Source organism: Triticum urartu, chromosome 1 (assembly GCF_003073215.2).
Source record: "Triticum urartu cultivar G1812 chromosome 1, Tu2.1, whole genome shotgun sequence".
NCBI classification, from domain to species: Eukaryota; Viridiplantae; Streptophyta; class Magnoliopsida; order Poales; family Poaceae; genus Triticum; species Triticum urartu.
In genome coordinates this window covers 349626389-349698477 of record NC_053022.1, presented here as the reverse complement: position 1 = coordinate 349698477, position 72089 = coordinate 349626389, and the positions used below count along the sequence as shown (strand labels likewise).

At 46.2% G+C, this 72089-nt stretch overlaps 2 protein-coding genes across 2 annotated transcripts; one reads left to right on the top strand and one right to left on the bottom strand.

Annotated features, from left to right (window-relative positions):
- The first annotated feature begins 24802 nt into the window (after positions 1-24802).
- LOC125511303 (homeobox-leucine zipper protein ROC3-like) lies at positions 24803-30515 on the top strand. Its single transcript, XM_048676639.1, has 11 exons — positions 24803-24989; positions 25193-25440; positions 25542-25828; positions 25922-26228; positions 26351-26908; positions 27012-27119; positions 27215-27445; positions 27549-27723; positions 28206-28474; positions 28590-28685; positions 29592-30515. Exons 2-11 carry the CDS (start codon positions 25267-25269, stop codon positions 30036-30038), a joined length of 2652 nt encoding a protein of 883 aa, XP_048532596.1. The 5' UTR covers positions 24803-24989; positions 25193-25266; the 3' UTR covers positions 30039-30515.
- Positions 30516-41521: 11006 nt separating this feature from the next.
- Positions 41522-44162, bottom strand: LOC125511296. Its single transcript, XM_048676628.1, has 3 exons — positions 43857-44162; positions 43449-43570; positions 41522-42573 (listed from the first exon to the last, which is right to left on the bottom strand). Exons 1-3 carry the CDS (start codon positions 44018-44020, stop codon positions 41969-41971), a joined length of 891 nt encoding a protein of 296 aa, XP_048532585.1. The 5' UTR covers positions 44021-44162; the 3' UTR covers positions 41522-41968.
- Positions 44163-72089: the final 27927 nt, after the last annotated feature.

Here is a 72089-nt window from a genome sequence, read left to right as displayed (position 1 = left end):
GAAATGTACAGGGGGCGGATGTCCGGGGTGGAGGCCGGATTTCTGGGGCTGTCTGTCCAAAACCGAGCAGCTTTGGCGCTCCAGGAGCCAGATGTCCGGCCGGGGACCCAGATGTCTGGCCCGATGGCCCGGATGTCCGGCCTTTGGCCCGAATGTCCGGCCCGACGATTCCAGATCTCATTTGGGGCGGAAATTTTCGAATTGGGGCTGAAATGGATGATTCCAAAGGCAAAATTGGAGAGATTTTGTGGATGGAAAGAGTGGAAACTTGGGGAGATGCTAGATCCACTCGAAACCAAGCAAATTCATGGATCAAAATCAATAAAACATCATCAAACAAACAAATCACAAAAAAAATGGGGCTATTTTTGGTGGGGATTTTCGAATTAGGAACAAAATCAACAAAATTAGGCTAGAAAACAAAGAGGGGAGGCTCCTAAATCGTGATCAACGTGGCTCATGATACCAAGATGATGTAGGGTGGAACCCTAGATGGCCGATCTTTCAAGAAAGGAGCGGATCCCGCGAAGAACACGAGGGGAAACATGAGGGGAAACACGAGAATCACTCAAACCAACAAGAACGATCACACATGTGCTAGATCCTCGAAACACAAAGAGAGATACATGATCCAAAGTCAAAAAAGGACGATACAAGAGGTAACCAGTTCTTCTCCGTGAGGAGGTCTTGATGGTCTTCTCCGTGAGGAGGTCTTGAATACAACGTGACTCTTCTCCGTAGAGGGGTCGTGGTCTCTCTCGTGGAGTAGATCCGATGTGGATGAGCAAGGCTCTATCTCTAATATGAGCTATCACAATGCTGACCCTAACTAGAAGGAGGTGGGGGAGTATATATAGTCTAAGCCACAAAGGGGTAAGTGGGAAAGAGGGATACATGGGCCCTTGGCCCGTTCACTGTGCGCAGACAGGTGCCGGATGTCCGGGCTGGGGGCCGGATGTCTGGGGCTTCGCGACGGGCCGGATGTCTGGGCTGGAGGAGCCGGATGTCCGGGCAGATAGGGTCGGTTCTAGACGCATTCGGTGATGGAGGGGCCGGATTTCCGGGCTGGAGGGGCCGAATGTCCGGGGCTTCAGCAGGAGCCGAATGTCCGGGGTGATGGCCGGATGTCCGGGCTATGCTGGACCTTTGCGGTGCTCTCTGGATGGCCGATGCCGGATTTCCGGGGGTCGCGCCGGATGTCCGGGCTAGGGCCGGATGTCCGGCCGCTGTAGCAGCTGGCCCTTCTTCATTCTTCTCCCTTCACTTCCGTGCACGCTTGGCCTTGGTCCTTGGGCTCTCTATGGTCTCCTCGGGTGTACCTAAGTACGCACAAGGTCCGTGCTTGAAGTAACATCCATGTCTTACATGCAGAAAGGGAAGATTCATAAAGGAGCGAGTTCACCTTAGGTCCAATGGCGTATGCTCGAGTGTACATGGGGATGATCATAGGATGCTCCGCATCACAAATTCGCCCCCGTTAGCGTCAAGTCTCTCCTACGGCTCCTCCCCCGATGCCGCAAAAGGAAGAAGAATGGGGAGCGGCCGACTACCATGCGTCGTGCCCATCTCGAGCCGTGACATGGTGTTGGTTGCGTCCCCTCCCACTGAAGTCAAGGCCACGGGCAACCCGGTGGCAAGCACGCCGGGGTTGCCACTGCCGGCGTCAACGTCACGCCGCCCAAACCTTCCTCTCAGATCCAGGGCAGATCCCAAGCGGGAGCCCGGGGCTGGCCCCAAGCTCTTCTCTTCAGCATCGCCAGCGGAAGCAGAGAACAAGGGAAGAAGAGGGGGATGCAAAGATGGATGCCTCCCCCCTCCTCTGCCCCTCCCTTTTATAGGCCGGGCGGGAAAGGGCAGCTGCTCCATCAATGGATGACCATCGCCCTCCTCCGCCAATTCAAGGCGGGCGGAGCCTCTCCAAGATGCTCTCCCGCGCCACGCGCCTCCATTACCTACCCCGCACAATGCATGCAGCATACGTGGCCAAGGATAAGGGTGCGTTGTGGGAAGAGTAAATTGGCAGTTTCTACCCCGTGCGTTAAAGTCTTTCACAAGCCATCACTGGAGCGGCCCCACCACTATTGGATTTACACCACGCGCAGGAAACTGGAAACTGGCCCGAAATCAAGGCTAATGAAGCAGCAATGGAAACCTCAAGGGGACAACCCCTTAGGCAACCCTGCTTGTGCACTTATTAGGCCCTACCTCGACGATGCTCAGCAGCGCATTCGGGGCAGGCCCGGGGGTTTCTGTCGGTGCAACAAACCTTGGGTCCATTGCCCAGACTGTGCACGAGCACAAGAACAAGATTGAAGCACCATCTTAAGTCAGAGATTGAGGGACCAAGAGATTTGAAGAACCAACATACAGCTTAGAGGGACCAAGATCAAGCCAGAGGAGCAATATATCGGCAAGAGAAGGGCCTCCCTTGCCAGGCAGGCGAGCCTGGCAAGGGGCGAGGCCACCACCAGAAGCAGGCAACCTAGGCACCCCGGCAAGGTTTGCCGGGGCTCGCTGGGGCAGAACCACCCCACCAACCACTCAAGCACGACCCACGTCGTCAACTAGTGTGGTGTCAAGCCACAGGGTGATTAAATGGCAGTCATTCACCACATGGCAGCCATTTCCTACAGAATAAACCCACAGATGACACTCGTCCTGCGACGTGTCAAGAGAACAGGCGCAGAGCTGGCAAGATAGCCCGGCAAGCCTTGCCAGGCAACCAGTGATGTGACACTAAGCGGTGCATTTGATGCATCCTGTCAGCCCACAGAGTTAGGTATGATAGCACTGTTCGCTATCATATCAGTGGATAATGACTACTTTGCCATTGTGGTGACCCCTTGATCTATAGAAGGAGGCCCATGGCACCCATAGGAGGGGTTGGGAAGTTGACGAACCCACACACCCATATGCGCATAGTCGATGCTGCCCTACGGAAACCCCTGTCGGGCAAGTGTATTGCGCTCCACCATCCCCATTCCATCATCAATCCACTAAAGCAAGAGTAGGGTCTTACGCCTCGCAGCGGCCCGAACCTGGGTAAATTGCTTGTGTGCTCCTTTCCGTGCTGCCGTGCGCTAGTGTGCTCTTTGCGCAACGCGACATCCCCCTGCTGAACCAGCAAGGGGCCTCCTAGTCCCACAGGTGGCCGTGGATATCCCGCGACACAGCTTGTCATGCAACATATCAACTATATCTTCACAAGCTTCTCGGCAAGACGACATACGAGCTTCTCACCGGTAACAAACCCCAAGTTCGATACTTTCGAGTATTTGGCTCAAAGTGCTACATTCTTGGTAAGCATCATTGTTCAAAATTTGCCCCTAAATCTCATGAAGGTTTCCTACTCGGTTATGGCTCAAACTCTCACAGTTACAGTGTTGCAACAATTTCACCCGAAAGGTTGAAGAGACGGTAGATGTGAAGTTTGAAGAATCTAACGGCTCACAAGTAGAGCAATTGCCAATTGATGTAGGAGACAAAGACCCTTTGGAAGCAATTCAAGACTTGTCTATTGGCAAGATTCGTCCAACGGAGGTGAAGGAGAGTACCTCGTCCATTCAAGTGGAAGCCTCAACTTCACGACAAGATGAACCACAAGTTGACTTGGAGGCATCCGCAAGTGGAACACGTCAAGATGAAGGAAACGAGGAAGTACAACAAGATGAACCTCATCGACCTCCTTCTCCACCTCCACAAGAGAACAATAACGTCAATAACAATTAAGAAGGACAAAAATAAGAAGAAGAAGAAGAAGAAGACTATGTTCCACACCCTGACCCAAACAAAAGCTCTCACGAGTTAGAGCGAGAGTCTCAAGAGACCATCCCATCGAACAAATCTTTGATGATATTCAAACCGGGAGAATTACTCGCTCTAAAACTCGTTTGGTTAACTTTTGTGAACATTACTCATTCATTTCTAGTATTGAACCTATGAAGGTTGAAGAAGCTCTTGATGATCCAGATTGGGTGAACGCCATGCATGAAGAGCTACACAATTTCGAGAGGAATCAAGTGTGGACATTGGTAGAAAAGCTGGACGACAACCAAAATGTCATTGGAACCAAGTGGGTGTTTCAGAATAAGCAAGATGAGGATGTACAAGTTGTACGCAGCAAGGCCCGTCTCGTCGCCCAAGGCTACACTCAAGTCGAAGGTATGGACTATGGTGAGACATATGCCCCCGTTGCTAGACTTGAGTCCATACGCATCTTACTTGCTTATGCCAATCACCATGATATCACTTTATACCAAATGGACATTAAAAGTGCTTTTCTAAATGGTGAAATTGAGGAGGAATTCTATGTTAAACAACCTCCCGAATTTGTTAATCCCAATAAACCTGATCATGTTCAGAAAGCTCTTTATGGTCTTACACAAGCTCCTAGAGCATGGTATAAATGCTTGACCAAGTTCCTTATTGAAAAAGACTTTGAAATTGGGAGAATTGATTCTACACTTTTTACTAAAAGAGTTAACTGTGAACTATTTGTGTGCCAAATTTATGTTGATGATATCATATTTGGTTCGACTAACCCTCATTTTAGTGAAAAGTTTGGAAGGCCAATGTCAGAGAAGTTTGAGATGTCTATGATGAGTGAACTCAAATTCTTTCTTGGTTTGCAAATCAAGCAAACTAAGGAAGGTACCTTTGTCTATCAAACAAAGTATACCAAGGACCTTTTCAAGAAGTTCAACATGAAAGAAAGCAAAGGTACGAAAACACCCATGCCTACTAGTGGACATCTTGACTTGACTAAGGATGGCAAACCGGTTGACCAAAATTTTTTACCGCTCTATGATTGGATCATTGCTATATCTATGTGCCTCCCGTCCTGATATTATGCTAGGTGTGTGCATGTGTGCACGATATCAATCGGCCCCTAAAGAATTTCATCTTAAGGCTGTGACAAGGATAGTGAGATACTTAATTCATACACCAAACTTTGGCATTTGGTATCCTAAGAGGTCTTCCTTTGATCTTGTTGGCTACTCTGACTTAGACTATGCCGGTGAAAAGGTTGATAGAAAGTCCACTTCGGGTACTTGTCAATTTCTTGTAGATCTCTTGTATCTTGGTCCTCCAAGAAACAAAACTCGGTATCCTTATCCATCGCCGAAGCAGAATATATTGCCGCCAGATCTGTTGTGCTCAGTTACTTTGGATGACCCAAACTCTTAAGGATTATAGGATATATGTGAAACATGTTCCATTGCTTTGTGATAATGAAAGTGCTATTAAGATTGCTCACAATACCGTGCAACATTCTCGGACTAAGCATATTGAAGTTCGTCATTATTTCATTCGAGATCATGTTGCTAAAGGAGACATCAATCTTAAGCATGTTCGTACCGATAAGCAATTGACGGATATATTCACCAACCCGCTTGATGAGAAAGTATTTTGTTGTTTGAGAGGTGAATTGAACATCATTGATACCTCAAACTTGGAGTAGAAACTCCATTTGGATACATGCAAGGCATGCGCCTTTTTACTAATCCTTGATATCTCTCTTATGATGATGACATACGTCTTGGATCTATACATGTACCCTTGCATGTTATCTAACCCTTGTAGGTACTTGGATGAGCCAAAATCTATGAGATTGCAAGTCACTCACATATTGAGCAATCTCTACATCACCAAGTTTCTACTATATGGAAGTTGAATACAAGGAAGCACGAATCCACTCAACATATCCTTTGACAAATTCTATATAACAAAATTCATGATTGTCATTTTGGATACACAAGTGCTTTTCCTTGCAAGACTAACCCATGTAGTAAGATGAACTCAAACCATAAGTGGTGCTTCCAACTACTACATAAACCTTGAGCATCTAACACAAGTTCGACTACATGATCAAGATCAACACCACCCAAGGTATGTTATTCCATCTTAAAGAAGCTTTAATCCAAGTCATGGGTCAAAGCAACTCGACAAGATGTGAATACATCAAAATGCTTAAACGAAAAAGGGTAACCCCATTTTGAGCTTAAACGATGAGTATAACCTACGATCAAGTGTTATCACTTGACTCCTCGGTCAATATACTCTAACATAGGTGACTTTGTCTCCGACCCCTTCTAGATGAAGTTCTCTAGTGTTTCTTTGCTTTGTGTTTTTCTATGTTTCTTGCTATCTTGTTTCCCCTAATAAAAAAACTTCATCTAGATCTCTTTCCTTATGTATGTTTTTCTTTGTATTTTCTGCATCTAATTCATTACAAATCTTTTAGTTAATTCATTGCAAATCCTTGTGAGATTTCTATTGCCAAGTGAGCCGAGTTGACAAAAAATTCCTCTACCATTGAACTCAAACTCATCGATCCAAGCCTATCGGCTAGACCGAACTACAAGAATACCTTGTAGACAGTTCATCGGTACAACCGACGTGGACTAACCCGGTCTGACCGATATGCATCATCTATGACACTGCCAACTCGGTGTCACTGATGAAAACTGATCGGCATTACCGATTTCACTGCTAAGAAAACTTTTTGCCATTGCATATTTCATTTCTTCTCCAGCTCCACTCAATGATTCTTATCATCTACCCGCATCTTAATTTACATTCTGCTTTGTAGTATGCCTCAAGGACCAAACCTATTTAACTCGTGCTCAAGATGATTCCTTCTTGGAAATTGATGTCAAAATGGGAGAGAGAGAGAGCACATCAAAGCCTATCATATGGAAGAGAGAGCACATCTTGAATCTTCCAGATGCTAGTAAAACAAAGAGGAGAGAAGTCACATGTCTTTAAGAAGGGAAAGACATGTCAATATATGGTTGTTTGCACCTTTTCTTTGCTCAAATTTTTCTTGCTCTAATTTTCGCTTACCCTACCTTCTCCCATTATCCAATATCAGATTCAAGGGGAGAAAGAGTCCATATCTAGGGAAGAAAATCTTTGGAATTCATTGCATATCTTTAATCCTTGGGGACAAGTCTATCCAAATGAAGTACTAAGTACTCACCCATTTCATGTCATCCCAGTCTTAGTACTCTTGTGGTTTCCTGAACTTGCTTTAATTAGAGTGTTCTTGTGTTATCTAACCTTGTTTTCTCAAGTTCACCTCCTGCAAAGCTAGCTCAAGACCACAAGGTAAGTATATGCATCACACTCATGCACATGATGATCTCTTGCCGATGTAGATATTGTTTGCAAGAAGGATTCATGAACATGAAGGTACATTTCCTTTATCTACATCATCTGCTCTGATGCATATAGCCAAGATACATGTAACCCATTGCTTTCTCTGACATGATTATGCATTCACATGTTCTTATATTCTATCTTTACATGATTGCATACATGTAGGGGGAGCCTATGCATGTTACATGTCTTTCCAAAGCTTTACTTGTTACTCTTAAACCTTTTATCTAAAGCTTTGATGTATGTTGTCATCAATTACCAAAAATGGGGAGATTGAAAGCACAAGTGCTCCCTGGGTGATTTTGGTAATTAATGTCAACGTATCTCTTGTTGGGCTAATATTATTATCTAGTATATTTCAGATGAGTTCAACAATGGCGTGGCAAGGACAAGAGGATGTGGAACCCCTTCAAAATGCTAAGGACAAAGATTGGCAAAGGCTCAAGACTCTTCATTTTCATTTTAGTGATCCAAGATCACATTGAGTCCATACGAAAGCCAATACTATTAAAAGGGGATGAGGTGTTGCTTAATGGTCTACTTGCTCAAAGTGCTTAGTGATATTGGTCCAAAACCCTCAGCCACTTTCTCATTTCCACATATGTTCAAAACCTAAAAGTCAAACTCGGCCCCACCGATTTGATCTATCCGGCGCCACCGAGTTCATTTGACCTAGCCACTGCCAGAAACCCTAGACAATTCGGTCTCACCGGTCGGGATCTCGGTCTCACCGAGATGGCCTTTCAAACTCTTTGTTGCCTGTTGTAATTATTTCGATCTCATCGAAATGTGCAATCGGTCCCACCGAGCTTGTTTGACCAACTCTTTGTTTGCTCATTGCTGAAATTGGTCTCACCGAGTTTATGCAATCAGTCCCACCGAGATGAGGTTTTACCCTAACCCTAGCACATTGGTCCCACCGAGTTGATCATGTCGGTCCCATCGAGATTCCTAACGTTCACATTTTAAACTAAATCGGTCTCACCGAGTTCTTCTATTCGGTCTGACTGAGTTGGGCAAATGTGTGTAACGGTTGGATTTTGTGTGGAGGCTATATATACGCCTCCACCCCCTTCTCCATTTGAGAGAGGGCCATCAGAATGTGCCTACACTTACACTACTCATTTTCCTAGAGAGAACCGCCTACTCATGTGTTGATACCAAGACATTCCAATCCAACCACAAGAATCTTGATCTCTAGCCTTCCTCAAGTTGCTTTCCACTCAAATCATCTTTCCACCATAGCCAAATTTGTGAGAGAGAGTTGAGTGTTGGGGAGACTATCATTTGAAGCACAAGAGCAAGGAGTTCATCATCAACACACCATCTATTACCTTTTGGAGAGTGGTGTCTCCTAGATTGGTTAGGTGTCACTTGGGAGCCTTCGGCAAGATTGTGGAGTTGAACCGAGTTTGTAAGGGCAAGGAGATCATCTACTTCATGAAGATCTATCCGAGTGAGGCAAGTCCTTCGTGGGCGATGGCCATGGTGGGATAGATAAGGTTTCTTCTTCGTGGACCCTTCATGGGTGGAGCCCTGATGACCCACAAGTATAGGGGATCTATCGTAGTCCTTTCGATAAGTAAGAGTGTCGAACCCAACGAGGAGCAGAAGTAAATGATAAGCGGATTTCAGCAAAGTATTCTCTGCAAGCACTAAAATTATTGGTAACAGATAGTTTTGTGGTAAGGTAATTGGTAACGAGTAGCAAGTAATAAAAGTAAATGAGGTGCAGGAAGATGGCCCAATCCTTTTTGTAGCAAAGTACAAGCCTGGACAAATTCTTATATAGAGAAAAGCGCTCCCGAGGACACATGAGAATTATCGTCGAGCTAGGTTTCATCATGATCATATGATTCGCGTTCGGTACTTTGATAATTTGGTATGTGGGTGGACCGGTGCTTGGGTACTGTCCTTACTTGGACAAGCATCCCACTTATGATTAACCTCTATTGCAAGCATCCACAACTACAATAAAAGTATTAAGGTAAACCTAACCATAGCATGAAACATATGGATCCAAATCAGCCCCTTACGAAGCAACACATAAACTAGGGTTTAAACTTCTGTCACTCTAGCAACCCATCATCTACTTATTACTTCCCAATGCCTTCCTCTAGGCCCAAATAATGGTGAAGTGTCATGTAGTCGATGTTCACATAACACCACTAGAGGAAAGACAACATACATCTCATCAAAATATCGAACGAATACCAAATTCACATGACTACTAATAGCAACACTTCTCCCATGTCCTCAGGAACAAACGTAACTACTCACAAAGCATATTCATGTTCATAATCAGAGGGGTATTAATATGCATATAGGATCTGAACATATGATCTTCCACTAAATAAACCAACTAGCATCAACTACAAGGAGTAATTAACACTACTAGCAACCCACAGGTACCAATCCCAGACTTAGAGACAAGAATTGGATACAAGAGATGAACTAGGGTTTGAGAGGAGATGGTGCTGGTGAAGATGTTGATGGAGATTGACCCCCCCCCCCCCGGTGAGGGGATCGTTGGTGATGACGATGGCGATGATTTCCCCCTCCCAGGGGGAAGTTTCCCCGGCGGAACAGCTCCGCCGGAGCCCTAGATTGGTTCCGCCAAGGTTCCGCCTCGTGGCGGCGGAGTCTCGTCCCGAAAGCTGGCTTATGATTTTTTTTCCTCATCCAAAGACTCCATATAGCAGAAGATGGGCATAGGAGGGCCACCAGGGGGCCCATGAGGCAGGGGCGCACCCAGGGGGGTAGGGCGCGCCCCCCACCCTCGTGGGCAAGGTGTGGCCCCCCTCCGGAACTTCTTGCGCTCAGTATTTTTTATATATTCTGAAAATGACTTCCGTGAAGTTTCAGGGCTTTTGGAGCTGTGCAGAATAGGTCTCTAATATTTGCTCCTTTTTCAGCCCAGAATCCCAGCTGTCGGCATTCTCCCTCTTGATGTAAACCATGTAAAATAAGAGAGAATAGGCATAAGTATTGTGACATAATGTGTAATAACAGCCCATAATGCAATAAATACCGATATAAAAGCATGATGCCAAATGGACGTATCAAGCCCTTCGTGGACTCACGCAACCGTCACCTTTCGTGGGTTGAAGTCTCCATCAACGTGGATGTACGATAGCACCACCTATCAGAACCACGCCAAAAATATCTGTGTCTTCATTGCGTTTGCACACTCAAATCCCATCCCTTTACTTTCTTGTAATTAGCATGCTTTACTCTTTCCGCTGCTCACACTCTTGCCATGATTGCTTGAAATGTATTATGAATGCTTAAACTTGTGCTAAAACTCCACCTCAACTTAAAGAACCTAAAAACTACTACTTTTGCCTGTTGAGGGTCTAATCAACCCCCCCCCCTCTAGACACCTCTCCTCGATCCTTTCACGTTACTCCGTTCTTATGAACTTAATACTCTACATGCATGCTGGATCACGGTCGATGTGTGGAGTAATAGTAGTAGATGCAGGCAGGAGTCGGTCTACTTGACACGGACGTGATGCCTATATTCATAATCATTGCCTTGGATATCATCATAACTCTGCGCTTTTCTATCAATTGCTTGACGGTAATTTGTTCACCCACCGTATTATTTTCCTTCGAGAGAGAATCCTCTAGTGAAACCTATGGCCCTGGGTCTTTTTTCCATCATATATATTTTCAGATCTATAAACTAAAAACCCAAAAATATATCGCTGCAATTTATTTACTTTTACTTTGTTTTACGTTTTAGTAATATTTTATATCTATCTCTATCAGATCTCACCTTTGCAAGTGATCGTGAAGGGATTGACAACCTCTTTATCACGTTGGGTGCAAGTGTTTGATTGTTTGTGTAGGTGCATAGATTGGAGACTTGCTTGTATCTCCTACTGGATTGATACCTTGGTTCTCAACTGAGGGAAATACTTATCTCTACTTTGCTGCATCGCCCTTTCCTCTTCAAGGGAAAAAACAATGCAAGCTCAAGAAGTAGAAAGGCATACTTTCTTGGGATTCACACAAGGGATGGAACTTGCGGAAGATTCTGCATCTGGGGGACAGACTCTCATCTACTCAGTTGATGAATCCTCAACTGGAGAGACAAAGTAAATTTATCAGCTTCAAGATGGCAGGCTTAGGGGCTTTTTCGATGGCCACAGTAATCCAGACCCCTATGAGCCACCGTGCAGGGCTGCTATCTTCATGGCTGGCATAGGTCCGACTCTCAATTCGTCAACGGCGGTTGCAACAACCTCTGACCTGGCGGCCGCGGGGGCTGGTGGTTCCAATTCGGCTACGACACTCACTCAGGTGCAGCTAGATCTCATGGGCACCTTGACAGCCTTGTTGGCAACAGAGGTCACCACGGCGAATCAGGAAGGGCACAACGCAAAAATTGCAAAGATTCGTGACGAGATAACCAAGGCCCAGGAGGATATTGATACGTCTTCGTCGTATCTATAATTTTTGATTGTTCCATGCCAATATTCTACAACTTTCATATACTTTTGGCAACTTTTTATACTATTTTGGGACTAACATATTGATCCAGTGCCCAGTGCTAGTTCCTGTTTGTTGCATATTTTTTGTTTCGCAGAAAATCCATATCAAACGGAGTCCAAACGGGGTAAAAACTGACAGAGATTTTTTTAGAATATATGGGATTTTTGGGAAGAAGAATCAACGCGAGACGATGCCCGAGGGGGCCACGAGGCAGGGGGCACGCCCCAGGGGGTCAGGCGCGCCCTGGGCCCTCGTGGCCACCCCGTAAGGCGGTTGGTGCCCTTCTTTCGCCGCAAGAAAGCTAATATCCGGATAAAATTCGTGTCCAAAATTCAGCCCAATCGAAGTTACGGATCTCTGGTAATTTAAGAAATGATGAAAGGGCAGAATCTGGAACGCAGAAACAGAGAGAGACAGAGAGACAGATCCAATCTCGGAGGGGCTCTCGCCCCTCCACCGCCATGGAGGCCATGGACCAGAGGGGAAACCCTTCTCCCATCTAGGGAGAAGGTCAAGGAAGAAGAAGAAGAAGGGTGGCTCTCTCCCCCTATCTTCCGGTGGCACCGGAACGTCGCCGGGGCCATCATCATCACCGCAATCTACACCAACAACTTCACCGCGATCATCACCAACTCTTCCCCCCTCCATGCAGTGGTGAAGCCCCTCTTTTACCTGCTGTAATATCTACTTAAACATGGTGCTCAATGCTATATATTATTTCCCAATGATGTATGGCTATCCTATGATGTTTGAGTAGATCCGTTTTGTCCTATGGGTTAATTGATGATCGTGATTGTTTTGAGTTGCATGTTTTATTATTGGTGCTGTCCTATGGTGCTCTCCGTGTCACGCAAGCGTGAGGGATCCTCACTGTAGGGTTTGCAATATGTTCATGATTTGCTTATGGTGGGTGGCGTGAGTGATAGAAACACAGACCCAAGTAAGTAGGTTGTTTGCGTATGTGAATAAAGAGGACTTGATGCCTTATAATGCTATGGTTGGGTTTTACCTTAATGATCTTTAGTAGTTGCGGATGCTTGCTAGAGTTCCAATCATAAGTGCATATGATCCAAGAAGAGAAAGTATGTTAGCTTATGCCTCTCCCTCAAATAAAATTGCAATAATGATTACCGGTCTAGTTAACGATTGCCTAGGGACAAATAACTTTCTCGTGACAACAAGCTCTCTACTAAAACTAACTTAGTTGTATATTTATCTAAACAGCCCCTACTTTTTATTTACCCGCTCTTTATTATCTTGCAAACCTATCCAACAACACCTACAAAGTACTTCTAGTTTCATACTTGTTCTAGGTAAAGCGAACGTTAAGCGTGCGTAGAGTTGTATCGGTGGTCGATAGAACTTGAGGGAATATTTGTTCTACCTTTAGCTTCTCGTTGGGTTCGACACTCTTACTTATCGAAAGAGGCTACAATTGATCCCCTATGACATTTTTTCTGGCGCCGTTGCCGGGGAGTTATAGTGTGGGGTGAATGTTCTCGTGTGTGCTTGTTTGCTTTATCACTAAGTAATTTTTATTTGCTGTTCTAAGTTGTTCTCTATCTTTCGTTATGGATATGGAAGACGAAATACCAAAAAAATTAGGTTTACTTGATATTCATGGAGATGGGGAACCTCCTAAAACCCTCGATGCTCATTATGTGAAAGATATTATGTACTACTTTGATAATCCTAAGAAAACCCCATTCATTTATATAATGGGTGACACCTTGGATCAACGTGAATATTTTAGGGATTATCGCTTGACTCAAAAAGGGAAACTATTATGGGATCAAATTCATATGTTGCATTGGTATGCTCGGCAACTATGCTTGAGATATGGTTATACTTGTTGCTCTAGGATGAAGGCTCCACACCTTCCCTTTTCATGCGAATTTAATGATAATGAAACCTTAGCTTCTTATGCTAATGGTATATATGATTACTATGATGTGGAACGAATAGAAGAATTCGTTGCTTTTATGGGTACTTATGAAATTGAATCTTTGTTTAAAGAGTGTGAAAATCTTGATGATGCTGTTTACAGACCTAATTTTTTTGCTATACTTAAATATTGCTATGAAAATTATGAATTCAACTATGATATTGATGATTTTATTGAGAGAGTCTCCGCTGTCCAAGAAGAGATTAATATTTTGCAGGAGTCTATGGAAGAAGAAATTGATGAAATTGTGAACTCATTAGATGAAAAAGATGATGAGGAGAGCGAAGAACAAAAGGAGGAAGAGCGGATTAGCTACCCGTGCCCACCTTCTAATGAGAGTAACTCTTCAACTCATACATTATTTAATTTCCCTTCGTGCTTACCGAAGGATGATTGCTATGATGATTGTTATGATCCCGTTGATTCTTTTGAAATATCCTTTTTTGATGACGCTTGATATGCTTGTGGCCAAGATGCCAATATGAATTATGCTTATGGAGATGAACTTGCTATAGTTCCTTATGTTAAACATGAAATTGTTGCTATTGCACCCATGCATGATAGTCCTATTATCTATTTGAATTCTCCCGACTACACTATATCGGAGAAGTTTGCCCTTATTAAGGATTATATTGATGGGTTGCGTTTCACTACTACACATGATGATTTTGATAGATATAATATGCATGTGCTTGTTGCTCCTACTTGCAATTATTATGAGAGAGGAACTACATCTCCGCCTCTCCATGCTTCCAATATGATAAAATTGCAAGAAATTGTTTATACAATGCATTGGCCTTTACTTTGTGTGCATGAATTGTTCTTTTATGACATGCTGATGCATAGGAAGAGAGTTAGACTTCGTCATTACATGATATATGTTGCTTTGTGCTCACTACTAAATCACAAATCATTGTTAATTAAAATTGGCTTTGATATACCTTGGGATCCGGGTGGATTCATCACTTGAGCACTATATGCTTAGCTTAATGGCTTTAAAGAAAGCGCTGCCAGGAGACAATCCAGAAGTTTTATAGAGTCATTTATTTATGTTGAGTGTTTTTATATAGTTTAAAAACAAAAAAATAAAGAGGGGAACCCAAAACTTTTCAAAAAGGAAAGTGAAAATGAGAGAGACAAGCATTGTTGAAGTAGGGGAGCTCCTTGAACTTTGTTCATGCTCACAGAAACTTTGTGAATATTGATTACAGAAACTTTTCAACAAAAATAATTATCCCCTTGTTCAATTCCATTGTATTATAAAAATAATGTGCCAAGATTCGCCTTTAGGATGTTTACATTGCTTGTTGGTTTGTGCGGTGCAGAACAGAAACTTTGGCTGTAGTGCGCGATTTTATATTTTTTTTACTGGAATGTCAAACGGTTCTGAAACTTTTTGCACTGTCTTCCTATACAATTTTTTTTATTTTTCCTAATTTTGGCAGAATTTTTGGAGTACTAGAGGTATGGTGAATGTTCAGATTATTACAGACTATCTTGTTTAAAACAGATTCTGTTGTTGATGCATAGTTTGCTTGTTTTGATGAAACTATCGATTTCTATCAGTGAATTAAGCCATGGAAAAGTTATATTACAGTAGCTACAATGCAAAAATAAAATATAAATTGGTTTGCAACAGTACTTAGAGTAGTGATTTGCTTTATTATACTAACGGATCTTACCGAACTTTTTGTTAAGTTTTGTGTGATTGAAGTTTTCATGTTTTGGGAGAGATCACGATGGATGAAGGAATAAGGAGTGGCAAGAGCCTAATCTTGGGGATGCCCGAGGCACCCCGAGGAAATATTAAAGGACTCCCAAGACACCAAGCTTGGGGATGCCCCGGAAGGCATCCCCTCTTTCTTCTAACGATCATCGGTAATTTTACTTGGAGCTATATTTTTATTCGTCACATGATATGCGTAAATCTTGGAGCGTCTTTTGTATTTAGTTTTCACTTTTCTTTGATACACCATGCTGGTATAAGATAGTCCTTGGTTGATTTATAGAATGCTCATTGCACTTCACTTATATCTTTTGAGTATGACTTTATAGAATGCTTCATGTGCTTCACTTATATCTTTTGATGTTTGGATTGCCTGTTTCTCTTCACATAGAAAACCTCCATTTGTAGAATGCTCTTTTGCTTCACTTATATTTGTTAGAGCATGGGCATATATTTTGTAGAAAGAACTAAACTCCCTTGCTTCATTTATATCTATTTAGAGAGATGACAGGAACTGATCATTCACATGGCTAGTCATAAAATCCTACATAAAACTTGTAGATCACTGAATGTGATATGTTTGAGTCCTTGCAATAGTTTTGCGATATAAAGATGGTGATATTAGAGTCATGCTAGTGGGTAGTTGTGGATTGTAGAAATATTTGTGTTGAAGTTTGTGACTCCCGTAGCATGCACGTATGGTGAACCGTTATGTAAGGAAGTTGGAGCATGAGGTATTTATTGATTGTCTTCCTTATGAGTGGCGGTCGGAGACGAGCGATGGTCCTTTCCTAACAATCTATCCCCCTAAAAGCATGCGCTTAGTACTTTGTTTTGATGACTAATAGATTTTTGCAATAAGTATATGAGTTCTTTATGACTAATGTTGAGTCCATGGATTATACGCACTCTCATTCTTCCATCATTGCTAACCTCTTCGATACCGTGCATTGCCCTTTCCCACCTCGAGAGTTTGTGCAAACTTCGCCGGTGCATCCAAACCCCGTGATATGATACGCTCTATCACACATAAGCCTCCTTATATCTTCCTCAAAACAGTCACCATACCTACCTATTATGGCATTTCCATAGCCATTCCGAGATATATTGCCATGCAACTTCCGTCATCATATACATGACTTGAGTATTTATTGTCATATTGCTTTGCATGATCGTAAGATAGCTAGCATGATGTTTTCATGGCTTGTCCATTTTTTGATAGTCATTGCTACGCTAGATCATTGCACATCCCGGTACACCACCGGAGGCATTCATAGTCATATCTTTGTTCTAGTATCGAGTTGTAATATTGAGTTGTAAGTAAATAAAAGTGTGATGCTCATCATTATTGGAACATTGTCCCATGATCAAAATAAAAGTGGCCAAAGAAACCCCCTCCCCCCAAAAGATAGAGGCCAAAGAAGCCTAAAAAAAAGAAAAAAAGAAAAGGAAAAAAGAGAAGGAACAATGTTACTATCCTTTCACCACACTTGTGCTTCAGAATAGCATCATGTTCTTCATATAGAGAGTCTCTTGAGTTATCACTTTCATATATAGTGGGAATTTTCATTATAGAACTTGGTTTGTATATTCCAATGATGGGCTTCCTCAAATGCTCTAGGTCTTCATGAGCAAGCAAGTTGGATGCACACCCACTTAGTTTCAGTTTGAGATTTCATACACTTATAGCTCTTAGTGCATCCGTTGCATGGCAATCCCTACTCCTCGCATTGACATCAATTGATGGGCATCTCCATAGCCCGTTGATTAGCCGGGTCGATGTGAGACTTTCCCCTTTTTTTGTCTTCTCCATACAACCTCCACCATCATATTCTATTCCACCTATAGTGCTATATCCATGGCTCACGCTCATGTATTGCGTGAAAGTTGAAAAGGTTTAAGAACGTCAAAAGTATGAAACAATTGCTTGGCTTGTCATCGGGGTTGTGCATGATATGAATATTTTGTGTGGTGAAGATGGAGCATAGCCAGACTATATGATTTTGTAGGGTTAACTTTCTTTGGCCATGTTATTTTGAAAAGACATGATTGCTTTATTAGTATGCTTGAAGTATTATTGTCTTAATGTCAAATGATAGACTATTGCTTTGAATCACTCGTGTCTTAATATTCATGCCATGATTAGATTACATGATCAAGATTATGCTAGGTAGCATTCCACATCAAAAATTATCTTTTTTATCATTTACCTACTCGAGGACGAGCAGGAATTAAGCTCAGGGATGCTGAGACGTCTCCGTCGTATTTATAATTTTTGATTGTTCCATGCCAATATTCTACAACTTTCATATACTTTTGGCAACTTTTTATATTATTTTTGGTACTAACATATTGATCCAGTGCCCAGTGTCAGTTCCTGTTTGTTGCATGTTTTTTGTTTCGCAAAAAATCAATATCAAACGGAGTCCAAATGGGATAAAAACTGACAGAGATTTTTTTTGGAATATACGTGATTTTTGGGAAGAAGAATCAACGCGAGACGATGCCCGAGGGGGCCACGAGGCAGGGGGCGTGCCCCAGGGGGTCAGGCGCGCCCTGGGCCCTCGTGGCCACCCCATAAGGCAGTTGGTGCCCTTCTTTTGCCATAAGAAAGCTAATATTTGGATAAAAATCGTGTCCAACATTCAGCCCAATCAGAGTTACGAATCTCCGGGAATTTAAGAAACGGTGAAAGGGCAGAATCTGGAATGCAGAAACAGAGAGAAAGAGAGAGAGAGACAGAGAGACAAATCCAATCTTGGAGGGGCTCTCGCCCCTCCGCCGCCATGAAGGCCATGGACCAGAGGGGAAACCCTTCTCCCATCTAGAGAGAAGGTCAAGGAAGAAGAAGAAGGTGGGCTCTCTCCCCTCTTTTTCGATGGCACCGGAACGCTGCCGGGGCCATCATCATCACTGCAATCTACACCAACAACTTCACCGCCATCATCACCAACTCTTCCCCCCTCTATGCAGCGGTGTAATGCCTCTTTTACCCGCTGTAATCTCTACTTAAACATGGTGCTCAATGCTATATATTATCTCCCAATGATGTATGGTTATCCTATGATGTTTGAGTAGATCCGTTTTGTCCTATGGGTTAATTGATGATCATGATTGGTTTGAGTTGCATGTTTTATTATTGGTGCTGTCCTATGGTGCTCTCCGTGTCGCGCAAGCGTGAGGGACCCCCGTTGTAGGGTTTGCAATATGTTCATGATTTGCTTATGGTGGGCGGAGTGAGTGATAGAAACACATACCCAACTAAGTAGGTTGTTTGCGTATGGAAATAAAGAGGACTTGATGCCTTATAATGCTATGGTTGGGTTTTACCTTAATGATCTTTAGTAGTTGCGGATGCTTGCTAGAGTTCCAATCATAAGTGCATATGATCCAAGAAAAGAAAGTATGTTAGCTTATGCCTTTCCCTCAAATAAAATTGCAATAATGATTACCGGTCTAGTTATCGATTGCCTAGGGACAAATAACTTTCTCGTGACAACAAGCTCTCTACTAAAACTAACTTAGTTGTGTCTTTATGTAAACAGCCCCTACTTTTTATTTACGCGCTCTTTATTATCTTTCAAACCTATCCAACAACACCTACAGAGTACTTCTAGTTTCATACTTGTTCTAGTTAAAGCGAACGTTAAGCGTGCGTAGAGTTGTATCGGTGGTCGATAGAACTTGAGGGAATATTTATTCTACCTTTAGATCCTCGTTGGGTTCGACACTCTTACTTATCGAAAGAGGCTACAATTGATCCCATATACTTGTGGGTTATCAGATATGTGGCTGAGAACGTTCAGACAGCCGCGCTAAAGGCTCAGATTGACGCAGAGGCGGAGCGTGTAAAGGTGGATGCTTGGCACTTAAGTTTGGATCAGAACGCGTCTGATGCAGTTTTCCAGAGAAGGTACCAGAGTTTCCTACCGTTGATGTACGATTCAAGGCGTTTGTTTGACACCCCTGGAGCAGGTCCAAGCACTCCAGATGCACGGGTGAATCCCCAGTTAAACCCAGATATGCCAAGGAATCGGGTTGTGGCTCAACCTTACCAGCCTGAGCTGGCACGGAGGGAGGAGCGGGCGCCTAACCCGCCCCCAATCAGACACCGCCTCAACGTGTCCTGACGCCACCTGGACACTTTTCTAACCTGGTGGATAACATGTTGGCAGTAGCAACCCGGTTGGCGGCAATTCCTATGACTGGCGAGTCACCGGCCGCGGTGGAAACCCGGAACGCGGTCGAACTCCTGTAGACAACTATTGCTCAGCAGGCCGCCTACTCATGCAGTCGTGATCGTGTGCACTCAACAACTCTCCCGAGTCGCAGTTACAGCCGACGTATTGAGTCGCCTACAGTCTCCAGTAGTGAACGTCGTCGGAATCCGTCCCATGTTAACCCGCCAGATCCTCGGAGTGCATCTCAAGCGCTCGTGGACGGGGCAAGGGCCCGTCGAGGGGCGGAAGCAGCAAACCATGGGGCTTATGAGCCGCCCCTTGTGATCCCTTCAACTTTAGCTGAGGCCGGGTTAGGCATTAGAGGTCTCGGAGTACCATGTTTAGTACCGGCCCTACACAATGAGCGCTTGCCTAAGGATTTTAAAGGTCCGCGTAAGATACCTAATTACACACCAGACCTCCCTCCAGAGTCTTGGATCAAAAGTTATGAACTGGCCATGGAGGTGTTAGATGCCAGTGATGCAGTTTGTGCTAAGTATTTCACCATGATGTGGGAAGGGACAACTCATACATGGTTAAAGAGTCTCCCCCCAACTCCATCAACACTTGGGGAGAGCTGAAGGATAATTTTATCAAGAATTTTCAAGGAACCTGTAAGAAGCCGAACAATGAAAATTGTCAATCTGGAGCATTGCGTACAGCGAGAGGATGAGTCTGCCCATCATTAGGCCCGCCAGATTGTGACTATCATGCACACTTGAGAAGGTATTGCGGCGGGCCAGGTTGTGTTAGCATTGGAGAAAAACTGTCGCTTCGAGCCACTTAAACAGAAGCTTGGGCGGCTTAAGACTAAGTACACAGATATGGGAAAGCTTATGAATGTTCTTACCAGATGTGTTGACTCTGATAGTACAAAGGACCCTAATTCAGATGAGGATAAGCCTAATAATGGCAAGAAAAATGTCAGTGCTAAGGGCCAGCAGTAGAGTATGGTTGGGCACAATGGCAATAACCAAGGCAATGGTGGTAAGCGCAGGTACCCCGAAGGAGGGTCTGATCTGGTAGCCAACACCAACGCTGGATATAAGAATCAGCGTTAGGACTGCAATGGTAATCCGCCCTTCAACCCAAGAAGATCGCAAAGTATTGAGGACATGCTTAATGGCCAGTGAGCTTAGTCCACCTTGGGATTTTATTGTGATCTACTACAACTACTTTTATCCTGACCAGGCAGATTCCTTCAAGGTGACCATATCCACTTCTTGATTCACCCTCGGCATCGATCCCACCTCATGTAAACCATGGAAATTCTTAAGTGTCTTGGGAACAACTTTTGCTTTAACCCAAACCACATACGCACTTCCCACTGCCAGTGAGTCATCATTACAAATTTTGGCATTAACTATAATGGTTCCACCCTTCAAAGGCACCCAGTCATATATAGCAGCTTCATTTATCTTGGCCATAGAAGGATAGTTTACCAAAAAGGTTGTCTCGGTGACCTTAGCTTTTAGTCCCATCTCCATGGGTATGTTTTGGCTAAGCACCTAACCAACTGTTCAACATCCAAGTTAACATCAGAACCTTCCGTAAGTCTCACCAAAGCCACTTCATCATTGTTTTCACTTAACCCAAGATCTTTGGCATGTTCATAAATGAAACAGCCAAGCCCTTCACCTCCAAAACCCACCAGAGTGGCAACTGGTTTCTTCTGATGAAGCCAAGCACAGAAGTCTGCAATATGTGAATCCTTTGAGCAGATGTCACACTTAACTTTAACCTCGCATCCTTTTAAGCTATGACCTTTGACTACACACCTGTGATAAACAATTTTCTGCAAGGGCGCAACTTTACCAGAAGAAGCACGCGAAATATTTCCATCCCCAGTAACACCCCCACCTGCCGAGCTAGATTTAATTTGATCTGATGCCTTACCAACACTTACTCCCCCTTGCTCTCTAGTGTTCTTCGAATATGAGGATGCCACAACCCCTGACTGCTTGGACACCGTGAGCCAGTATTACCCCCTACATTGGCGGCTAGCGTCGATACTGAGCATTGCCTCCACGGAAACGCCCCTCAAATCCTTTGTACTGGTAGCTTTGATCTCTTGGAGGATAGTAATTGTTTTGGAAATTTCTGGGAGGGAGACGTGGCTGGAATTGTTGATTGCAGTTGTACTCACGATAATTCCTATCGACCCCTCTCCCTCTTCCCCCACCACCATACATTCTCTCCCCTCCATGATCAAATCCAAAGTGATCTCCCATCAGATTTTCTTCACCCACTGAGTTCGCCGGGACAGCCAGGCGGCGGCACCAGAATGGGAAAGGTGCCAGCTCAAGGAAGGATCAGGGTTGGTGGTTTGTTTCTCCCCAACTACCCCACCCCCATTACTCACGGGCTCTCCCGGCCTCTCTCTTGCCCAGCCCACCTGCCCCGCAAGCACAAAACGTTCCATAGTACGAATGGAAATGAAATTTTCCCCTCTCATCACAATATCATCCCCTGTATCCCCAATCTGCCTTGCCGGAGAACGAGCGGTAAGCGGCACCCCGGTGAGCCTATAGGTTACTGGGATATAAACTTTGCCGTTTCTCCCTCTAGGTAGCCAGTTTGGCTCATTAGCATTGCCTACATCTATAGTTTCCCTCCTGAATTTCTGAAACCAACTACTAAAACTACTAATTGAATTCTGACAATGAACAATGGGTGATACAGTCCTGTGATTTGCAGGTGAGTGTACGTACCTGAACTTTGGCAGAGTTGGTGCATCTCATCTATCTGTGTCTCGATTACGCTTCAGGTTGCTAGCCAACAAGTCCAATTTCGATCTCCCCTGACTACGAGCATCCTTCTTCTTCATCCTCTTAGCTTGCTGCAAAGCGTCCCCAAAAGTAGCAGGTTGAGGAGCAACAACAGCTAGATCTTCCTCATCTTTTGAGCCCAACTCTTCTTCTTCCAGATCACACAGCCTCCAAAAGCGTCCACCTATTGTGGAAGGCGGAGGATCTACCGCGCCACCCCTCACGGGCGAGGCAGCCGACAAATCACTACATCTGCCCCACCCTGTTGTGGTGCTCTCAGTCCATCGCCGGTTCCGGCAAGAGGAAGGGCAGCAGATCCACAGGCTTCGGCGGCGATGGAACTCTGGTGGGCATCAAACCCACCACGCACTCCCACCTTGCACTGCGCTGCGAATCTTCCGATTTCGCCTCCTGCTTCCCCCAGGTTACAAATGTCACCGGCGGCGCGGATGGCAGCGGCATCCTGGCCCGCTCCGACTCCGTGCCCTCAAAGTAAATCCTCCGAGCAAAATTCCTCATCTCTTGATCCGCCTAATCCTACAAACTTCGACATACCTTTCCCATCTGGACCGCGAGATCGGACCCGCCTCCATTTCTTTCTTTGCATCCTTACACTCCCTCATGCACTACGTCCATGACATAGCGTCGTCGCGGATCCTCTCCGCCCTATGTCTACATCTCCTCGCCCTTGTGGCCTCCAACATCTCCGGCGATGCGGATCCAAATGGGCGCAGCATCTGGGGAAACGCGTGATATATAAGGAAGGGGCATCCGAGGCAGCTCCACATCCTGCTGCGGTTGTGTCGGCGCGGCGCTCCCGTATATCCACGCCGGTGAGGCATGGGGGTGGCTAGGTGGGTCGTGGGTGGAGGCGGTTGCAGCGGCGGCTATGGAGTGTAGGCGGAGGTGAGTCGTGGGAGCAGAAGCGAACATGAGGTGTAAATTATTATTATCTAATCGCGTGCTCGTACATACATTACATCGGAGATGCCCTTATAATGCAGCTCAATGAAGGAAACTGCATCCGCATGTGCGTATTATGTCCGAAGCTAATTAGCCAGGTTACCGGAGAAAATAAAGAAGGGAAAGTTGAGCTGTGCGTGGTAGTTAAGGTGGATGAACCGGAGGCAGCGGCAGTTGATGTCCAAGCTAGGCAAGCTAGGGCAGTCTCACATGGTGGTAGTAAATGTGTTTTGCAGTTCAATAATGGGTGAATGTGTGTACGTACTCCCCAACAGGGCAACAGAGGGCAAGGTCTAGCTATTTCCAGTGTCACTGTGTGCCAACATTGCCGGCATTCATTGGAGACGATCAGCTTGTCCTGCACCCACACGATACTCCCAGCCATACACCTCCCCCGCTGCGCCACTCCTCGCAGTCTCCCATGCACGATATATCGATCGATCGACCGATGGAATTCCTTCTCGATCTTCGTCTTGCATGAACGCTTGCTTGCTCTCCTCTCGTCTCGTGGGCATGCAGTACTGGAAGATCGAACCAGTTCGCCGCATTTTATACACGCCAGAAGAAAATGTGTTATCTAGTCTTCTATATATAGAGAACTAAAGAAACGAGACCAAACCGTCTCTTGGCGATGCGCGTGCATGAGGAGGAAGAAGACTGTAGCATACGGCGATCGGGACAGATCGCACGGTCGAGAGAAGATCGCGGCGATCGCCGAGCAGCAGCAGCGCCCGGGCGGTACGCCGGCCAGCATTAACTGTGACGAGAACGCATGCAAAAACCTTTTCTGCTCGCCACCCGCGCGTACGCGTACGTTACCGCGCGCAGCAGTAACGTACGACGACCACGGCGGGCCGGGCATGCACGCAGCACAGCAGGGGGTACGCGAACACGACACATGGGCGCCATGCCCGAGGCCCGCCGTAACGCGGCAGCCGCTCCATGGACGGATCCGCCGTCATCGGACGGACCGGACGGCCTCGGCCAGCGGCCTTGGCCCATCCGTAACGCACGCGGGAAGCGGGGGCGGGGAGGAGACGTGTTGACCTCTCTCTCCGTCAAGACGACGACGACGAGAGCGCGGCGTCCGTTACCGTGCTGAGGCGAGGCGGTGGGACGGAAAGACGGGCGGGTTCACGGCGCCGGCCCGGCCCGCGCGCGCGCTCGCCCGTCCGTTACTGTGCGCAGTTAAGGCGGGCATTTACTCCTCGCCCCCGCTGTAATCCGGCCCGTAATTACCCGCATTAAATCCCCTATATTCGGCTTTCCTTTTTCCATTTTTTCACGCCTCCTGGCCCGCGGGGCCCGCACCAGCGTGGGAATCGTTTCGCTGGTCACTCACGTCACGGGCGCCTCCCCGAGGCACGCCCTCGCGCAGGGTCGCCGCCACGTGGGGCCCGGCCCACGCGGTTTCAACGGTGGGGCTGCGCTGTCAGTGAGACTGGCCAGCTGGCCCGCTCCCGTCACTGCGTTTTGTTCTTTGCTACTAGGTCAAAGCGAGGAGTCGTAGCGGACAGTGTGCCCTCCCCTCCCACCTCCACTCCTCTCCTCTCCTGCTGCGTCGCGAGAATAAAGGCGAGCGAGGGAGGAGGGATCGAGAAGAGTTCGTCTTCCCCGTCTCCGTCGACCTCCGAGCTCGAGGGACTGCCGGGGCCGGGCTGGGGAGGGGAGACAGGCGCTCAGGCGAGGCACAGAACAACCGACAGGGTATTTACTCCCGCCATTTACTTCTCCTTGTCCCTCGCCCCTCCGCTTTCACCCACCCATCTCCTCCTCCTCCAAATCTTTCCCTTTACTACTCCCCCCGCTAAATCTTCTTCCCCCTCCGCGCTGTACCACCGCCCTCTCCCTCACTACCATGCTTCGTCCTCACCTTGGTTTTTACTCCATCTTCCGGTGAACCACTGCAGGTCGCTGCAGCCAGGTGCTCCTCCTTCCTTCTCCTTGGTCGGTCGGTCGGTCGAGGAGTTAAGGAAGAAGAACCATGTTTGGGGACTGCCAGGTTCTCTCGTCCATGGCGGCCATGGCCGCGGGCGGCTCCTCCGCCGATGCGCTCTTCGCCTCGCCGCTCATGCCCAACCCGGGCGCGCTCGCCGGCTTCATGTCTAACTCTTCCGCCATGCCCTTTCATCACCACTTCTCCACCAACTTGATACCCGTAAGTGCTTCGCCTTCGTCTTCATCTTGTCTGTTGCATATGCATGCATATGAGGAAAATTAATAAATGTGTTTCTTTTTGCTGCTGGGTTGTTTTTTCAGAAAGAGGAGGGCGTTATGGGTGGGCTTCACTTGGCGAAGGACGAGGAGTTGGACCTAGACATGGAGATGGAGCTCAGCGGCGGCTCCGGCAGCGGCCACCTCGACGGTCTGCTCAGCTTCGCCGACGTTGACGACGACAGGGACCAGAAGCCGCAGCACAGCGAGCCGGACGGTGCCGGCGCCGGCCACCACCCCTCCTCGTCGGCTGCGGCGGCGGCGTCCAACGGCAACGGCAAGAAGAAGCGCTACCATCGCCACACCGCGCACCAGATCCAGCAGATGGAGGCGTAAGAAATAAGAACCAAACCTCCATCTTAATGACGAAAATCTTCCTGAATTAGTAATCTGACTCATGCGCGCGTGTGGATGCTTTCATGCAGGCTGTTCAAGGAGTGCCCGCACCCGGACGACAAGCAGCGGCTGAAGCTGAGCCAGGAGCTGGGGCTGAAGCCCCGGCAGGTCAAGTTCTGGTTCCAGAACCGGCGCACGCAGATGAAGGCACAGCAGGACCGCGCCGACAACGTCATCCTCCGCGCCGAGAACGAGTCCCTCAAGACAGACAACTACCGCCTGCAGGCCGCCATCCGCAACGTCGTCTGCCCCAGCTGCGGCCACGCCGCCGTCATTGGTGACATGTCCTACGAGGAGCAGAACCTCCGCATCGAGAACGCACGCCTCAAAGACGAGGTGCGTACGCTCTTGCCACTTGCTTAAACCCTAGCTAATTAATGCCTGCTAGTGTTACTGTAATGTGTAATGTACTCACACGGGCTAATGGTGTACGTCTTTTGCGCGTCGGATGGTTGCAGCTGGACCGCTTGGCGTGCATCGCCAGCAGGTACGGTGGCGGGCGCCAGCCTGGCATGTCGTCGGCTTCAGCGCTGAGCTGCATGTCGGCGCCGCCGCCTGTGCTCATGCCGCCCCTGGACCTCGACATGAACGTATACTCCCGGCACTTCGCCGAGCAGCAGCACGGCGCCATGGACCTCATGGCCTTGCCGCAGCAGATGGCCGCCGGCGGGCACGGCATCGCGGCGACGGCGTCATACTTGCAGGGCCCAATGACGCCCGTCATCGTCCAGGAGCAGGACAAACAACTGGTGATGGAGCTCGCATCAACGGCCGCCGATCACCTCATCAAGATGTGCCGCACCAGCGAGCCGCTCTGGGCGCGCCGCCGCGGCACCGGTCCCTCGTCCGGCGAGGTCATGGACGCAGAGGAGCACGCGCGGATGCTCAGCTGGCCCATCGACTCCGGGAAGCAGCAGCAGTCTGACGTCGCCCACTCGGCGAGGACGGAAGGGACGCGCGACAGTGCCGTCGTCATCATGAACAGCATCACATTGGTCGACGCCTTCCTCGACGCAGTGAGTCCAGTTCATCAACTTCCATCTTAGATCAAATTACTTCATTTTCTTCCATTGCGCACGTACGTCAGATTAACTTGAGATCATCCGCGCATGCGTGCAGAACAAGTGGATGGAGCTGTTCCCTTCGATCGTGTGCAAGGCAAGGACCATTCAGGTCATACACCATGGCGCTGCTTCTGGCCATCTCAGCAGTGGATCTCTCATCTTGGTAAGCACCCCATTTACTACTACATCGATTAACGCATTCAAGCATCCATCGATCGATTTGGTAGTTGATTGGTTTGCTGATGAATGGGCATGCAGATGCAAGCGGAGATGCAGTTCCTGTCTCCTCTAGTGCCGGCGCGGGAGGTGGTCTTCTTCCGGTACTGCGTGCACAACGCCGACGAAGGCACCTGGTCCATCGTCGACTTCCCAGCCGACGGCTTCCAGGAGGAGCTTCTGCAGCAGCAGCAGAAGACCAGCTCGCTGGTCCGGTGCCGCCGCCGGCCCTCCGGCTGCATCATCCAGGACGCCCCCAATGGCTACTCCAGGGTACGCACCGCCACCCCGAAAGGCCCAATGCATGCATCTTGCATGTGTGACGTGGCATGGCATGCAATGCATGGACTGAGCTCTGACACGTGGATTGACGCAGGTGGTGTGGGTGGAGCACATGGAAGTGGTGGGGGAGGAGAAGCCCCTTCAGCCGGTTTTCAAGGACCACGTCGCCGACGGCGCCGCGTTCGGGGCCACCAGGTGGGTCTCCGTCCTTCAGCGCCAGTGCGAGCGCCTCGCCAGCGAGCTCGCCCGCAGCATCGCCGATCAAGGAGGTAAGGACCACCTTGCACCACGTCGATCGCATCGCACGGCATGCCTTCTCTCTGCTGCTTACATTTCATCTGATTGATGCTCATCCTGCTTGTGAATTGCGATGCTAAATCAAGATATTACCTAAACCGATCGATCTCGCCATGTATCTCTATGCTTGTTCTGTACTGTAGTGGTTCTTGCCTGCTCACCTGTCAAATGTTCGACATTATGCCTCAGAGGGCCAATGCTTAGTTGCTTCTTTAAAACAACATGTCCTTTTGTCTGTCATCATTGTATTATTGGGAAGGAAGATCGTACCAATATATGTGTACATGGTCGTTTACTTGTTTATAATACTCGAGTGCTGCAATTTCAATCATTTTCTTGGGATCTTCTACACTGGCTGTACTCGCCACTTTTATCAGTTCTGTGCTGGGTTTTATCGATATTTATCCATCTTCACAAGAGCCTAATCGTATTGATTTGCAATTCCTAATCCCAGTTATCCGCACCCCTGAGGCGAGGACAAACATGATGAAGCTGTCTCAGAGGATGATCACCGCCTTCTGTGCTAACATAAGTGCATCTGGGAGCCAGTCTTGGACGGCGCTATCTGATTCTACAGAGGACACAGTCAGGATTACAACAAGGAAGAATACTGAGCCGGGGCAGCCCAGCGGTGTCATCCTCACTGCGGTCTCCACAAGCTGGCTTCCTTTCAGCCATCAACAGGTGTTTGAGCTTCTTGCAGACGAGCAACAGCGCTGTCAGGTAGCAATGAACTATATTATCTTCTCAAATGTTGTTATCATTGTTAGTGTTGGTTATCTTCTTCAAAAAAATTCTTTGGTTTATCAGTTCCGTGATGCGAGTCATGCTTTTGCAGCTTGAGATTTTGTCAAACGGGGGCTCACTTCATGAGGTGGCACATATTGCAAATGGATCACACCCAAGGAATTGCATTTCTCTTCTTCGCATAAATGTAAGTACTCTTTCCAGTCGTCACTAGTTCTGAATGCTGGTGTTCCTTTGTACTTGAATGAAAAGCTGTGTACACCAAGAGGCCACAAATTCGCTCCTTCCGGCACACTCAATAATATAACTCTTTCTTTGGTAACTAGAACTTCACATGTACTTAGTATCTATGCCGAATGAGTATAATCACAATTTGTCACCTCCTAAATCTTACTGACGACCATGTAGAAGAAAATATATAATGTTTTAGTGCTTTCGACAAGCAAAATGCCAAAAATTTAGCAAGAGTTTTTCAATAGCTCATTGCTACTGAATTACTGCAGTAACTGCTATTCATTTTGGCAGTGCTTCTAGTAACTTGCTGTTTACTACCAATACCAACATTTTAATAGTGGGTCAAATAACTTACTGTTTCCTACCAATACCAAGGACAATAAATTAACACTGGCTGCTCAAGGTACCACATTAAATGATATTTGTGCGGTCTAGGCCCAGGCTGGTCACATGCATCACTGTAATTTGCTACAAAAGCTTTTAGATTCGTTTATGTGCTGGCATTACGTTCACAATTCATCTAATTTGCTATAAGAGCTTTTAGATGCAAAGAAAGTAGTCAGTTTTAGAAATACATGTTGCGTCTTGTACACATTATATGTCTAGTGAGTCGTTCTAAATCAGTTTTGATGTACTGCCTTTCCATGTTTACAATCTGATTGAGATATCTTAGTGACATCTCTGTGGTCGGTAGATATGGAACTATGGCAGCACATGCATGCTAGAGGAGTAGAGAATTACTTCCTTCTTTGTACTCCTTGTAAGATCAACTAAGTTTAGATTACCAGTTTACAGTTAATAACATGCTGACATCTCGGTAAATGTTGAGAGCTGACATTTCTGCAACTTTCTATGACAGTCTGCAAGCAACTCATCACAGAATGTGGAGCTCCTGCTGCAGGAGAGCAGCATCCACCCTGATGGTGGAAGCCTGGTGGTGTTTGCAACCGTGGATGTGGATGCCATCCAGGTCACAATGAGCGGGGAGGATCCTTCATACATCCCTCTACTCCCCATGGGCTTCGCCATCTTCCCAGCCACCAGCCCTTCGCCTGGAGCCACTAGCTCAGACACCACCAGCAACGGCGAAACAAGTCCTGGCAATGCAGATGAGCCCGCCACCGGCTGCCTCCTCACCGTGGGCATGCAGGTGCTGGCCAGCGCCGTGCCTTCAGCCAAGCTCAACCTCTCAAGCGTCACTGCAATCAACAGCCACATCTGCAACACCATCCACCAGATTACAACAGCACTCAAGGGTGCCGGAGGTAGCCGGACTGAGCCGGCGCCTGCAGGTTCCGACCAGTAGCAAGAGATGCTGGGTGGGAGTGGAGGGAAGCACACGCCGCAGACCAAAGTCCAATTATTTTGCCACCTGCTAACACCTCAACTATCTGTTAGCAGCTCAGCTGTAAGGGAGGATTTGACAAGAGCCCACAAGACTAACAACAAAACCCCTCTCTTCCCGCCATGCTCCTCTCAAAATGGCAAAAATACCCTTTAGTAACAACCACTGGGGGCATTTTGATCATTTTGGGAAGGAAGGCAACGTGATCCATCTCCAGCCAGAAAGGGTCTTGTCAAGCTCTCACTTGCACCAACCAACACCAACAGAATCAGCTCCCAGGGCATTTTGGTCATGCGGTTCTTGCTGCTACTCCTCCCCCCCCCCCCCCCCCCCCCCCCCCCCCCTGCTCAGAAAGTCAAAGACTGTGAAGGTATCTTCTTTTGATTTTGTAATAATGAGAGTACTTAATTAGTTTGAGCGTGCGACTTTGTTCCAAGACTTGTTTAAAGCAGACTGTAATGCGAAAGGGAAGATGAAGGTGAGAGAGGAGGAGTCAAGAGCGAACCATTCGTGATCCTTCCCACTTGCAACGGAAGGGTCTCTTGGTTCGGGAATTGACTTGTTTCCTCTCTCCGCCTTGTCTGTAGAACATTTGGATCATGTTTTGTTATTACTGTGTTCCTGGTACTTCTTACATTGCAATCTGCGAATCTCCTCTGGTTGTTGAATGGTAGTGAATGCGGATGCTGGCTTTTGTTTTTTGCGTGAGCCTAATCTGCGCCAGGCTTTGAATGCCCTGCCCTTCTGCTGCATTGGATCCATTGTCTTCATTGGTGGCCTCAGCCTCGGCCTCCTCCTCCTTGGCTCGAATTTGTTCTGACAACCTACAACTGTGGTGGAGGACCAATTTCAGTTTTGAGCTGCGAGGCAGTGCTGTGCCGAGATGCTTGGCTTTTCAAGCTTCTGCCTATTTATCCCTTCTCCTGTGCTGTACTACCGCTACACAGGGAGATGCTGCGTGTGGTTGCTGGGTGGGGAGATGCCTCTCATAAATAACACCATGCTATGAAGAGGAAGGGAAGGGCATTGTTTCAAACAAAAAAAAAAAAGAGGAAGGGAAGGCTCTTCTTCCTTGCCTGCATGGTGCATGCTACCATAGATCTCCATGTCTAGCATCTGTCTATACCACCCCTGCCTATACTAGATTGGTTTGATGCTTTGACTTGTGTGTGTGCCATGTATCCAAATGTAGCTGCATGCATGCTTGCTCCTCTAGCTGGATCAGGCAGGGGGCCCTCTATCTTCAGATGGTTTTGGCGTACTGACAATGACCGCACCAAAGGTTGGAGGTGTCCTTGCATGCATGTTTTATCATCTTTCTTTAATCAAAGGCATTCTACTCAAGTCAACTCCAACGTGGATCACCAAACCGCCTGCAATTGTCCCAACTGAACGATCTTTATCATCCAAAGGTGGTCACCAAAAATATCCGGACACGTCCGAATGCGTGAAATCCCCAAAACAGGGACTATGTGAGATTTGCGGGTGTTCGGACCTCCGCTACGCCACTCTGATACTCCCGCACATCCAAAAAGCCCACCCTCCCACCCTGTCCCTCATGTGCTATTTATGCGCTTCCTTGGCGACCGACGCCCCCGCTGTACCACCCTGTCCACCACTCAGGCCTTGTTGGACCTCCACTGCTCCACCTAGGTGCCTTCCTGACTTTGAGTACATGATTGTTCCACCCTGGATCCTTTTCTACCTGCCGATACCTTCCATGGCAGACACCACACCCGATAAGTAACACCATTCCCAAAAAAAATTGACGTTCTCATTGTTTCTTTAAAGCAAACACAATGGATTCATACGAGTAGTACTTCTACAACGAGATCACTGAGTCATGTTCATCGAATGAGGAGGTGGAATATGAGGATGAAACGACGACGATGATGGCGTTTTTTGCAGACGAGTACGTGTGGAGGAGCATGTTCTCAACTACAAGGTTCAACAAATGGTCATCGAATGTTGATCCTATTCAGCTTCAAGAGCAAAATCCGCACGACAATTGAGGATTTTATCCAAATGCACCCTCAAATTCGATACCGAAAAACTCATGAACAGTTAGAATGGTGTGGTTGAGCGTCTTTGGACGTTTCATACGGACAACTAGAACATGTGTCTGACTAAGATGAATTCAAACTTGAACTATTTTATGTCAATACTTTTGTTTTTGTCGTAATATTCTTATTTGAATTATTGTTGCATTGAAGTATTTATCTTTCAATTGCATAAGAATTGTGCTATTTATCTTTGATTGTTTTGAATAGTCCGGGTATAGAAAAACCTGGGAACCCTAGCCCCCACCCCGCACTCGCCTCCTCCTCCCGGCGTGCGGCTGTAACACGAGATGCGGCGGTGCGGCGGAGTCTTGGCTGATGCGCCGAGGGCGTGTCGTGCGGCGCGGCGGCCAGACGGCGGCGCGAGCGGGTGGCCAGGCAGTGGCGGCTGCGCGAGGGGTTGGCTTCGGGGCGGCGATGCGGGCACGGATCCATCATGGATCTGGTCCTGCGGGCATGGTCTTGGCCTCCCCTGCTCGGTCGGCGGGTCTCGGTGAGGGGACTTCTCTTTGCTGAGATCTGGCAGCGATGGCCTGGATCATCCAGATCCCGGCAAGGATGGCGGCGGCCCGTGCACGAGAGATGGAGGTCTTCGATCAGATCTGGGTGAAAAACCTGCTATTGGCTATTGCCAAGGCCGACGATGGCGACGATGTCCGCGTCGTTCCCTTCCTGAAGGCATCGCCGAGGAGAAGTTCAAGGCCACTCTCTGCTACCTCCGGGGAAACCCTAAATTAGTAGATCAGTTGACGACGGCTCTCTGGTGTTGTTTCTCTCTTGGGGGCGTCATTCTTGGAGGTGCACACGGGCTTAAGGGACCAGAGGACGGCGTCTTTGGTGGAGCGATGCTTCATCTTACACATCGATGGTGGCGGATCTCGGCGGCGTGGCGTTGTGGAGATTCGGCGCCTGATGCGCGGAGATGGACTCGCGTAGGAGGAGGAAGCTGTCTGGCATCATGGTGGCGTTGATGGCGGAGAGGCCTGGCAAGGTCGGTGCTTCAGTTTTGCTCTGAGGATGGACCGAGGGATGATGGAGGTAACGGTCCTTGCAGCGTGCGGTGCTCACTGGGAGTGTGCCAGATCGGTGTGGGACCCAATCCAGGTAGTGGCTTGGATGGGACACCTGGCTTTAGATGTTAGGCTTTGGTGCGATGTCTGTTTGATATTAGGCCTGGACATTCGGCACGCCTTCATCAAGGGAATAGGAGTAGCAACAGTGTTGTCAAGATGATGGCTTCAGGCTTATTAATGTATCACCTTGTATTGTCTTTGTGATGAATAATTAATAATTAATAATTTAATAATAAAGAGAATTAGGTTTCCATCGTCCGTCATCATGGCTATTTTTAAAAAAGCCCCTCAGTTTACATGAAATCAACCCGCAGTCCATGTTTTAGTAATAAATAATAATAAGAAGCATCGCGGCGGCACACAGCGACTGCGATCCCACGACGCACCAGCATCAGGAGCCGCGTATCCCGACGCCGCACATGCGGCACACCTGTCGCCCACCAGTGAAGACCCCGAGGCCGTGCTGACGACGACGAACGAGGTGGCGGAGCAGGGGCCCCGGCGAGCAGGGAGCAGGAGGCGCAGCGCATCCTGACGCTGCACGGCGACTGCGAGCCCGCGGCACACCTGTTGCCCTCCAGCACGGACTTCGAGGCCATCCCGACGAAGAGAATCAGGATGAAGAGGGTACCGCTGCAGCTAGCCATCCCGACAACGACGGCGGCCATCATACGCTCGCTCGCTTGCAGTCCACCGCTGGCAGTCCCCTCCGGCCTTGACGCGGACGGGAGGGAGAGACCCCTGATGTCGACGTCTTGATCGCGCGGCGAGTGCACACGCGGATCTCGCCGGAGAACCTGAGGGGTCTCCTTCGAAGGGGAACGAGTGGAAGAGGACGCTGGCGTGCAAGCTGTACGAGGTGTAGATCCAGCTGAAGGTCTACCGTGACCGCGCCGCCTAGAGGAGCGGCGCCCGACCCCACCCGGCGCTCGATCTGGTGCCGGCTACCGACCGACCCCGGGGATTGCTGTGACGCCCCAAGACAGGAGCTTCAGATGCCTTCCATGTTTTCGGGTTTCATCATGTGATTTGTTTGGTTCTTTGCATTCATCATTGCATCATGTGCATTGCATCATGTCATCATGCCATCATGTCATTTCTTTTCTTAACTCAACTAAATAAATTGTGTGGATCTTCGATCCATTTAAATCGAGGGAACTCACTTGGTGGTTTCTCTTTATAACCTATCCTCCCGATAGTAGGGAGCTATATTCAATATTTCTTTAATTTGATATTCACCATAACACACGTGCAAAAATAATCCTCATGCCTATTTCCACTTCGAGTTTGACCTTCACATCTTGTCCACAATTCTGTATCTCTTTTATCGAGGTTCCTCTAAAAACCGAACATTTTTGGACCTTCCAAACCTCCACTTCCTATTCACCCATTTGAATTTAATTCCAATGTGTTTGAATCTAAACCTTGCATCCATGCCCACTCCTATTTTCTTGGATTAGACTCATTTTTTATGAGTTTGAGAATATATTCTTTCTCCTACCATCTTCTTTTCTCTCTTTTCTTTCTTTCTTTCTTGTTTTCTTTCTTCTCTGTTTTTTTTCGTTCTAGAGTGAGAGAGAGAGCCCAGCCTAGATCTCAGGGTGGCCCATCCTTTTTCCCCTAAGGCCCGGCTATAGCCTCAGGCCGGCCGGCCCAAGAACCAGCCAAGACCCGACCGAACCCTAGCCTCCCTGTTTCCTCCCCCTCGCTCCCTCCTCGTCCCTCAACGCCGCTAGAGGGGATCAGTACGCACGCGCTGCACCCCTTCGCTCCCTCGCCGCCGCTCTCTCCCTCAATGCCCTTTCAGCGCCGCCGCTTGCCCGTTTCCCCTCGTCCTCCCTCCAGCGCCGCGCTAGCACACGCCATGGCGCCTCCATCTTTGCGTCGCCTCTCTCCCTTTCCTCCCGTCGCCGTCTTCGGTGGGAGAAGGAGCTCCCTGCTGTCGCTCCGGCCGGCGGAGTCCAAGCCGCCGAGGAGCAGCGCAGCTCCTTCCCGTCCTCACATGTGCCAGGGGCCGAGCTCCTCTCGCTGCACCTCTGTTGGCTTCGACATCGACCAGATGCGCCCGACGAGCTCCCCGAGCGAGCTCACCCACGGCCCCTGCGTTCCTCGCGACTCCACTGCCGCTCCGTCCTAACCTCGCGGGACTCCTTCTGCAGCAGACGCCGTCCAGGGCCCTTGCCGCTGTGCCCGCCTGGATCCTTCGCCGGTGGCTAGAATCCGCTCGTCCCGCGCCTGCCTCATCTGTCCCCGCCTCGCGTTGCCCGTCTCGCCTCTGCCTCCTGTTTCTCTACATCGAAGCAGTGCAGAGGAGACCAAGCTCTTCGTCGCCTGCCTCCCTGCGTTGACCACCAAGACCCGAGGTTTCGTGTTGCTTCGTTTGGATGCGTCAAGTTCCTCTACTACCTGTGTACGACTACGGGGTTTCTCCAAGTACGCCACCGGCAAGACCGACGCCCGAACGACTTCATACCAAAACGACAAGTCCTCTCCGAATGTGTGTACGACTACCGTAGCGCCGAAGACTTTGGATGCTCGAACGAGTACCGAACGAAACACTAAGTACCACTATTGCCGAGTATGACTACTTCCGCGATGATACGAGAACAACTACCGTCGACCCTTGAAGCCTTCGTGGATGTCAAGTCCCTCGCCGTGATCCCGAACATCTACGGAAAATCGTGCAACTAAGAACGTGAACGACTACCGCCGCCAAGATCACGAGTACCTCTATCGTTGTCTTGTCCCCCTACTTCTACTACCGAGCGTCCCGAGAATGTCTACTTCCCCTACACCGCATCGAACCTGAACCCCTCCGATAACGCACGCTTCAAAGGTATAACCGCCGAGACGACCTTCCGAGAATGAATGCATGTTGTATGAGATGCTCATGTTCGAACCGTGTCCGAGTTGTCATTGCACGTTCCTCCTCGGTTGCCATGCCGTCGACCCATGGGAAACCCGGTATCCGGGATCACCCCACCATCCTCGCATGATCCGTTCAACCACATTTTCTCTTGCACCGACATCTCAATGAGTTGTCGGATCACCCGGAATGTTGCTGTGGCACCATTTCCGTTGTAGTTGCCGTGGCACCCCTTTTGTTCCGCAATGGCGACCAAATGCTTCATAATGCTCTTGTCAACTTGTAATATAAATTGCATAAACTTGTTCATGTCATCCGCATCATGATAACAACAATTAAAATGTTTAGATTGTTGTTGCAATAAATTACTAAGGGATATAGGGATTTACCGGATTCGTTATTTGTTATATCCGGCCCCATTTAAATTGTTCAATGGTATAGTTTTGTTATGCTTCACCTCTTGCCATGTTAATCAACATTTAATATTGTTGAGTACCTAACCGGGAGTGAACTAAATAATTGATGTGGTGTTCCGTCAATATGCAACTCGTTGCATATTGAGCTCCACTTAATTTGTAGGATTGCTTGTGCACTTTGCCATGCCATGCCTCATTAATCCGGACATGCATCATACTTGATTGTGCATCTTGCCATGTTTATGTGATGGTTGTTTACTAGGTTGTTTGCTCTTTTTTGGTGTTGCTTCTTCGGGTTGGTCCCGATAACGTCGCGTTTGTGAGGAACCGTTCGACTACGTCCGTTTGTCTTCTTCAGGGACTCGTTCTTCTTCCTTGCGGGATTTCAGGCAAGATGACCATACCCTCGAAATCACTTCTATCTTTGCTTGCTAGTTGCTCGCTCTTTTGCTATGCCTATGCTGCGATACCTACCACTTGCTTATCATGCCTCCCATATTGTTGAACCAAGCCTCTAACCCACCTTGTCCTAGCAAACCGTTGTTTGGCTATGTTACCGCTTTGCTCTGCCCCTCTTATAGCGTTGTTAGTTGCAGGTGAAGATTGAAGTTTTGTTCCTTGTTGGAACATGGAGATGTTGTTCCTTGTTGGGACGTGTTTACTTGTTGGGATATCACAATATCTCTTATTTAATTAATGCACCTATATACTTGGTAAAGGGTGGAAGGCTCGGCCTTATGCCTGGTGTTTTGTTCCACTCTTGCCGCCCTAGTTTCCGTCATATCGGTGTTATGTTCCCGGATTTTGCGTTCCTTACGCGGTTGGGTAATAATGGGAACCCCTTGACAGTTCGCCTTGAATAAAACTCCTCCAGCATGGCCCAACATTGGTTTTACCATTCGCCACCTAGCCTTTTCTTTCCCTTGGGTTCTGGAGACTCAAGGGTCATCTTTATTTTAAACCCCCGGGCAGTGCTCCTCTGAGTGCTGGTCCAAACCGAGCGATGTCCGGAGCTACCAGGGGCAACTCTGGGCTGGCCCACCCGACGTCTGGCTCATCCGGTGTGCCCTGAGAACGAGATATGTGCAGCTCCTATCGGGATTTGTCGGCACATCTGGGTGGCTTTGCTGGTCTTGTTTTACCATTGTCGAAATGTCTTGAAACCGGGATTCCGAGCCTGATCGGGTCTTCCCGCTAGAAGTAATATCCTTCGTTGACCGTGAGAGCTTGTCATGGGCTAAGTTGGGACACCCCTGCAGGGATTTGAACTTTCGAAAGCCGTGCCCGTGGTTATGGGCAGATGGGAATTTGTTAATGTCCGGTTGTAGAAAACCTGAAGTTGACCTTAATTAAAATACATCAACCGCGTGTGTAATCGTGATGGTCTCTTCTCGGCGGGGGTCCGGGAAGTGAACACGGTGTTGGAGTTATGCTTGACGTAGGTTGTTCTAGGATCACTTCTTGATCATACTTTTATCGACCGTGCTTTGCCTTCTCTTCTCGCTCTCATTTGCGTATGTTAGCCACCATATATGCTAGTCGCTTGCTGCAGCTCCACCTCATACCTTTTTCCTTACCCATAAGCTTAAATAGTCTTGATCGCGAGGGTGCGAGATTGCTGAGTCCCCGTGACTCACAGATACTTCCAAAACCAGTTTGCAGGTGCCGATGTTACCGAGCAGGTGACGCAACCAAGCTCAAGGAGGAGCTCGATGAAGATCTTGTCCTTTATGTTGTTCCGTTTCCAACTGATCAGTAGTGGAGCCCAGTCGGGGCGATCGGGGATCTGTGTAGCTTTTGGGGTAGTCTTCTTTTATTTTGGTTCCGTAGTCGGACCTTGATTGTATTTGGTTGATGTAATGCTTTATTCATGTATTTGTGTGAAGTGGCGATTGTAAGCCAACTATGTATCTTTTTCCCTTATGTATTACATGGGTTGTGTGAAGATTACCTCACTTGCGACATTGCTTTGAATGCGGTTATGCCTCTAAGTCGTGCTTCGACACGTGGGAGATATAGCCGCATCGAGGGCGTTACAATTGCACCGCGCCACCATCCTGCCTCAGCTCGTCCTCTCGCGGATGAGAAAATTGGGGGCTCACAGGGCAGATGCACTGCAGAGGCCACGATCCAAGCCGCCCCTCAAGCCGGGCGCACGCACATCCAAGATCTGGCCTGAAACGCCACAACAAGGCGTCGTCAGAGGAGGGTGAGCTGGACACGACCACACCGATCCAGAGCCCGAAGCCCCGACGCAGATCCATGCAGCCCCGTCAAGCTGCCGCCGAGCTCGACCCTGTAGCAGGCTACCGCTTTCGCGGCTACACCATAGGCTCAACCAACCCCCTTCCCTGCGTGCAAGCACGACCACCAGGAGCCCATGTGCAGTCGTGCCATAACCGGCCGATGAACGCGAAGTAGCTCACGGGCAAGACGGTCTGGGAAATCGAATCGTCCAACTGCTGCAGATTGAGGGCGGTCACATCGATGAAGGAGAAGAGAAAGATGGGGTCAACAGAACGAACGCCATGGGCTGGGAGGGAGGGAGGGGGTGGATCAGAAGGGCTCGTGGTGTGTGCTGGAGCCACGGATAGAGAGAAGAGCAGGAAGAAGAGCAGCGCTGATGGGTGGAAGGGCGGTGGATGGATGGATAAAGAGAGGAAGGAGAGGAGCGGGAAAGTATCTAGTGCTCCTAGACTTGGGGTGCTCCCGGTGCTCCAAATGTCCGAAAAACATTTTTAAAATGTTCAAAAAATTCTGAAAAAAATGCAACACATCGACGGAACATTGATGTCTCTTGTCACAAAATTTCAAATCAAAATTCGAAACATTGCTCGAGATACAAAAATGACAAATTTTTGTACATAACATAAGTTGGGCTTTAGTTTTGGCCCATTATCACATTGATGTCAAATTTGTCATTTTTGTATCTCGAGCAATGTTTCGAATTTTGATTTGAAATTTTATGACAAGAGACATCGATGTTCCGTTGATGTGCTGCATTTTTTTCAGAATTTTTCAAACATTTTTTTTAAAATAATTCGCATCGAAGCACTGGGAGCACCCTAGGCCTGGGAGTCTTTCCCCGCAGATGTCCACGGCTCCACGCAGTAGTAGTGGTCTCGGTGGGGATTATTGCTATGGATTTTGCTTTTTTTTAATGGCTGCACCCGCCAGACGCTGTTGGAAGTTGCCATTGCTAGCACCGATTGCAGTTTTTCTTCTTCTTAATGAGCACCGATATAATTACTTGATGTTGTTTTATTGTTACTATATAGTTTAATGTTCAAGCCTACAACATCTTATAAATACATCATCAGATACAATAAGTAAAAGTGAGTGAAATATTGGAAAAAATATTTCTACTAAAGAGTGGAGAGAATGTGACAACTGACAACGCTGTATCTCGAAATTTATCTCTTTTTCTTTACAATCCACCAGAAATTTACCTGTAATGGGGAACATAAAAACTTTTGGATTAGTTATTAAACTCTAGAATAGTATACGACAATTTCACCGTCGGTATATCCTGCTAAAAACGGTTACACCATTTCTCTTCCACCCGATGATAGTAACTATTAAGCTGAAGGAGGCGCCATCAAAGGACATCCTATGACTTTCTCAACTTTATATTACACAGTATGGACACCAACAATCCTATTTTTAATTGCAAACACCGAGTATGTCTGATTTGCTTTAAGACAAGGAGTGTTTCAAATTGTTCTTGCTTAAAAGAACATTCTTTTGAATATGTTCACGCTTTTAAGAAATACTCAAAATTACCCAAAAAAATCAAACTCTTTTTAGAAAAATCGTTTAAAATTGATCACAAAATTTTAAAAATTCTCTTTCAAGAAAAAAACATGTGTGAACAAATGTTCATTTTCGAAACATGTTTCAATTCAAATAATTCAAAATTGTTTAATTATTTTAAAAGGAAGAAATATCTGTGTTTTTTTGAAATATAAAATACAAAACCTATTACAAGACTATTCTATGCACCACTACTCTTTCATCAGATGAAGGATGTCAGGGTGGCTTATTTACGTCCACACTTCATACTTCGAAAAGCGATAACATTATAAGCTTATTACTGATGTTTATTAGAATTGTACTTCCTCCGTTTCGAATTACTTGTCACATGTATAGATGTATCTAGATATATTTTAGTTCTAGATACATCCATTTCTGCGACGAGTAATTTGGAACGGAGGGAGTATATAAGAAATGGCGTGTACTATCACCGGGAGTAAGTTTTACGATATTTTTCGCCCGTTGCAAGGCACGGGCATTTGTGCTAGTTAATAATATGGATGCATGCATTATTCAGATGCAGAGGCCGGGAGTACATCCTCCTTTTCTAAAAAAAATAGAAAAACCTGGGAGCGGATATTTGGTTCCTGCGGTTGGATGGCCTCCGCCCCTATTCGTGTCACATTTGGTGATGTCCTTTGTTTTATCCGCGTTGGAGCTGCCCCAAGCCTATGTGTGTTGCTAAGTGCCGTGCTGCTGAGAGATATATCTTGTGGTGGTGTGTTGTGTGTCAGCACTGTCAAGACAGGCATGAGAAGCAGCAGCCCTTGCGATGGGGGTGTCGATCTATCGCTTCGTGTGCCCTACATTTGTATGTTGGCTGGTGACCTGTCTCTGTTGAGTCAATGGAGGTCCTGTGCCTGGGGCAGTGTGGTGATATACATGGACCATGATGCGTCGGGTCAGGTTTTGCATTCCATGTCATTCATGCCATTGCAATTTGCCATCGCCCTGCTCTGCTCCCTGGCATTGTCTCTGGTTCCTGCCTAGTGCTTACCATACAGGCAGCTTCCCCGGAGAAATGTGAGGCCAGCAATCATATATGAAAAGAGAGAAGAAGCGACTAATATTGTTTTCTGAAAAAAAAGCCAGTAATCTTGAGTATTCATATGTCATGATTTGTCATGACATGATAAAGAAAGAAGCCATTACTCAAGTTCAGAGCTGCCTCTTTCATCTTCTTCTCTTCTGAAGTAGTAAGTGATAGATAGAAAACTAGGAGATCGAAGACAATCAAATGATAAAATCAGGTACGAGTAGTGTACTGCATGGACATTCAGAAGAGCTATGGAATTCTGGGGAGCTTTACATGGGTGTGTATGTATATCTCTACTGTACAGAGTTTCCGTTCTTTCTATAACAGCTTTGAAGTTTGAACCAAAACTTGTCGATGCTAATCCTGCTATATCCCGATCAGCAAACTGATGCCAGACGCATCAGCCTCTCAAGTCTCAACCTACGAATCAACAGACGCCATCGTCCCGTCAACGACCTTCTGCTTCTCCTGGCTTAGCTCCCCTGTTGTCAAGACCCCGTACCCAAAATCTTCAGATTTGGGGATTATGTTGGCAGATCGTCGTCCGATCTTTCATGGCGATCTATTTCTGTCTCAGTGTGCTGCAGACAAGGGGGGATATGGTCATGGTGTGGCTCGCTCCTGCTCCTAGTATGCCCAGCGACCATGCGGTGCCATGCAATGGTCCAGCAGGAACGGGCTGGACTCCGCGCATCCCCGACGCCACGGCGCGTAGCGTCCGAGGGGCGTGTCGTCGTCGAACTCTACCGGCAGCATGCTCCGGCCGCTTGGGGAGCCTTCGCCGGCCTCGAGCTGCAGCGTGCTCTGGCTCGGGAAGCCGTCGCTCGCCTCCGGCTGCGGCCAGCTCTGGCTTATTAGGAAGCCCTCGGCGGCCTCCAGCTCCAGCGTGCTCTGACACGGGAAGCCCTGTCCGTGGCCCGACTCCAGCTTCGGCGTGCTCTGACACAGGAAGCACTGGCCGGCCTCCAGCTGCAGCCTGCTCTGACACAGGCAGCACTGGCCGGTCTGTAGCTCCAGCGTGCTCTGACTCGGGAAGCCTTGGCCGGCCTCTAGCTGCAGCGTGCTCTGGATCGCGAAGCCGCCATCGCTCGCCTCTAGCTGCGGCGAGCTCTGGCTCGGGAAGCCTTCGCCGGCCTCTACCTGCAGTATGCTCCGGCTCAGGAAGCTCTCTGTCACCTTGGAGTCCGCCTCGAATGTCGCCCTCGGATCGCTGTCCCTCATCTCCATATTGGCTGGATTTTGATCAATCTTTGTCAGAAAATGTAGTTTGTGTTGCAACAGCAATACTCAAATCAAAGATTACTGAAGAATTAAACAGAGTCAGATTGAACTGAAGAGGAATGACACCAAGTTTAATTGGGTTATGCCCAACGAGAACTTAAACAACTACTGTACTTCCATTTGCTGATATAAAATATTCAGTTTCTTATTGGATTGTGGACATGTTTCACTTCATTGTCAGAAATTTGAAATTTGTGTTTCTACAGAATTCTTACTGATCAAACAGGAGATTACTGAAGAATCAAACATAACCATTGTGGCATTGTGCCAACATAAGCAAATATGTGTACCAACATAACCCAATTTTCCGTCTAGATTTCGTTGAACCATTTCGAAATTTTTGCCACGCCCAATCCTGTAAACAGGTACTGCATCTGCATTCGCATTTGCAGACACAAGGAATCCAATTTCTTGTCAGGGACAGCTAACTAAACGTGCCTCGATATGAACAGTTAGCTATCAGAGATAGGCGTTTCTACATCGTTCCCATCAAAGTTTACAGATACAGAAACCTCTCAGGCTCTGAAACCAAACAAGATGGGGATTAACCAAGCCAACTTTCCGTCCAGATTCAGTCACCAACTGTCGACTCAACTAGAGGTATCTGGTCCCACGAAAATTTATCGATACAGCAACCTTCCATGCTGTGAAACATAACAGGATAGGTATGACTAACCAAGCCAACTTTCCCGTCCAGATTCAGTAACCAACTAGTCTGAACCCAAAGAAAGGCGGTGGAGGGATTAACCTAGCCTAAATGCCTGTCCAGATTCAGTAGTGAGCAATCAGTTGGCGCACTCGATCGCACCGGGAGGAAGATGCTTACCGTCGAGACGGTCGTGCGGCCATGCGAAGTAGCCCCAGTCCCACCTCTCGAAGTCGTACTTGGGGCGCTGCAGCCTCACCAGCGGCTCTCGCACGGCGGCGGCGAACCCAAGCTCCGGGCCCCTGCATTTCGAGTCACGAACCAAACACCAAGAATCAATTAACCAGGTCCGAAACAGAGACACGTCGAGCAAGAAAGCGAGCAATCCTTTTTTTTCTTGCGAATAAAGCGAGCAATCCTTGAATGAACAGAGCAGGGCAGAGAGGTGCAACAATGGCGGGCGGCGACCGCGAGAACGGAGGCGAGCTCAGCAAGCATCGGCGCGCGGAAGAAACAGAGCAAGATGGAGAGAAACGTTGGAGGACGGAACCAAGAAGGAGGAAAGAATCGAGAGGAAGGATGACCGGCCTGGGAAGGGCGACGCCCGTGTCCATCTCGATCTCCGCCCTGAAGCGGCCGCCGCCGTTCCTGTGCTCCCGCCTCCTGGATGACGGTGACCACGCCATCGCCGGGGACATGCTGCCACCGCTGGACCTCGCCATCGCCGGCGACATGCTGCCACCGCTGCTCATCTCTCGGGATGGCGCTCTCCCTCTCTCTCTGTCGTGCGTGGTGGGCTCTCTCCTGGAGTCGTGCGTGGGCGCTGGGGCAGATATGTATATATAGGAGCAGTTAGAGGAAGAGAGGGGAGGTGTTTGAGGATAGAAGAAGAAGAAAGGGCGGAGGAAGGAAGGGGCGGGAGTTTGTTAGTTGCGGCCGGCCGTTAAAGCAGCTCTAACACACCCCGCATCCCGCCCCAATTCATAAAATAATCGTCAAAAATACAGGTCGGGGCGGAAAAACCATCTCAATCAGATCCTGCATTTTGCTCCGGCCTGTAAAAACTTTTAGGGGGCGCAGCAAAATCCTGACCCCAATCCGGGAAAACGCGGGTTTTCCCCTCGTGGCTGTGGTGCCTTGCATATAAGCGGAAGCAGTTGGTGGTGGTGGTGGGGGGGGGGGCATTTCATCCCGCGCTTTCTCCCACCAACCACCTCTCCTCTCCCCCCGGGCGCCGCCGCCCAAGATTCCGGCGACAGCAGCCGGCAGGAGCACGCCAGAAGGTCGCCACACGCAGGAGGCCTCCGCTCCCTTCCCCTCTGCGTCGGCGGGCCGCCGGATTTGCAGATCTGCGTCACTTCATCGCGGGCCGCCGGATTTGCCTTTTTCAGGCCGCCGGTTGCTGCCCCAGGCGATGGAGTGGTCGGAGAGCCTCTCCCGCAACCCAGGCAAGGGCGCACCGCCGCATGCAGGCACAGATTCATCCGCCCGCCGCCGCCGAAGGTTTGCGGGCATGGGCTTGTCCGGCCGTCCACCGGGCTCGGCGCTTGCGCAGCGTCTTTGTGGCCTGCCGATGCCGCTCATAGAGTGCGACGACTGCCCGCGCCAAGTGCTGCGGCTCACTCCGGGCACGCTGAAGCACCCCGGATGGGTGTTCTACAAATGCGAAAACGACGGGGTACGTGCACTTGCAGTACCTCGTTCGATAGCTCATTCTTTAGTTCAATTGCAGTAGCTCACTTCGAGCTTGCTCAATGTTTTGTGTAGGATGATGGATGCTCATTTTGGTTTTGGGAAGGCCAATGCATTGATTTGTTGATAGAAAGAAACTTAATAGATGTTAGTGCATTCCTTAGTACAATCGAAGGCAATGATGCGGCGGCATGTGAAACTAGAGAGGAAGCAACGTCTACTTCTTTGAAACCAAAGATGAAGAATGAAGAAAGTAAGATCAAGAATCCGCAAATCAACAATGAGTGCATGGAGAAGATATTGCTTCAACTAGTGGGAGCAGTTATGGAAGTTGGAAATCTTCTAAAATGCATACTTGTGGTTCTTGTTTTCTTTGGTTTTGCTATTCTAGCCAAGATTTGGTGATATCTTTTGTATGTAATGTTGTTGCAAAAGAAAAGAAAAGCATTATGCTAGATCAATTTAAGTTGCAAATCTAAACTTTGCGGGCCGGGAGGAGCTGCGCCAGATGAGAACCCGCAGAAGCCGACCCGTAAAAAAACATATTCGGCGAATATGCTTTTTTACGGGTCCATTATACAGAGTCTGCATCTATGTCAGCCCGCGTTGGTCCGCAAAAACGGTTTTACGCGAACTGCAAACACACGAGATGCGGGGTCTGTTAGAGTTGCTCTTACGATTGAACCCCCTCACTTTGCCTCTACGTGCCCCTCCTTGTGGTCCACCCTGTGCCCGTCCCGTCTCGTATGCATCATCTGTAAGCCAAATTTAGCTCAAAAAAATGTAAGCTAAATTTGCCTTTTTTTATAATAAAAATAGGTAGGGCATTCTCTACCTTATGCATTCGAAACGGGCTAAATGCCCGAATGACCAAGGTCATTTACATGAAGGTGATGTTAGCACTGCACAGCGTATGCAGTAGGCCACCACCAAACCTACATAGCAAGTTCAGCAGAGGGAGGAATGAAAGGGCTCTATGAAACTATGTGGAGGTTATTACATTAGCCCATGATTGAAGTGTTTCTCTGGTCGTTTCTTCTGGAGCACGCGTACTCCATAGTGTAAGCAGTGCAACGATCTCACCAAAGACACGTCCCTGCCGCCAGGATTCTCCCTTGAAAACTTGCGCGTTCTGAGCATTCCAGAGAGCGACGATGCATGCCGCAAAGGGAAGGTGCCAGAACTTTCCATGCATAGCTCTCGGCTGCTCTAAGCTGAAGAAATCATGTACTGCTGTCGAGGAGATAGCCAGCTCCTTTAGCCCAACCTTGGTCCACACCGTTTCTACCAGCTTGCATCGGAGCAGAGCATGCTTTATGGTTTCTGCAGCTGGGCATAGGTCATAGCCATTGTGCGTTACAACTTTTACCCAATGTTTTCGTAGCATGTTATCCCTTGTGTTCTGTCTGTCTCTGAATGCAAGCCACAGACAGACACGGTGTTTGTCTAGTATGATCTTGTTCCATATATATGGTGCCAAAGGACAATAGTTCTTCCCCTGGAGCTGAGAAGCTTGTAGAAGTACACTGTCGATAGTTTCCTGTCGTCAGTAATAGGTAGCCTAGTATCTAACTTGCTCACTTGTAGTTGTACATTCCATAAAAAAACCATTGAGTTCTTCCAGTTCTTGAGATGCCAGAAGAGATAGATTCAGGTATAACTAAAGTGTCCAGTTACCATCGTTGTACCAGGAGGCGACTGTGCAGAATTTGGATATGGAGAAGGTGAACAACGTTGGAAAAGCAAATATAAGTCGACCACAATCCAGCCACGGGTCAAACCAGAAGGATATAGCACGTCTGTCTCCTAGCTTGCACTTAGTGGCCTCCAAAATCAACTGTAGGGAGGATTTGAGGCACCGCCAAGTAGCCGTATCCCCACTGTGCTGTTGGGGAACGCAGTAATTTCAAAAAAATCCTACGCACACGCAAGATCCATCTAGGTGATGCATAGCAACGAGAAGGGAGAGTGTTGTCCACGTACCCTCGTAGACCGTAAGCAGAAGCGTTATGACAATGCGGTTGATGTAGTCGTACGTCTTCACGATCCGACCGATCCTAGCACCGAAGGTATGGCACCTCCGCGATCTGCATACGTTTAGCTCGGTGACGTCCCATGAACTCTAGATCCAGCTGAGTGTCGGGGAAGAGCTTCGTCAACACGACGACGTGATGACGGTGATGATGAAGTTACCGACGCAGGGCTTCGCCTAAGCACTACAACGATATGACCGAGGTGGAAATCTGTGGAGGGGGCACCGCACACGGCTAAGAGATCAACTTGTGTGTTTATGGGGTGCCCCCTCCCCCGTATATAAAGGAGTGGAGGAGGGGAAGGGCCGGCCCTCTATGGCGCACCCAAGGGGGGAGTCCTACTCCCGGTGAGAGTAGGATTCCCCCTTTCCCTTGTTGGAGTAGGAGAGAAGGAAGGGGAAGAAAGAGGGAAGGAAGGGGGGCCCACCCAATTCGGATAGGTCTAGGGGGCGCGCACTCCACCTTGGCCTTCCTCTCCTCTCTTCCACTAAGGCCCAATAAGGCCCATATACTCCCCGGGGGGTTCCGGTAACCCCCTGGTACTCCGGTAAATGCCCGAACTCATCCGGAACCATTCCGATGTCCAAACTGAAGGAAATATGCCCTAGAGGCAATAATAAAGTTATTATTTATTTCCTTATATCATGATAAATTTTTACTATTCATGCTAGAATTGTATTAACCGGAAACTTAGTACATGTGTGAATACATAGACAAACAAAGTGTCACTAGTTTGCCTCTACTTGACAAGCTCGTTTAATCAATGATGGTTATGTTTCCTAACCATAGACATGAATTGTCATTTGATTAACGGGATCACATCATTAGAGAATGATGTGATTGACTTGACCCATCCGTTAGCTTAGCACGATGATCGTTTAGTTTGTTGCTATTGCTTTCTTCATGACTTATACATGTTCCTATGAGTATGAGATTATACAACTCCCGAGTACTGGAGGAACACTTTGTGTGCTACCAAACGTCACAACATAACTGGGTGATTATAAAGGTGCTCTACAGGTGTCTCCGATGGTACTTGTTGAGTTGGCATAGATCGAGATTAGGATTTGTCACTCCGATTGTCGGAGAGGTACCTCTGGGCCCTCTCGGTAATGCACATCACTATAAGCCTTGCAAGCATTGTGACTAATGAGTTAGTTGCGGGATGATGTATTACGGAACGAGTAAAGAGACTTGCCGGTAATGATATTGAACTAGGTATGAGGGTATCGATGATCGAATTTCGGGCAAGTAACATACCGATAACAAAGGGAACAACGTATGTTGTTATGCGGTTTGACCGATAAAGATCTTCGTAGAATATGTAGGAACCAATATGAGCATCCAGGTTCCGCTATTGATTATTGACCGGAGATGAGTCTCGGTCATGTCTACATAGTTCTCAAACCCGTAGGATCTGCACGCTTAAAGTTCGGTGACGATCGGTATTATGAGTTTATGTGTTTTGATGTACCAAAGGTAGTTCGGAGTCCCGGATGTGATCACAGAAATGACGAGGAGTCTCGAAATGGTCGATACGTAAAAGATTGATATATTGGATGGCTATATTCGGACACCGGAGTGTTCCGGATGGTTTCGGAGAAAACCGGAGTGCCGGAGGGGTTACCGGAACCCCCCGGGGAAGTATTGGGCCTTAGTGGGCCTTAGGGGAGAGAGAGGGCAGCAGCCCAGGAGGTGGCGCGCCCCCTCCCATGAGGAGTCCGAATTGGACTAGGGGAGGGGGCGCGGCCCCTCTCTCTCTCCCTCTCTTTCCTCTCCCCTTTCCCCTTCCTAGTAGGACTAGGAAAGGATGAATCCTACTCCTACTAGGAGGAGGATTCCTCCTCTCCTTGGGGCGCACCAAGGCCGGCCGGCCTCCCCCCTTGCTCCTTTATATACAGGGGCAGGGGGCACCCAAAGACACACAAGTTGATCAGTTGATCTTTTAGCCATGTGTAGTGCCCCCCTCCACCATAATCCACCTCAGTCATATCGTAGCGGTGCTTAGGCGAAGCCCTGTGTCGGTAGCATCATCATCACCGTCATCACGCCGTCGTGCTGACGGAACTCTCCCTCGAAGCTCTGCTGGATCGGAGTTCGTGGGACGTCACCGAGTTGAACGTGTGCTGAACTCGGAGGTGCCGTACGTTCGGTACTTGGATCGGTCGGATCATGAAGACGTATGACTACATCAACCACGTTCTCATAACGCTTCCGCTTACGGTCTACGAGGGTACGTGGACGACACTCTCCCCTCTGGTTGCTATGAATCACCATGATCTTGCGTGTGCATAGGATTTTTTTTGAAATTACCGCGTTCCCCAACAGTGGCATCCGAGCCAGGTTTATGCGTCGATGTTATATGTACGAGTAGAACACAAAGGAGTCGTGGGTGTGGGTATATACATATTGCTTGCCGTCACTAGTTCATTCTTGATTCGGTGGTATTGTTGGATGAAGCGGCCCAGACCGACATTACGCGTACACTTACGCGAGACTGGTTCTACCGACGTGCTTCGCACACAGGTGGCTGGTGGGTGTCAGTTTCTCCAACTTTAATTGAATCGGATTCAATGAACAGGGTTCTTTCTGAATATCAAAAAGCAATCACTATACCGCGTTGTGGCTTTTGGTGCGTAGGTAAGAACGGTTCTTGCTCAGCCCATAGCAGCCACATAAAACTTGCAACAACAAAGTAGAGGACGTCTAACTTGTTTTTGCAGGGCTTATTGTGATGTGATATGGTCAAGACGTGATGAGATATGAGATGATCATGTTTTTGTAACGAAGTTACCGGCAACTGGCATAAGCCTTATGGTTGTCTCTTTATTGCATAAGATGCAAGCACCAAATAATTGCTTTACTTTATCGCTATGCGATAGCAATAGTTGCAAGAGCAATAGTTCGCGAGACGACCATGTGATGACACGTTGATAGAGATCAAGATGATGGAGATCATGGTGTCATGCCAGTGATGATAGAGAACATGATGGTGCTTTGGAGATGGAAATCAAAGGCACAAGATGATGATGGCCATATCATATCACTTATATTGATTGCATGTGATGTTTATCTTTTATGCATCTTATTTTGCTTAGATCGACGGTAGCATTATAAGATGATCTCTCACTAATTTCAAGGTATAAGTGTTCGCCCCGAGTATGCACCGTTGCGAAAGTTCGTCGTGCCGAGACACCATGTGATGATCGAGTGTGATAAGCTATATGTTCACATACAACGGGTGCAAGCCAGTTTTGCACACGCAAAATACTCGGGTTAAACTTGATGAGCTTAGCATATGCAGATATGGCCTTGGAACACTGAGACCGAAAGGTCGAGCGTGAATCATATAGTAGATATGATCAACATAGTGATGTTCACCATTGAAAGCTACTCCATCTCACGTGATGATCGGACATGGTTTAGTTGATATGGATCACGTGATCACTTAGATGATTAGAGAGATGTCTATCTAAGTGGGAGTTCTTCAGTAATTTGATTAATTGAACTTTAATTTATCATGAACTTAGTCCTGATAGTATTTGCATATCTATGTTGTAGATCAATATCTTGTGATGTAGCTCCCCGTTTATTTTTTGATATGTTCCTAGAGAAAAATAAGTTGAAAGATATTAGTAGCAATGATGCGGACTAGCTCCGTGATCTGAGGATTATCCTCAATGCTGCACAGAAGAATTATGTCCTTGATGCACCGCTAGGTGACAGACCTATTGCAGGAGCAGATACAGATGTTATGGACGTTTGGCAAAGCTCGGTATGATGACTACTTGATAGTTTAGTGCACCATGCTTTATGGCTTAGAACCGGGACTTCAAAAACGTTTTGAATACCATGGAGCATATAAGATGTTCCAAGAGCTGAAATTTGTATTTCAGACTCATGCCCGAGTCGAGAGGTATGAGACCTCTGACAAAGTGTTTTGCCTACAAGATGGAGGAGAATAGCTGAACTAGTGAGCATGTGCTCAGAATGTCTGCGTACTACAATCACTTGAATCAAGTGGGAGTTAATCTTCCAGATAAGATAGTGATTGACAGAGTTCTCTAGTCACTATCACCAAGTTACTAGAACTTCGTAATGAACTGTAATATGCAAGGGATAATGAAAACGATTCCCAAGCTCTTCGTGATGCTAAAATCAACGAAGGTAGAAATCAAGAAAAGCATCAAGTGTTGATGGTTGACAAGACCACTAATTTCAAGAAAAGGGCAAAGGGAAGAAGGGGAACTTCAAGAAGAACAGCAAGCAAGTTGCTGCTCAAGTGAAGAAGCCCAAGTCTAGACCTAGTCCTGAGACTAAGTGCTTCTGCTGCAAAGGAAATGGTCACTGGAAGTGGAACTGCCCTAGATACTTAGCGGATAAGAAGGATGGCAAAGTGAACAAAGGTATATTTGATATACATGTTATTGATGTGTACTTTACTAGTGTTTACAGCAAACCCCTCGGTATTTGATACTAGTTCAGTTGCTAAGAGTAGTAACTCGAAACGGGAGTTGCAAAATAAACAAAGACTAGTTGAGGACGAGGTGACGATGTGTGTTGGAAATGATTCCAAGGTTGATAAGATCACCATCGCACACTCCCGTTACCTTCGGGATTAGTGTTGAACCTAAAATAAATGTTATTTGGTGTTTGTGTTGAGCATAATATGATTGGATCATGTTTATTGCAATACGACTATTCATTTAAGTCAAAGAATAATTGTTATTCTGTTTACATGAATAAAACCTTCTGTGGTCATACACCCAAGGTGAATGGTTTATTGAATCTCGATCGTAGTGATACACATATTCATAATATTGAAGCCAAAAGATGCAAAGTTAATAATGATAGTGCAACCTATTTGTGGCACTGCCGTTTAGGTCATATTGGTGTAAAGCGCATGAAGAAACTCCATGCTAATGGACTTTTTGAATCACTTGATGCTTGCGAACCATGCCTCATGGGCAAGATGACTAAGACTCCGTTCTCCGGAACAATGGAGCGAGCAACTGACTTATTGGAAATAATACATACTGATGTATGCGATTCGATAAGTGTTGAGGCTCGCAGCGGGGATCGTTATTTTCTGATCTTCACAGATGATTTGAGCAGATATGGGTATATCTACTTGATGAAACATAAGTCTGAAACATTTGAAAAGTTCAAGTAATTTCAGAGTGAAGTGGAAAATCATCGTAACAAGAAAATAAAGTTTCTACAATATGATCGTGGAGGAGAATATTTGAGTTACGAGTTTCGTCCTCATTTGAAACAATGCGGAATAGTTTCGCAACTCATGCCACCTGGAACACCACAACGTAATGGTGTGTCCGAACATCGTAACCGTACTTTATTAGATATGGTGCAATTTATGATGTCTCTTACCAATTTACCACTATCATTTTGGGGTTATGCATTAGAGACAACTGCATTCACGTTGAATAGGGCACCATCTAAATCCGTTGAGACGACGCCATATGAACTGTGGTTTGGCAAGAAACCAAAGTTGTCGTTTCTTAAAGTTCGGGGTTGCGATGCTTATGTGAAAAAGTTTCATCCTGATAAGCTCAAACCCAAATCGGAGAAATGTGTCTTCATAGGATACCCAAAGGAGACAGTTGGGTACACCTTCTATCACAAATCCGAAGGCAAGAAATTCGTTGCTAAGAATGGATCCTTTCTAGAGAAGGAGTTTCTCTCGAAAGAAGTGAATGGGAGGAAAGTAGAACTTGATGAGGTAATTGTACCTGCTCCCTTATTGGAAAGTAGTTCATCACAGTAATCTGTTCCTGTGACTCCTACACCAATTAGTGATGAAGCTAATGATGATGATCATGTAACTTCAAATCAAGTTACTACCGAACCTCGTAGGTCAACCAGAGTGAGATCCGCACCAGAGTGGTACGGTAATCCTGTTCTGGATGTCATGTTACTTGACCATGACGAACCTACGAACTATGAGGAAGCAATGATGAGCCCAGATTCTGCAAAATGGCTTGAGGCCATGAAATCTGAGATGGGATCCATGTATGAGAACAAAGTATGGACTTTGATTGACTTGCCCAATGATCGGTGAGTCATTAATAATAAATGGATCTTCAAGAGGAAGACGAACGCTGATAGTAGTGTTACTATCTACAAAGCTCTAATTGTCGCAAAATGTTTTCGACAAGTTCAAGGTGTTGCTTACGATGAGATTTTCTCACTCGTATCGATACTTAAAAGTCTGTCCGAATCTTGTTAGCAGTTGGCGCATTTTATGAAATTTGGAAAATGGATGTCAAAATTGTATTCCTTAATGGATTTCTTAAAAAGAAGAGTTGTTTATGATGCAACCAGAAGGTTTTGTCGATCCTAAAGGTGCTAACAAAGTGAGCAAGCTCTAGCGATCCATCTATGGACTGGTGCAAGCATCTCGGAGTTGGAATATATGCTTTGATAAAGTGATCAAAGCATATGGTTTTATACAGACTTGTGGTGAAGCCTGTATTTACAAGAAAGTGAGTGGGAGCACTACAACATTTCTGATAAGTATATGTGAATGACATATTGTTGATCGAAAATAATGTAGAATTTTCTGGAAAGCATAAAGGAGTGTTTGAAAATAGTTTTTCAAAGAAAGACCTCGATGAAGCTGCTTACACATTGAGCATCAAAATCTATAGAGATAGATCAAGACGCTTGATAAGTTTTTTCAATGAGTACATACCTTGACAAGATTTTGAAGTAGTTCAAAATGGAACAGTCAAAGAAGGAGTTCTTGCCTGTGTTGCAAGGTGTGAAGTTGAGTAAAGACTCAAAACCCGACCACAGCAGAAAATAGAAAGAGAATGAAAAATCATTCCCTATGCCTTAGTCATAGGTTCTATAAAGTATACTATGTTGTTTACTAGTCCTATTATATACCTTAGCATCTTTCTGGCAAGGGAGTACAATAGTGATCTAGGAGTAGATCACTGGACAGCGGTCAAAATTATCCTTAGAGGACTAAGAAAATATTTCTCGGTTATGAAGGTGATAAAAGAGTTCGTTGTAAATAGTTACGTCGATGCAAGCCTTTTACATCGATCTAGATGACTCTAAGTATCGATCTGGATACATATTGAAAGTGGGAGCAATTAGCTAGAGTAGCTCCGTGCAGAGCATTGTAGACATAGAAATTTGCGAAATACATACGGATATGAATGTTGCAGACCTGCAGGCTAAACTTCTCTCACAAGCAAAACATGATCACTCTTTGGGTGTTAATCACGTAGCGATGTGAACTAGATTATCGACTCTAGTAAACCCTTTGGGTATTAGTCACATGGAGATGTGAACTGATCACATAAAGATGTGGACTAGATTATTGACTCTAGTGCAAGTGGGAGACTGCTACCTCTTGAGCGCTGCGTTGGTTTTCTCCGAAGAGGAAGGGATGATGTAGCAAAGTAGCGTAAGTATTTCCCTCAGTTTTTGAGAACCAATGTATCAATCCAGTAGGAGGCTACGCGTGAGTCCCTCGTACCTGCACAAAACAAATAAATCATCGCAACCAACGCGATAAGGGGTTGTCAATCCCTACACGGTGTCACATCCCAAATTTTCAATTTGGAATGTTATACATTAGATCATCATGCATATCATATTTTATTTGCTTTGAGTTTTGATCCTAGAAAATTCTAAGCAACTCAAGGACCCACGGAGAGAGTTGGGGATTTCGTTATTTTCATATTTGAGTTTTTCTCAAATTTTGAGAATAGGATCATTTGATTTTATTTATTTTATCATCAATTATTTCTATTACAAAAATATGAGAGAGGGAATAAAATGAATTTCCCAAAATATAGAAATATTGAGGATTTAATAAAAAAATCAAATAGTTTTATTTCGGAGTTTTTTTGTTGTTTTTATTTGAATTAGGAAAAATGCGCGTTTTTCAAAATTGCATTTAGGGCCCAAATAAATGTTCACTTTGTCGGGCTTGATTTTAGAAGCCCGGGAAAATTTATTTCGGGATTTTTGGAGTCCGTTTAGTATTTCTTTTTATTTTTCTTCTGAGCGAAAAAAAAACGGAACCGACTATGGGCCGTACTCGGCCAGGACTCCGCCTGGCCGGGGCCTTTATAAGCCGGGGCAAGCCAGCCCGAAGGCCTAGCCGCCCCGAAAACCTAGCCGCGCCCAGCCCCTGCCCGCCGCCGCCGCCGCCAGCCGCCGCCCCGCCGCCGATCCGCCGGAGCCGCGCATCGCCCGAGGTTCGCCGCACCTCGAATTCCGTGCCGTTTTTTTAAAGAAAATTCCGTTCGTCGTTTTTCTTTTTCGTCGGATTTTCCGTGGTTATTTTTTGATCGCGATTTCTGATCTGATTTTCGTTTTAGTTTTCTTTTCGCTCGTTTATCGGAATCAGGCGATTCAAGCGCCTGGAGTTTCGTCTCGAAACCCTCTATCCGAATAATCAACTTAAACAAGTTTTTGCTACTGTAAAATTTGACTTAGGTTCAGATTACTAGAACGAAGTTGTTTTCTTCCGCCGTTTGACTTTCTTTGCTTCGTTCGATTTGATTCTTTTTGCCAACCGGAGTTCTTAAGTTGAACCTTCTGGTTAGATCTCTTATTTGAGTTTTACCTGTGCATTAGATGAGTACTTATTGTATGCTTGCTTGTTTGCCTGCGATAGAGTACCCGGAGTGCGCAGCCTGCTACCTCGAATCGCTAGGTTTCACGGATCATCAGCAAGGCAAGTAACACTTTGATCATACCTTTTCTACAACCCAGTTTTTTTGCATTAGATCAATCTTAACACGTTGCATGATTAGGATCTAATTAAACTGTGGGATGGGAAGTAGATGAGGTGGTACCTATTACCTGTTTATTATCAAACCTTTGGGAGTTACTTCTACGTTTTCTTATTATGCCATGCTATGCTAGTAGACGTGGATTGGGTGAGTGAAATCCATGACAGATGTGAGATTGATAATTAATGGTTTATCTAAGGTGGCAACTTAAATACACATCTGGGTGGATTGAGGCACCTGGGTAGTCCAGGACATGCCTGTTTTCTTTTGGACCGCCACCCAGGCTCAAAGGGATCATGAGATTTTTCAAACTAGAAACTTCCGTGTGCAGCCACAAGCCATTATGGGCTCTGGCATAGTTGATTAAGTCGTGTGAACTCTTACAGGGTAGACTAGCAGATGTAGGGGAAAGTAGGTGTACCGGTCTATCCATCGTAAGGTGCTAGCGCTTCTGAAAGACTGTGTCTCGGTCATCCGTTTCTCAAACACCATGTAGTGCGAGAAATCCAACGGAGGCGATCGAGTCTTGTGGGGAAAAGTGCGCAAACCTCTGCAGAGTGTAACAAACTAATCATGATTAGCCGTGTTCCCGGTTATGGACATCTTGAGTATCTAGTATCTGGATTATCATGTGAATCTCAACATGTTACTCTAAAATTAATGTTGTTGGGTTAATGATGATGTTTAATTGGGATTGAGAATGATGTCAACCATTCTCAATGTTTAACAACCACCATGATAGTAATTAAATTTATTCCTTTGAAGTAGGGAAAAATTGGCTTTATGCAAAACTGTAACCATAGAGCTTTCCACCAGCCAAATATGCATATAGTATAGCTGTTGCATTCCATTACTCTCTATGTGTTACCTTGCCAGCATATTCCACGTGCTGACCCGTTTTCGGGCTGAAACGTTAATGTTGCAGACTTTTCAGACGACGATTAAGGAGTTTTAGGTCGTGGTTCTATACTCAGTGATGCCGTTGGAGTTGATGGACTCACTTATCTTCCAAGCCTTCCGCTGTTATCGTAATTAGATGGCCTTAAGCCATATTTATTGTAATAAGTTCTCTTTTGAGACACTCGATGTAATAAGTGTGTGATTGCTACTCTGCTATAAATCCTTCGAGTACTGTGTGGTGTCAGCATTACTGATCCAGGGATGACACCGGAGCACAGAGATCAGACTGTTTGAGGTCTGGTCGCTACAGAGATGGTATCAGAGCACACGCTGACTATAGGACACGACCACTAAGCTAAAGACCTAGATCACTACTCACTCACTCTCTTCTCTTCTGACCTCTCATCTTTTCTACTCTTTAGGATGGCGGATGTAAGGAACAAGTTCACCCAACCGGATGAAGATACACCCTTTGGACGCCACTTGAAGGAAGTCACTAGATACCTGAACATAGGAGTACCAAGCTTCACGGGAACCTACAACACCACTTTACCTGAAGAAGAGCGCTGGATGATTCAAGTTCAAGTTCCAGGAAGGACGTTCATGCCAGTCACTGAGCCCATAGAGTTTTCTTTTGATGCACCAACTTGGAGTCTAGGAAAGAGTATGGCAGCTCACATCGCCATGGGACGCATTGGAGAAGTCTACCGCAAGGATCTTAAGGATACTATATACCAGATTTGTGGGCGCCGAGATGAACACTGGGAGATGATTAGCACCATGAAGGATAGATCAATCGCAGCTTTTATCCAGGAGTTAAACCAGCACATTCGACGACAGGAGAATCAGATGTGCGCCGACATGATAGACCTGAAGAAGACTAAGACTAGAATCAAGGAACTGGAGGAAGAACTCAAGGCTACACGTGAAGATTACGAAGAGGAAATCGAAGTACTAGTAGATAAGAATGCCGACCTAACAATGAAGCTAGCAATATTTATGGGAGGCCCTACTCCAGTAGAAGAAGACGAAGAACCCAAGGAGATTCGCCCGGAAGACTACATCATCATCGACGACACCGACTCGGATAGTAGCGATGATGACTATGTTGATGAAGCAGGAGCAGATATCATGGAGTCTACAACCGTAGAATATTTCTAGTAGACCACCTCATCAGTAGTAGTAGTCCACCATGTAAATATAGTAGTCCGAGCACTTTGCGATAGTTAGATCGATTGTATGCCTTTGTTTGTTTGAATGAAGTGAATTGTTTGCTTTTGCCTCATGTGCATATGGGTAGTGTTTTCTCTTTAGACCCCCTCTATTCTTATATCTCATCTTTTCTAAACCCTCAGATGCCTCCGAGACGTGACCCCGGATTTGCCTTTCCGCTGGAGCTCACCCAGTTGATCCAGCAGCAGAACACCTTGATGCAGTTGCTAGTCCAGAATCAGAATCAGGGGAACAACAACAACAACAACCCACCACCACCACCACCCGTTGACCACTTAGCCCGTTTTCTTAGGCTGAATCCGCCGGTGTTTTCCAGTAGCACCGAGCCGATAGTAGCAGATGATTGGCTCCGCAAGACAGCTAGGGAGTTGACCACAGCAGGATGCACAGATGCGGAGAAGGTTAAGTTTGCCGCACATCAGTTAGAAGGACCCGCAGCATCATGGTGGGAGAATTTTACAGCCACCTTTCCAGTCGACACTGTCACATGGGACCAGTTTCAGTAGGCTTTCCGTACTGCCCATGTTTCAGCAGGAGCTATGGCCATGAAGAAGCGTGAGTTTCGTAACTTGCGCCAAGGAGGACGGACAGTTGGCCAGTATGTGGAGGAGTTTAGTGAGCTAGCACGTTATGCCCTAGATGACGTTGCTACGGATGCAGCTAAGCAGGAGAAGTTCCTAGAAGGACTGAATGATGAGTTGAGTATGCAGTTGATGGTAGCCACCTTCAACAACTACCAGGAGTTGGTAGACTGTGCTCTTATGATTGAAGGGAAGCAGCAGCAAATTGAGAACCGCAAGAGGAAGTATGGACAAGGAAAGTATAATTCAGGAGCTCAGCAGAAGCCACGTTTTACCCCTAGACCGGGAGGACATTTTCAGCATACCCATGGAGTAGGTAGCTCGCACAATCACAATGGCACCAAGAATGGTAATGGGAATGGAGGAAGCAATGGCCAGAACCGCAGCACCCCATCAACCCCAGCCAAGAGAGATCTAAGTCAAGTCACCTGTTTCAAGTGTTCCAAGACCGGACATTATGCCAATGAATGTCCTGAAGGCCAAAACGGCAATGGAAGTTCTGGAAAGAAGCCAAACCCTTTCAACAGGGGACAGGTGAACCACGTTAATGTGGAGGAGGTTGAAGCTCAGCCCGATGCAGTAATAGGTAAGTTTTTGGTTAAGTCATTTACTGCACTCGTTCTTTTTGATACCGGTGCATCACATTCATACATATCAAGGGGATTTGTGGAAAAGTATAGCCTACCCACTAGGGTTCTCAAAACACCTATGCTAGTAAAGCTCACCAGGAGCAGAGTACATGGCCAGTCAAGGATGTTTTCAAGTGCCATTAAGTATAGGACGGCATGTTTTCCCAACAGATTTAATTATTCTAGAATCCCAAGGTCTGGATGTGATTCTTGGTATGGATTGGCTGTCGATGTATGGAGGAAACATCGATTGTGCTAGTAAGTCAATTTTGCTTACCACCCCAGAAGGGAGAAGGATCAAGTATATATCCCGGCATGCGCCAAACAAGACACAAGTAAATTCATTAACAGGAGTTGTGCAGGAGGAAGTACCAGTGGTAAGGGAATTCCCTAATGTATTTCCAGAGGAGTTGCCAGGCATGCCACCGGATAGAGATATTGAGTTCTTGATTGAGCTATTGCCAGACATAGGGCCAATATCAAAGAGACCATATAGGATGCCAGCAAATGATTTGGTGGAAATTAAGAAACAGATTAAGGAGTTACTGGATAAAGGATACATTCGCCCAAGTTCTTCACCTTGGGGATCACCAGTACTACTAGTGGAGAAGAAGGATGGATCGTTAAGGATGGTTGTTGATTATCGAGGATTGAATGAAGTAACAATCAAGAACAAGTACCCACTACCAATGATCAATGATCTGTTTGATCGATTGCAAGGAGCTAAAGTGTTTTCCAAGATCGATTTGCGATCAGGGTACCACCAGTTGAAGATTCGAGAACAGGATATTCCGAAGACAGCTTTTACCACCAGGTATGGGCTGTATGAGTATACCGTTATGTCATTTGGTCTGACTAACGCGCCTGCCTATTTTATGAACATGATGAACAAAGTGTTTATGGAGTTTTTGGATAAGTTCGTCGTAGTGTTCATTGATGATATCCTGGTTTATTCAAAGAATGAAGAGGGACATAAGGAGCATTTGCGTTTGGTACTTGGAAAGCTCAGAGAACATCAATTATATGCCAAGTTCAGCAAATGTGAGTTTTGGTTGAAGGAAGTAGGATTCCTTGGACACGTTATATCTGGAGAAGGTATAGCTGTTGATCCCACTAAAGTTGATACCATGACCAAGTGGGAGGCCCCAACTACTATTGGAGAGATCCGGAGTTTTCTTGGACTCACAGGATACTACCGGAGGTTTATTGAAATTTTTTCAAAGATTTCAAAGCCTATGACGGAGTTGTTGAAGAAAGATACCAAGTTCAAATGGACTGAGCAGTGTGAGGCTAGTTTCCAGGAGTTGAAGAAACGCTTGGTTACCTCACCAGTGTTGATTTTGCCAGATCAGACCAAGGATTATGAGGTGTATTGCGACGCTTCACGTCGAGGACTTGGAGCAGTGCTTATGCAGGAAGGGAGAGTTGTTTCATATGCCTCAAGACAACTGAAGCCCCATGAGTTGAATTACGCTACGCATGATTTGGAGTTAGCAGCCGTAGTGCATGCCTTGAAGACATGGAGACATTTCCTCATCGGAAATCATTGTGAGGTGTACACGGATCATAAGAGTTTGAAGCACATTTTCACACAGAAGGAGTTGAACCTCAGACAAAGGAGATGGTTGGAGCTCATCAAGGATTATGATATGAAATTGCATTATCATCCCGGGAAGGCTAATGTAGTAGCTGATGCATTAAGCCGCAAGAGCCATGTCAATACGTTAATGACGGGAGAAATACCCAAGGAGTTAGCAGAAAATCTTCGTGAACTATGTTTGGAAATAGTTCCGAGAGGCTATGTAGCAACGTTGGAAATTCAGTCAACTTTGATGGACAGAATCAGGGAAGCTCAGAAGACTGACAAGGAGATTGCTTCCATAAAGGAGAAAATGAAAGAAGGAAAAGCTAAAGGATTTCGTGAGGATGAGCATGATACCCTATGGTTTGAAGACCGTGTCTATGTGCCCAATGACCCGGAGATCAGGAAGTTAATTCTGCAAGAGGCCCATGATTCACCCTATTCGATTCACCCAGGGAATACCAAGATGTATCTGGATTTGAAGGATATTTTCTGGTGGACCGGAATGAAGAAAGAAATAGCAGAGTATGTAGCAGTTTGTGATGTATGCCAGAGAGTAAAGGCAGAGCATCAGAAGCCAGCAGGATTGTTACAACCATTGCCGATACCCGAATGGAAGTGGGATAAGTTAGGCATGGATTTTATCACGGGATTGCCTAGGACTCGTTCAGGCTATGACTCGATTTGGGTTGTAGTCGATCGATTGACGAAAGTAGCTCATTTCATCCCAGTAAAGACCACTTATACCAGTGCTAAGTTGGCAAAAATATACATGACCAGAATAGTATGTCTGCATGGAGTTCCGAGGAGTATCGTATCAGATAGAGGAACCCAGTTTACCTCAAAGTTCTGGAAGTAGTTGCACGAAACTTTGGGAACCAGGCTAGAATTCAGTACAGCTTTTCATCCGCAGACAGATGGACAGACCGAGAGAGTCAATCAGATTTTGGAGGATATGCTGAGAGCTTGTGCGCTAGATTATGGATCTAGTTGGGACGATAATTTGCCATATGCAGAGTTCTCTTACAACAACAGTTACCAAACTAGTTTGAAGATGGCCCCTTTCAAAGCTTTGTACGGAAGAAGGTGCAGGACACCGCTGTCGTGGGACGAAGTCGGAGACCGCCAGTTTTTTGGACCTGACTTGATTAAGGAGTCTGAACAGAAAGTGAAGTTGATTCGCGATAGGCTCAAGGTAGCCTAGTCCAGACAAAAGAGTTATGCAGATTCTAAACGCAAGGAGACAGTTTACGAAGTTGGAGACAGAGCTTATCTTCGAGTATCTCCACTTCGGGGAACAAAGCGTTTTGGAGTTAAAGGGAAGTTAGCGCCACGATTTGTAGGACCATATCGAATTGTGGAGCGTATGGGAGAAGTGGCCTACAAGTTGAAATTGCCCGAAGGATTGTCAGGAATTCATGATGTGTTCCATGTTTCTCAGTTAAAGAAGTATCACACGGAGATGGCTGACATACCATTGAGAGACACAGTGCCTTTGGAAACTATTCAGTTGGATAACGATTTGACCTACAAGGAGAATCCAGTTAAGATCCTCGAGTTTGCCAGCCGAGTTACTCGCAGCAAAGTTATCAAGTTTTGCAAGGTTCAGTGGAGCCACCACACGGAGGATGAAGCCACCTGGGAACGAAAGGAAGATTTGCTCAAAGACCACCCTCACCTATTTTCTAGCCAACCCGAATCTCGAGGGCGAGATTCATCTTAAGGGGGGTAGGTTTGTAACATCCCAAATTTTCAATATGGAATGTTATACATTAGATCATCATGCATATCATATTTTATTTTCTTTGGGTTTTGATCCTAGAAAATTCTAAGCAACTCAAGGACCCACGGAGAGAGTTGGGGATTTCGTTATTTTCATATTTGATTTTTTCTCAAATTTTGAGAATAGGAATAGGATCATTTGATTTTATTTATTTTATCATCAATTATTTCTATTACAAAAATATGAGAGAGGGAATAAAATGACTTTCCCAAAATATAGAAATATTGAGGATTTAATAAAAAAAATCAAATAGTTTTATTTCGGAGTTTTTTTTGTTGTTTTTATTTGAATTAGGAAAAATGCGCGTTTTTCAAAATTGCATTTAGGGCCCAAATAAATGTTCACTTTGTCGGGCTTGATTTTAGAAGCCCGGGAAAATTTATTTCGGGATTTTTGGAGTCCGTTTAGTATTTCTTTTTATTTTTCTTCTGAGCGAAAAAAAAACGGAACCGACTATGGGCCGTACTCGGCCAGGACTCCGCCTGGCCGGGGCCTTTATAAGCCGGGGCAAGCCAGCCCGAAGGCCTAGCCGCCCCGAAAACCTAGCCGCGCCCAGCCCCTGCCCGCCGCCGCCGCCGCCAGCCGCCGCCCCGCCGCCGATCCGCCGGAGCCGCGCATCGCCCGAGGTTCGCCGCACCTCGAATTCCGTGCCGTTTTTTTAAAGAAAATTCCGTTCGTCGTTTTTCTTTTTCGTCGGATTTTCCGTGGTTATTTTTTGATCGCGATTTCTGATCTGATTTTCGTTTTAGTTTTCTTTTCGCTCGTTTATCGGAATCAGGCGATTCAAGCGCCTGGAGTTTCGTCTCGAAACCCCTCTATCCGAATAATCAACTTAAACAAGTTTTTGCTACTTGTAAAATTTGACTTAGGTTCAGATTTACTAGAACGAAGTTTGTTTTCTTCCGCCGTTGACTTTCTTTGCTTCGTTCGATTTGATTCTTTTTGCCAACCGGAGTTCTTAAGTTGAACCTTCTGGTTAGATCTCGTATTTGAGTTTTACCTGTGCATTAGATGAGTACTTATTGTATGCTTGTTTGTTTGTCTGCGATAGAATACCCGGAGTGCGCCAGCCTGTTACTTCGAATCGTCTAGGTTTCACGGATCATCAGCAAGGCAAGTAACACTTTGATCATACCTTTTCTACAACCCAGTTTTATTGCATTAGATCAATCCTCACACATTGCATGATTAGGATCTAATTAAATTGTGGGATGGGAAGTAGATGAGGTAGTACCTATTACCTGTTTATTATCCAACCTTTGGGAGTACTTTCTACGTTTTCTTATTATTGCCATGCTATGCTAGTAGACGTGGATTGGGTGAGTGAATCCATGACAGATGTGAGATTGATTAATTAATGGTTTATCTAAGGTGGCAACTTAATACACAATCTGGGTGGATTGAGGCACCTGGGTAGTCCAGGACATGCCTGTTTTCTTTGGACCGCCACCCAGGCTCAAAGGGAATCATGAGATTTTTCAACTAGGAAACTCCGTGTGCAGCCACAAGCCATTATGGGCTTGGCATAGTTGATTAAGTCGTGTGAACTCTTACAGGGTAGGACTAGCAGATGTAGGGGAAAGTAGGTTGTACCGGTCTATCCATCGTAAGGTGCTAGCGCTTCTGAAGACTGTGTCTCGTCAATCCGTTCTCAAACACCATGTAGTGCGAGAAATCCAACGGAGGCGATCGAGTCTTGTGGGGAAAAGTGCGCAAACTCTGCCAGAGTGTAACAAACTAATCATGATTAGCCGTGTTCCCGGTTATGGACATCTTGAGTATCTAGTATCTGGATTATCATGTGAATCTCAACATGTTACTCTAAATTAATGTTGTTGGGTTAATGATGATGTTTAATTGGATTGAGAATGATGTCAACATTCTCAATGTTTACAACCACCATGATAGTAATTAATTTATTCTTGGAGTAGGGAAAATTGGCTTTATGCAAAACTGTAAACCATAGAGCTTTCCACCAGCCAAATATGCATATAGTTATAGCTGTTGCATTCCTTACTCTCTATGTGTACCTTGCAAGCATATTCCACGTGCTGACCGTTTTCGGCTGAAACGTTAATGTTGCAGACTTTTCAGACGACGATTAAGGAGTTTTAGGTCGTGGTTCTATACTCAGTGATGCCGTTGGAGTTGATGGACTCACTTATCTTCCAAGCCTTCCGCTGTTATCGTAATTAGATGGCCTTAAGCCATATTTATTGTAATAAGTTCTCTTTTGAGACACTCGATGTAATAAGTGTGTGATTGCTACTCTGCTATAAATCCTTCGAGTACTGTGTGGTGTCAGCATTACTGATCCAGGGATGACACCGGAGCACAGAGATCAGACTGTTTGAGGTCTGGTCGCTACACCTACACACGGCCACTTACGAGAGTGAGATCTGATAGATATGATAAGATAATATTTTTGGTATTTTTATGATAAAGATGCAAAGTAAAATAAAAGGCAATGAAAATAACTAAGTATTAGAAGATTAATATGATGAAGATAGACCCGGGGGCCATAGGTTTCACTAGTGGCTTGTTTCAAGAGCATAGGTATTCTACGGTGGGTGAACAAATTATTGTTGAGCAATTGACAGAATTGAGCATAGTTATGAGAATATCTAGGTATGATCATGTATATAGGCATCACGTCCGAGACAAGTAGACCGACTCCTGCCTGCATCTACTACTATTACTCCAATCATCGACCGCTATCCAGCATGCATCTAGAGTATTAAGTTCATGAAAACAGAGTAACGCCTTAAGCAAGATGACATGATGTAGAGGGATAAACTCATGCAATATGATGAAAACACCATCTTGTTATCCTCGATGGCAACAATACAATACGTGCCTTGCTGCCCCTACTGTCACTGGGAAAGGACACCGCAAAATTGAACCCAAAGCTAAGCACTTCTCCCATTGCAAGAAAGATCAATCTAGTAGGCCAAACCAAACTGATAATTCGAAGAGACTTGCAAAGATAACCAATCATACATAAAAGAATTCAGAGAAGATTCAAATATTGTTCATAGATAGACTTGATCATAAACCCACAATTCATCGATCTCAACAAACACACCACAAAAAGAAGATTACATCGAATAGATCTCCACAAGAGAGGGGGGGGAGAACATTGTATTGATGTCCAAAAAGAGAGAAGAAGCCATCTAGCTAATAACTATGGACCTGTAGGTCTGAGGTGAACTACTCACACTTCATTGGAGGGGCTATGGTGATGATGTAGAATCCCTCAGTGATGGATACCCCCTCCGGCGGAGCTCCGGAACAGGCCCCAAGATGGGATCTCGTGGATACATAAAGTTGCGGCGGTGGAATTAGGGTTTTTGGCTCCGTATCTAATTGTTTAGGGGTACGTAGGTATATATAGGAGGAAGGAGTACGTCGGTGGAGCAACTGCGGGGCCCACGAGGGTGGAGGGCACGCCTGGGGGGGGGGTAGGCGCGCCCCCTACCTCGTGGTGTCCTCCTTTGTTTCTTGACGTAGGGTCCAGGTCTCCTGGATCATGTTCGGTGAGAAAATCACGTTCCCGAAGGTTTCTTTCCGTTTGGACTCTGTTTGATATTCCTTTTCTTCAAAACCCTAAAACAGGCAAAAAACAACAATTCTGGGCTGGGCCTCCGGTTAATAGGTTAGTCCCAAAAATAATATAAAAGTGGATAATAAAGCCCAATAATATCCAAAACAGTAGATAATATAGCATGGAGCAATCAAAAATTATAGATACGTTGGAGACGTATCAGAGACTGAAGGAAATATGCCCTATAGGCAATAATAAAGTTATTATTTATTTCCTTATGTCATGATAAATGTTTATTATTCATGCTAGAATTGTATTAACCGGAAACTTAGTACATGTGTGAATACATAGACAAGCAAAGTGTCACTAGGTTGCCTCTACTTGACTAGCTCGTTAAATCAATGATGGTTATGTTTCCTAACCATAGACATGAGTTGTCATTTGATTAACGGGATCACATCATTAGAGAATGATGTGATTGACTTGACGCATCTGTTAGCTTAGCACGATGATCGTTTAGTTTGTTGCTATTGCTTTCTTCACGACTTATACATGTTCTTATGACTATGAGATTATGCAACTCCCGGGTACCGGAGGAACACTTTGTGTGCTACCAAACGTCACAACATAACTGGGTGATTATAAAGGTGCTCTACAGGTGTCTCCGATGGTACTTGTTGAGTTGCCATAGATTGAGATTAGGATTTGTCACTCCGATTGTCGGAGAGGTATCTCTGGGCCCTCTCGGTAATGCACATCACTATAAGCCTTGCAAGCATTGTGACTAATGAGTTAGTTGTGGGATGATGTATTACAGAACGAGTAAAGAGACTTGCCGGTAACGAGATTGAACTAGGTATGAGGATACCGATGATCGAATCTCGGGCAAGTAACATACCGATGACAAAGGGTACAACGTATGTTGTTATGCGGTGTAATCGATAAAGATCTTCCTAGAATATGTAGGAACCAATATGAGCATCCAGGTTCCGCTATTGGTTATTGACCGGAGACGAGTCTCGGTCATGTCTACGTAGTTCTCAAACCCGTAGGGTCCGCACGCTTAAAGTTTGGTGATGATTGATATTATGAGTTTATGTGTTTTGATGTACCGAAGGTAGTTCGGGGTCCCGGATGTGATCACGGACATGACGAGGAGTCTCGAAATGGTCGAGACGTAAAGATTGATATATTGGAAGGCTATATTCGTACACCGAAAGTGTTCCGGATGGTTTCGGAGAAAACCGGAGTGCTGGAGGGGTTACCGGAACCCCCCCGGGGGAAGTATTGGGCCTTAGTGGGCCTGAGGGGAGAGAGAGGGAAGCATCCCAGGAGGTGGTGCGCCCCCTCCCATGAGGAGACCGAATTGGACTAGGGGAGGGGGGCGCGGCCCCTCTTTCCCTCTCCCTCTCTTTCCTTCCCCCTTTCCCCTTCCTAGTAGGACTAGGAAAGGATGAATCCTACTCCTACTAGGAGGATTCCTCCTCTCCTTAGGGCGCACCAAGGCCGGATGGCCTCCCCCTTGCTCCTTTATATACGGGGGCAGGGGGGCACCCAAAGACACACATGTTGATCAGTTGATCTTTTAGCCGTGTGCGGTGCCCCCCTCCACCATAATCCACCTTGGTCATATCGTAGCGGTGCTTAGGCGAAGCCCTGCGTCGGTAGCATCATCATCACCATCATCACGCCGTCGTGCTGACGGAACTCTCCCTCGAAGCTCTGCTGGGTCGGAGTTTGTGGGACGTCACCGATCTGAACGTGTGCTGAACTCGGAGGTGCCGTACGTTCGGTACTTGGATTGGTCGGATCGTGAAGACGTACGACTACATCAACCGCGTTCTCATAACGCTTCCACTTACGGTCTACGAGGGTACGTGGACGACACTCTCCCCTCTCGTTGCTATGCATCACCATGATCTTGCGTGTGCGTAGAATTTTTTTTTGAAATTATTGCGTTCCCCAACACAAACATAGCCTTCCAATATATCGATATTTATGTCTCGACCATTCCGAGACTCCTCGTCTTGTCCGTGATCATATCCGGGACTCCGAACTACCTTCAGTACATCAAAACACGTAAACTCATAATACCGATCGTCACCGAACGTTAAGCGTGCGGACCCTACGGGTTCGAGAACTATGTATACATGACCGAGACTCATCTCCGGTCAATAACCAATAGTGGAACCTGGATGCTCATATTGGTTCCTACGTATTCTACGAAGATCTTTATCGGTCAAACCGCATAACAACATACGTTGTTCCCTTTGTCATTGGTATGTTACTTGCCCGAGATTCGATTGTCAGTTTCTCAATACCTAGCTCAATCTCGTTACCGGCAAGTCTCTTTACTCGTTCCTTAATGCAACATCCCGTAACTAACTCATTAGTTACATTGCTTGCAAGGCTTATAGTGATGTGCATTACCGAGAGGTCCCAGAGATACCTCTCCGATACACGGAGTGACAAATCCTAATCTCGATCTATGCCAACTCAACAAACACCATCGGAGACACATGTAGAGCGTCTTTATAGTCACCCAGTTATGTTGTAACGTTTGATAGCACACTAAGTGTTCCTCCAGTATTCGGGAGTTGCATAATCTCATAGTCATAGGAACATGTATAAGTTATGGAGAAAGCAATAGCAATAAACTGAACAATCAAAGTGCTAAGCTAACAGATGGGTCAAGTCAATCCCATCATTCTCTAATGATATGATCCCGTTCATCAAATGACAATTTTTTCTATGGCTAGGAAACTTAACCATCTTTGATTAACGAGCTAGTCAAGTAGAGGCATACTAGTGACACTCAGTTTGTCTATGTACTCACACATGTACTAAGTTTCTGGTTAATACAATTCTAGCATGAATAATTATCATTTATCATGATTTAAGGAAATATAAATAAAAACTTTATTCTTGCCTCTAGGGCATATTTCCTTCAGTCTCCCACTTGCACTAGAGTCAATAATCTAGATTACATTGTAATGATTCTAACACCCATGGAGTATTGGTGTTGATCATGTTTTGATCGTGAGAGAGGCTTAGTCAATGAGTCTGCAACATTTAGATCATTATGTATCTTGCAAATCTCTATGTCTCCCTCCTTGACTTGATCCTAGATGGATTTGAAGCGTCTTTTGATGTGCTTAGTTCTCTTGTGAAATCTGGATTCGTTTGCCAAGGCAATTGCACCAGTATTGTCACAAAAGATTTTCGTTGGACCCAATGCACTAGGTATGACACCTAGATCGGATATGAAATCTGATGTCTACTACACAACCTTCTTCTTGTAGACGTTGTTGGGCCTCCAAGTGCAGAGGTTTGTAGGATAGTAGCAAATTTCCATCAAGTGGATGACCTAAGGTTTATCAATCCGTGGGAGGCGTAGGATGAAGATGGTCTCTCTCAAGCAACCCTGCAACCAAATAACAAAGAGTCTCTTGTGTCCCCAACACAACCAATACAATGGTAAATTGTATAGGTGCACTAGTTCGGCGAAGAGATGGTGATACAAGTGCAATATGGATGGTAGATATAGGTTTTTTAATCTGAAAATATAAAAACAGCAAGGTAACTAATGATAAAAGTGAGCGTAAACGGTATTGCAATGCGTTGAAACAAGGCCTAGGGTTCATACTTTCACTAGTGCAAGTTCTCTCAACAATAATAACACAATTGGATCATATAACTATCCCTCAACATGCAACAAAGAGTCACTCCAAAGTCACTAATAGCGGAGAACAAATGAGGAGATTATGGTAGGGTGCGAAACCACCTCAAAGTTATCATTTCTGATCGATCTATTCAAGAGTCCGTAGTAAAATAACATGAAGCTATTCTTTCCGTTCAATCTATCATAGAGTTCGTACTAGAATAACACCTTAAGACACAAATCAACCAAAACCCTAATGTCACCTAGATATTCCAATGTCACCTCAAGTATCCGTGGGTATGATTATACGATATGCATCACACAATCTCAGATTCATCTATTCAAACCAACACAAAGTACTTCAAAGAGTGCCCCAAAGTTTCTACCGGAGAGTCAAGAAGAAAACGTGTGCCAACCCCTGTGCATAGGTTCATGGGCGGAACCCGCAAGTTGATCACCAAAACATACATCAAGTGGATCAATAGAATACCCCATTGTCACCACGGGTATCCCACGCAAGACATACATCAAGTGTTCTCAAATCCTTAAAGACTCAATCCGATAAGATAACTTCAAAGGGAAAACTCAATCCATTACAAGAGAGTAGAGGGGGAGAAACATCATAAGATCCAACTATAATAGCAAAGCTCGCGATACATCAAGATCATATCACCTCAAGAACACGAGAGAGAGAGAGAGATCAAACACATAACTACTGGTACATACCCTCAGCCCCGAGGGTGAACTACTCCCTCCTCGTCATGGAGAGCGTCGGGATGATGAAGATGGCCACCGGTGAGGGTTCCCCCCTTCGGCAGGGTGCCGAAACAGGGTCCCGATTGGTTTGCGGTGGCTACAGAGGCTTCTGGCGGCGGAACTCCCGATCTATTCTGCTCCCCGATGGTTTTAGGGTATATTGGTATATATAGGAGGAAGAAATACGTCAGGGGAGCCACGAGGGGCCCACGAGGGTGGAGGGCGCGCCCAGGGGGGTGGGCGCGCCCCCCTGCCTCGTGCCTTCCTCGTTGCTTTTCTTACATACACCCCAAGTCTTCTGGATTGCTTCGTTCCAAAAATAACTCTCCCAAATGTTTCATTCCGTTTGGACTCCGTTTGATATTCCTTTTATGCAAAACATTGAAACAAGGGAAAAAATAGAAACTGGCACTGGGCTCTGGGTTAATAGGTTAGTCCCAAAAATCATATAAAATAGCATATAAATGCATATAAAACATCCAAAATTGATAATATAATAGCATGGAACAATCAAAAATTATAGATACGTTGGAGACGTATCAGCATCCCCAAGCTTAATTCCTGCTCATCCTCGAGTAGGTAAATGATAAAAACAGAATTTTTGATGTGGAATGCTACCTACCATATTTATCCATGTAATTCTCTTTATTGTGGCAAGAATATTCAGATCCATAAGATTCAAGAAAAAAGTTTAATATCGACATAAAAACAATAATACTTGAAGCATACTAACTAAGCAATCATGTCTTCTCAAAATAACATGGCCAAAGAAATCTATCCCTACAAAATCATATAGTCTAGCTATGCTCTATCTTCATCACACAAAAAAATTAAATCATGCACAACCCCGATGACAAGCCAAGCAATTGTTTCACACTTTTGATGTTCTCAAACTTTTTCAATCTTCACGAGCGTGAGCCATGGACATAGCACTATAGGTGGAATATAATGCTGGTCGTGGAGAAGACAAAAAGGAGAAGATAGTCTCACATTGAAAGTGCGTTATATCGACTAGAGGGGGGGTGAATAGGCGATTTTTATGAAAGTCTTCAAAACGTGGAAGTTTTGAAGACAAACGATAGAAATAAACCTATTACCATGCAGCGGAAGGTAGACTACACTAGGAAAACCATAGTCAAGTATTCAATGAAGTGAAAGCACAATGACTAATAGCAGCAATGTCGTGAGGATCAAGTAGGAAGATATTATGAAGCCAAACAGAACACGCAGTCACTTAGTGAAGACAGAAGATAGTGCAATCATACAATGACTTCACAAGAACCAACAGTAAGTAAAGGGAAGGGAAGGATGAAACCAGTGACTCGTTGAAGACAATGATTTGTTGAACCAGTTCCAGTTGCTGTGACAACTGTACGTCTGGTTAGGGCGGTTAGGTATTTAAACCTGAGGACACACAGTCCCGGACACCCAGTCCTGAACACGCAGCTCAGGACACCCAGTCCTCACCGTATTCCCCTTGAGCTAAGGTCACACAGACCTCGCCCAATCACTCTGGTAAGTCTTCAAGGTAGACTCCCAAACCTTCACAGACTTCGTTCACCAGCGATCCACAATGTCTCTTGGATGCTCAGAACACGACGCCTAACTGGCTGGAGGATTCACAGTCCTCAAGTGTAATAAGTCTTCAGA

Bases quoted from the DNA above. Each gene is read 5' to 3' on its own strand.
- LOC125511303 (XM_048676639.1), top strand. From the start codon at position 25,267: ATGTTTGGGGACTGCCAGGTTCTCTCGTCCATGGCGGCCATGGCCGCG. The intron at 25,441-25,541 runs GTAAGTGCTTCG...TTGTTTTTTCAG, and splicing joins TCTCCACCAACTTGATACCC to AAAGAGGAGGGCGTTATGGG. The intron at 27,446-27,548 runs GTACGCACCGCC...GGATTGACGCAG, and splicing joins CCCCCAATGGCTACTCCAGG to GTGGTGTGGGTGGAGCACAT.
- LOC125511296 (XM_048676628.1), bottom strand. From the start codon at position 44,020: ATGAGCAGCGGTGGCAGCATGTCGCCGGCGATGGCGAGGTCCAGCGGT. The intron at 43,571-43,856 runs GCCGGTCATCCT...CTCGAAATGCAG, and splicing joins ACGGGCGTCGCCCTTCCCAG to GGGCCCGGAGCTTGGGTTCG. The intron at 42,574-43,448 runs GTAAGCATCTTC...ATCAAAATCCAG, and splicing joins GCCGCACGACCGTCTCGACG to CCAATATGGAGATGAGGGAC.